The sequence below is a fragment of the Vigna unguiculata genome, chromosome 9 (genome assembly GCF_004118075.2).
Source record: "Vigna unguiculata cultivar IT97K-499-35 chromosome 9, ASM411807v1, whole genome shotgun sequence".
Taxonomy (NCBI): Eukaryota; Viridiplantae; Streptophyta; class Magnoliopsida; order Fabales; family Fabaceae; genus Vigna; species Vigna unguiculata.
In genome coordinates this window covers 2,753,021-2,825,109 of record NC_040287.1, presented here as the reverse complement: position 1 = coordinate 2,825,109, position 72,089 = coordinate 2,753,021, and the positions used below count along the sequence as shown (strand labels likewise).

The 72,089-nt window shown below is 29.6% G+C and overlaps 6 protein-coding genes across 12 annotated transcripts; 3 read left to right on the top strand and 3 right to left on the bottom strand.

Annotated features, from left to right (window-relative positions):
- The first annotated feature begins 22,848 nt into the window (after positions 1–22,848).
- On the top strand, positions 22,849–24,532 carry LOC114162648 (GATA transcription factor 21-like). The gene is made up of 3 exons (XM_028046605.1): positions 22,849–23,154; positions 23,341–23,724; positions 23,972–24,532. The coding sequence occupies exons 1-3, from the start codon at positions 22,942–22,944 to the stop codon at positions 24,323–24,325; spliced, it is 951 nt and encodes a 316-aa protein (XP_027902406.1). The 5' UTR covers positions 22,849–22,941; the 3' UTR covers positions 24,326–24,532.
- Positions 24,533–29,884: 5,352 nt separating this feature from the next.
- LOC114162359 lies at positions 29,885–33,472 on the top strand. Of its 7 annotated transcripts, none has more exons than XM_028046219.1 (12): positions 29,885–30,181; positions 30,265–30,312; positions 30,413–30,464; positions 30,546–30,619; positions 30,704–30,831; positions 30,999–31,118; positions 31,214–31,390; positions 31,491–31,781; positions 31,860–32,012; positions 32,150–32,275; positions 32,552–32,619; positions 32,740–33,043. In XM_028046219.1, the coding sequence occupies exons 1-12, from the start codon at positions 30,157–30,159 to the stop codon at positions 32,825–32,827; spliced, it is 1,350 nt and encodes a 449-aa protein (XP_027902020.1). In that variant the 5' UTR covers positions 29,885–30,156; the 3' UTR covers positions 32,828–33,043. The 7 variants fall into 7 exon arrangements, with proteins under 7 accessions (XP_027902020.1, XP_027902021.1, XP_027902017.1 ...); XM_028046220.1 differs by having other exon boundaries at positions 30,999–31,125; positions 31,296–31,390; XM_028046216.1 differs by lacking the exon at positions 32,740–33,043 and adding an exon at positions 33,050–33,472 and having other exon boundaries at positions 30,546–30,831.
- A 2,810-nt stretch (positions 33,473–36,282) lies between these two features.
- LOC114196196 (probable xyloglucan endotransglucosylase/hydrolase protein 23) lies at positions 36,283–37,840 on the bottom strand. Its single transcript, XM_028086761.1, has 3 exons — positions 37,472–37,840; positions 37,036–37,229; positions 36,283–36,916 (listed from the first exon to the last, which is right to left on the bottom strand). Exons 1-3 carry the CDS (start codon positions 37,730–37,732, stop codon positions 36,544–36,546), a joined length of 828 nt encoding a protein of 275 aa, XP_027942562.1. The 5' UTR covers positions 37,733–37,840; the 3' UTR covers positions 36,283–36,543.
- A 3,966-nt stretch (positions 37,841–41,806) lies between these two features.
- Positions 41,807–45,419, top strand: LOC114164807 (putative receptor-like protein kinase At4g00960). The gene is made up of 8 exons (XM_028049576.1): positions 41,807–41,875; positions 42,248–42,406; positions 42,544–42,609; positions 42,687–42,817; positions 43,135–43,348; positions 43,959–44,190; positions 44,709–44,859; positions 44,963–45,419. The coding sequence occupies exons 1-8, from the start codon at positions 41,854–41,856 to the stop codon at positions 45,242–45,244; spliced, it is 1,257 nt and encodes a 418-aa protein (XP_027905377.1). The 5' UTR covers positions 41,807–41,853; the 3' UTR covers positions 45,245–45,419.
- A 10,848-nt stretch (positions 45,420–56,267) lies between these two features.
- On the bottom strand, positions 56,268–57,784 carry LOC114164436 (homeobox-leucine zipper protein HAT22-like). The gene is made up of 3 exons (XM_028049107.1): positions 57,322–57,784; positions 57,048–57,127; positions 56,268–56,813 (listed from the first exon to the last, which is right to left on the bottom strand). Exons 1-3 carry the CDS (start codon positions 57,652–57,654, stop codon positions 56,549–56,551), a joined length of 678 nt encoding a protein of 225 aa, XP_027904908.1. The 5' UTR covers positions 57,655–57,784; the 3' UTR covers positions 56,268–56,548.
- A 7,793-nt stretch (positions 57,785–65,577) lies between these two features.
- LOC114162623 (glutaredoxin-C4-like) lies at positions 65,578–67,649 on the bottom strand. Its single transcript, XM_028046575.1, has 4 exons — positions 67,399–67,649; positions 66,403–66,476; positions 65,924–66,022; positions 65,578–65,811 (listed from the first exon to the last, which is right to left on the bottom strand). Exons 1-4 carry the CDS (start codon positions 67,557–67,559, stop codon positions 65,735–65,737), a joined length of 411 nt encoding a protein of 136 aa, XP_027902376.1. The 5' UTR covers positions 67,560–67,649; the 3' UTR covers positions 65,578–65,734.
- Positions 67,650–72,089: the final 4,440 nt, after the last annotated feature.

Below are 72,089 nucleotides of genomic sequence, written 5' to 3'. Positions count from 1 at the left end.
GAGACGTATAACTTAAAAAATTTTGACTACTTGCGTTGACCCATAATTTGAATTTTTTAATTTTTTTACTGAAGCAATATGCCTCGGTTCTTTTATAACCGAGGCAGTAGAGACTTTATGCTTCGGTCCAACTGCCAACCAAGGCATATAACAAGACAATATGCCTTAGTTTCGAATAATCGAGACAGTATCCCTTCGTAGGGTTAAAAAACCCCAAATTTCTTCACTACAACAGGGACACACTTCTGCAATTCTTCTTCTTCTCCGACGTCCCGCGCACCTCTGACAGTCCCGCGCACCTCCCACCGTCCCACACACCTCCGACGCACACCTCCCACCATCCCGCACACCTCTACTCCAATAACGTTTCCCGTAACGGTAAGTTACTAGCATCAAATTTCTTCCTTTTCACAATAATGGAAACGATTGCTGCATGGGTTTTGATTTTTGTGTCTTTCTGCAGTTGCTTTGTATAACCCAGATCAGATTCAGAAAATGGAAGAGTCAATGCATATCCACAGGGAATTTAAACCCTTGGAGTTAATTAAGTGGGTAAGAAGTGTGAACCCTTTATCTACTTCCATTTGAGGCTAGCTGAAGTTAACGTTGTGAATTCGTTGTGCAAAAAGGTGAAGGCTTTAGAGGGGGAGCTTTCGAGTGAAACTGTGGCGGTTGAGTTGTCGCAGCATTTGAAACAGAACATGTTCTTCTTCTTTGTTGGGATCTTCGAAGGAGGAGCTTGAGCTCAAACACACATGGTTTAGGCCTCGGTTGAACCAGAACCGAGGCAGTAACTTTGCAATATGCCTCGGGTTGACAACCGAGACATAAAGGATTGTCTTTTTACCTCGACAGTATATGCCTTGGGTGCGAACCCGAAGCCAAAAGTGAAAAATAACCGTTGTTGTTTTCCTTCCCTGCACTAGTGTTGGAAATGGGCATAATCAAATTTTATCTTCTCCACCTTTGTTCGCGTTCTACAGAAGAGAGAAACCCTAATTGTTTGTTTGGGTGTGGTCTGCAGGATAGAAGAACCCTTTCGCCCTTTGCTTTTCACATGTTGCCAAAGTGTCTTTATAAAACAAAACACAAATTAAAAAATTAAATACACATCAACTGTCAGGTCAGGAAGTAAGAGAGAGAGTCAAAAATTGAGAGTTAGAATATCATTTTCCTCTAGCACTTGCTTAAAATTTACTAATCATACTTTACATATTGAACATGAACTCGTGAAGTAATTGCTAACACATAAATTTTGTTTTTTATTTATTTTGAGAATAGTTTGGTTATATTAATCATGTAGGATCTCGTGTTTGTCTTTTCTTTTCTTTTATCATTTTATAACGTGAGGTATTTGTTTATGTAATAATTCTTTTTTATTTATTTATAAGACTCATTTTAAACTTTATTTTCGAAATCTAAACCTAAAATCAGTATACCTTTTTAATATTGTTCTCATACTCGTGTTAAGTAAATTAACATTTTTTACAATTCTTAACGGTGATCTTGAACTATATATTTTTCTTAATAGAAGGAAACTCATTAAAAAATAAGGCTTAATTGAAAAAAAAAAGAAAAGAAAATCAGGAGTTTAAAATTATTTGGAAAAATGACTTGATCTATAAATTCTAACACATGTACACGTTTTATTAAAATAATATTACTTTTAATTTTTAAAATTATAATTATTATTTAGAAAATAAATTATTCCAAAAGTATATACAACATTTGAAGTCTTCGCACCAATTTCTTCACCCAACACTCACATTTGTCTGAACAAAATTTTGAATCTATTGTTCCACTTTCAAAAATAAGCTTAATGAGTTATTTATAAACCTAGAAGTTATAAGACAACAAGCCAACGATAACCTAATTTACTCATTGAATTAATCCAATCATACTAAACAACTTTTCTTTTCAATAAATAAGTTTATTATGAATCTTATCAATCAAATGTTGAAAAAATTATGTCTTAGGAGTCCTCACAAAAATTGACACACCCAAATAAGTAAAAGGATGAGATCCTTGATTACAAGAGAGAAGCCTCTTGAGACGTCTAACAAAAGAAGAAGAAACATACAAAATGTAAAAGTTATTTTTAACAAGACTCACCCACAAACTAGAGAAAATATCATACTCATGCTAAAAAGATGTCAAATGTGTGATATTATGGGAATATTATAATAATTAGGAAAATAAACAAATGAGGCTAAATACATATTTGAAGTAAAAGGTAAAATGGTGTTGTAATTACATAATTTAAATAAAGTGTGAATTTTTATTCTAATAATTATCTGATATATGATTATTTTGTGTAGTTATGCACCCGAGATAAGCAAGAAAAAAATTAGGTATTACATTTTTTGTACCAGAACAATGGCTATGTATCTTAGGAGATGTGGGAATTGAGTTTACTATAGTATCATCTGTTAGATCATGAATGTGTTGTGATGTTTCTTTAAGTGCATTTTTTAGTATTTCTCTTAGGTCTTATCAGAGAAAAAGACATGAAAAAAATGATATCCTTATATTCTCACCTTTTGGCAACAAAAATTTTATATGTTGAGAATAATGTGAGACCCTGCAAATTATAATAATTAGAAAAATGAACAAAATGAGATTAAATAGATATTTAAGTAAAAGATAAAATGACGTGTTAATTATATAATTTAAATAAAGTGTAATGTTTTTTTTTCTAATAATTATCTGAGATAGGATTATTCATGTAGTTATATACCATAAGAAAATATAAAAAAGGGTGTTACAAAATGTTGTAGGATTCTAGTGTTTCCTCTATAAAAAAAAATATATCATTAGCATACAGAGTATAATAAGGAAATTGCATTCCATGAGACAAACCAAGGAAAACATAAGCTTATTAAAAAATAAGATTTGAAATGTCCTTATTAAAAACCTACCCAATAAAAAATAAAGGAGAGAGATGATCTCTTATCTAATTCCCTTACCAGAAGTAAAGTAACTAATCAAATTACCATTATTCCAGATAAAAGGATGAACATATTACAAGATATGTAAAATTAAAAACCAAAACACTACAACACTTATATTAAAAATTATAAATTAATGGCATAAAAAACCTTAACTATATCAATCTTATTAATAAGTAATACAAATACAATCTTAAACACTTATCTCTTTAATGAAATAATTTTGATTAGGAAAAATAATTATACTATCAATCATTACAAACCTATCAACTAAATTTTTTTCAATAATTTTAAAACAAAAATTAACTATACATTCTGTCCCATAAATTTTAAGAATAAGAAAGACAACGTTCAAATTCATATCAGAAAGATTCAACATACTTTGATTCTATGATTTATTTTATCTAAATTGTCTTAATTTTCTTAAATTTTTATTCTGTCCCTTATATGTTCCAAGAAAGAAAATTCAAAACGAGGAAACTTGTTAATATTATTTCCAAAATTTGTTTCCGAAAAACTTCTTTCCTTATTTTTTTTTATTTAAATAAAAGTATAAATTTAAAAATTGTTTTTAATCCTTTATGTTGTTTTCTCTCTCCTAACAATAGTGACATATCCTCGCTCCAAACAAAACAAAAAGGTAAGGTTTTGAGATCTTGTCATTCTCAAACTGCACTGCTGAATTATAAAAAAAATCCAAAACCCTAAATTTGGAACAATGCCATGGCCCCACCAGTGGGTCCATTTAAACCAAAAAGAACAAAAAACGATTCTCCAAAGTGGTTTTTGCCCTGTTTCTATATAAGTTTTGGCACATTTTAGTACCCATTTGGCAATTCAAGAAGAAAAAGGCAAACACATATTTTAAGTTTTTTTTTTTTTCTCTTCTTTGTTTTTCTCTAGAAACATAGAACTGTACCTTCACAATTTACTTTTCCTCCATTGATTACTTCACTTGATAGCTTAAGAAAAGAAAGATAACAACAACTATACTATGAAAATGCCGCATCATCTTCGTGAAGGGTGTTGTAAATTTGTAATGATGTTTAAACAATTTTAATTGTAACATCTTTAAATTTTATAGTTAATGTAATTTTCATTCTAATTGAGTCATTATTTTTTGTTGACAAGTTTATTTTCATTAACTACAAAGCATGTTCCAGAAACCATATTTTCTCCTAAGTGCAAAATCGCAACATGTGTTTATCTCTGTATTACTATTTCTTCTATTTTGTTAACCCCGATAGCACTTCATTTTTTCGCCAAAGATAACTGGTTTTTTCTGCATTTATTTTATTACAAATAGAGTTCATCTAGTGCCTAATTATTTTGGTGCTAGATTACTGTGTAATAACTTTTTTTTATAGTGATATGAATAATAATAATTTAAGTGAATGGCTATAACATAAATGTGATAGAGAGAAACGAAAACTACTTTAAGAAAGATACCGAACTTCTATAGAATCAAAAGAAAAGAAAGAAATAAGTAATGGTCAAATTGCACATGTTATAAGAAAATTGTAGACACATTTTAAGTTTAGTCATACTTTTAAGATAATTACACATGTATTTTAAGACATGTAATGAATTATATACAGTATGACCTATCGATATTTCTAGCCAGATCTTTGGTCAGGCGGTTCAAGGAAAAGCGGTCAAAGATCGTTCGTTACATGTGGATAATTCCATGGATTGTTGATGTGACAATTTCTCCAAATGATTTTAGGGAGCTCACAACCCGAGCAGATAATCCCATGGGTTGTTGATGTGACCATTTCTCCATAGTGATTTTAGGGAGCTCACGACCCGAGCGGTCATAGCCGCTCATTCTAGTGGAACTTTGTCGCCATAATATATTTATGGGGGCTTCGACAGCACGCACAACCCTTCGGTTGGGCGGCAGCATCAAAACTAAATCTGCAAATTAAAATAAAACAAGTCATTAATCAAGTTTAAGAAGTAATTAGGTCGTGATTAGGAAAATCCTAATCACAGACCATGTCAAACACAGTAAATAGGGACCCAAGGTATATATAAATTGTGATTGAAATCATTATATCACATAACATACAATTGATCTTAAAGTTTGATTTATTTGAGAGAATGTGGGTTCTTTGGAATGCGATGGAGCATGCTGTAATTTTCTTTTAAATATTTCACATTAGTTGTTTATAATTTTAGGGACAATTATATCTATTAGAATGTGAGATGTTTATATGCTTGCACTTTACATGCTCAATACAGCTATAAGAATGAATTAATGAATTAGTTTATATATTGGGTCCGACAGACGTCTAGTCCCTTTAAATTATCTCATTGGGTTAATCTAGGGATGACAACGGGTCGGGTACAAATAGTTTCTACCCGCAACCTGACCTGTCACAAAAAAATCCGTCCGCTACCCGTCCGTTTATCCGCTAGGTATCCACTTAAAAAATACCCGCGAATATTTTTAAAATCCGCGGGTACCCGTGGATACCCGATGCCCGCAAATATTTAAAAAATTTATATTTTATAAATTTTTTAATATAGAATTATAAAAATAAAATATAAAATTAAATTAAATTATAATTATAATTAAATTTGACATAATAAAATATACTACTAATTTTAATTTTAATTAAATTTAACTTAATAAAATATAAATTAAATTTTCATTTTCATTTTCTTGCGGGTAACGGGTACCCACGGGTACGGATAGTATGATACCCGTACCCGACCCGTTTATAAGTGGGTATTAAAATACCCGCTACCCGCAGGTATTAACTATCCGTCGCGGATTTTATCTGCGAATATCTGCGGGCACGGGTATTTTTGTCATCCCTAGGTCAATCTAATTTTATTTAATTAACATATAATATAAATAATTTAATTTTATTCAGCTTAATAAAGTACAAATTAGTAAATTAAACATATATGTTCGTCTAAATTTTAAAATAACTATTTTAAAATTAATTCTTTTAGTTATTTAACAAATTATAATGTATAAAAGTTCCAATCTTCATAAACTTCATGTTTTATTGGTTTTAGTATTATTTTTCTCCATCAATTTGAACTTTTCACATCATACATGACGAATAAAATAATATTTTAATTTAATATTACTGTTATAATTAGATAGTTTTTCAAGTGGATTCATGTGTCAATTGGTTCTATCGCAGATTCAACCTAAATTGGTCGAATTCTAAATAAATTAACTTTTATTATTTTTTGATCAATTATTAAAAGAATATTATTTTTATTCCATCTAAAACCTATTATAATTTGGATTGATATAATTTAAACCTATTTTAACGTATCTAATTTTATAGGTATGATTAAATTTATTCCGTCACAATAGTGTGTTTTCAAAATAGTGTAAATTATAGATTTTTTTTAATTTAATTATACACTTATTGAGTACCATTTTAAATTCGAATATAAAATACAAATAAAATTTAATTATTTTCATTTTCTCAACAAAACTTTAATTAATTTAGGAAATGAAATTTCGTTCTAAGTGAGATTGAAAAAGTTAAATGAGGTCAACTAATGTTTTTAAATAGCATTTTATTTTTTTTTCTTTTTCTTCAAAGGTTTTTTCTTTGAGTATAAAGATTATTTATTGATTAAGTCCATTGTTTCCTAACTGAAATTTTCATTCTAATTGATTGGTAAGTATTCAATTGGCACATTTCATTTGATACCTATGAAATAGATTTCATAAATGGTATCTATTCTAAAAAGGCAACAACCCTAATACCATAAAAAAAGTGTAGTACACTATTTCATTGTTTGATCCTCTTATTCTTTATCATCTTGGAAACATTTTCTGAGTTACGTGTGTTTATTTCTAAGCTTTTATGATCATATTTTGGGTGATTTTAGTTCGTATTTCAGGTGGGCCAACAATATTTTTTTAAAGATAAGTCATTTGAGAACATGTGCCTCAAGCTATTTTCTTCCACTTTTTTTACCTTTTTCCAACAATGAACCCTTTATTTTTGTTTTAACTTTTTTAGCATTACCTAACAATAGCTTATTACACTATATCGATAATAGTTTTCAAGGGTTAGATTAAGATTTCTTTTATAAAAGAAGAAGAAGAAGAAGAAGAAGTCTATTTCATATTCAATGAAAATTTTAAATCTTAAAAAGAATTGTGATATTTATTTAATGCTATCATCATAAGTTTTTAGAAAATAAAAAATTTAGTGGTATTTAGTTGATATTTTAAAAGACCGGACAAAATAAGTTGGTATTCAAATTTGTTTAACTTTTTATGAATTATTTTGTGATCTAATTTTTATGAATTTTGTTACATTTTTATAAAACAATTTCAACAAAAATATGACACTTATTCTTATCCTCCCATTGAAGAGATTTTTACAATAAAATTTTTTATGTCACTTCACTTCGAAATGTACATAGCATATTTTAAAAATGAATGTCGAAGGCATTACAAATATATTTGTATGGACAAAGAAATTTATGTCCTCTTTTAATAAGTGATAACCTATTAAAAATTAAAAGATTTAAATTATAAGTTATTATTTTCGGCCTTTATTGAATGAAAATGATATTGAATTGATTGGAGTTCAACAAAAGTCAAACTACTACGTTTATTTCAAAAAAGGAAAAAAATATTTAATCAAGTACACACATTTGAAATGTCATTCTTATTGGATTAAGATGTTAATATTTGAAATCCTTTTATTACTTGCAGTTTTCATTGTATAGAAATTTTTGTTGTATAAAAGTTTTCATTGTTTGAAATTTTTATCGTATAATATTGTTAGTTGAATAATTTTTAATGAATCTTTTATTTCGTTATGAATATTATATTGACAGGTTTTGTTAAGTGTAGAAAATAAGAAAATGTGCATTTGTTATATATAATATAATATAGTTATTGATGAAAAAATTCATCCATAATTTGATTATTAGTGACAATATATATTTTTTAAATCCCTCGATAAATTTTACAAGCGAACAAATTACCAACAAATTTTATATTATCAGTATTTAAAAAAAAAAAGTCATTTACGAACTACTTCACTTATTACTAATAGATATTGATAGTCAATAATACCAAATTTTTTAAATGTATTAATTGGAAAAAAAATAATATTAATTTATTAAAAAAAGTCCGACTAAACTCTAACCCAAACTCGAGCATAAAAATCAATTACCACCCATTTGGATTTAAGGAAAGATTAATCTTTTGCAACCTTAAACCATAATAAACGAAGGTTTAAGTTATCATTAAAAAAAAAAACTTAGTGTGTACATTTATTTTAACATCATGCTTTTCATGATTTACACTTTGTAGGAATAAGTCTATACAAGTTTAACCTCTTTGATATTTTATGATTATGCACGTGATTTATAGAAGCAAATTGATATCTAAACCATATTTTTAATAGTATTATTTAAAAGAGAATATGTATGAGAAAAACATAAGAACCAAATCTCGAAAAGGTGAGTGAAGAATGAAGATGAGATGCGAAAAGGATGAGATTGACACGTTTGTGAGGGAAATACCCACTTTGATAGCTCAAATCATAAACCCTAACATCTATCTTTCACTTATCTTGATAGAGATATGTCATCCTCTAATTATCTATGCATATATTAATTATTATTATTATTTTTTTTTATAAGAGAAAGCGTCTAAAACTTTTTCATCATATTCTCTTGTACCAAAAATCTTTCGTCAAATGATCCCAATCACCACTCATCTTTTCTAAGACCAAAATGCTGTCGGAAACTCATTTATACCAATTTAGACATAGTTTATTTTATCCATCCCCTTCTTTTTCTTTTCTCTTTTCAATATATTTGACTTTTGAATTTTCTTCACTAAAAATCTCTCTCTCTAGTTACTCACTTTTTCTCATAACATTCTAATTTAATTTTCTTTTTTTTACTTTTGAATATTTTCCCTACCTCGTCAATGAATTTATAAATGAGAGGAAAAATTCTCTTTTATAAGTAAAACAATCAAATCTGACCCATTTTAGAATACTATAAGAAACAAATTAAAATTATCTATATATTTTACCACCAATTATGAGTTAAAAATCAGTAAAAATAAATAGAAAAAATAAATTAAATTATTCGAGATTAACAAGTCCAAATCCAATCCCCAATTGAGGATAGAAAACTAATTTATCCAAGGATATATTATTCGAGATTATATGTGTATACTATATTTTATTGTCTGTTTCTTTTCCTTTTTCTTTCTATGTAATCGTTTTTTTGTCCCTAGAACTTACACTCACGCCAGAATATTTTGATTATTAGATCCTTTCTGTCTTTGATCCATGTTTCCCAATTTGAAATTGTCGTAAGAGATTAAATAACCCCACAAATACGTTTTTAATTATTTAGTACAAAAATTGGATGCATTAATAGCATTAATGTACAACCAACATTGGTTTATTATACTTTCAAATTTTTAGCCAAAAGTTAACTTCTAAAGCATCTTCATTAAAGTTATAAATTAAATCAAATACTTCAAGTCGTTCATATTTTATTACACTAATGAAATTGCGTGTGAGAACGATGAGCCTCACTCAAGGATAAGCTTAAAATATGAATAATATTTTTTCTAACTAAAATAACAAGTATTTTGATAAATTCATTAATAGTTACTAGACTGATATATTTATTTTGGATCCCTTTAATTTCTTAACATGTATTAATAGATTCATTTTCGATCTTTTTAATATCTTAGCATATATATAATTAATTAATTAATATGTGAAATAATAGCAATGAATAATGATGAAAGTCATTAAAATTTGAGCCCCACATATATATAATATCTAGAAGGCCTTCCAAATCTTATCCATTTTTGTTTTAAAATTGAAACGTGAGGACGAGATTCTTGAACGTTGCTTTGCAAACATTGCATCTTCAATCTTTCACATGAAACTTTATTCCATTTGTGTGAGGCCAAAAACATTCACACAAAAAAAATCCTTTTTTTTTCTTTATAATTGAGACTACCAAGTAAATATATTCTTATTGCTTCATCCATTTCAATACGCTACAATATTAATTATAATTCATGACTATGCAATATGTGTTAAAAAATCACTTTCCCAAAGTCATCTTTAGTCCTAGAATATGGAGATGCTTTTCTTGAGTGGATAAAATTTAAATTGTATAAATAAAATAGACCATGTGATTGTTTTTTTAAGTGAAAACATCGAAAACATTAAACTCTAATAAACTATAAATAAATCTAGATAAAAATAAAAGTAGTGTTTTTATGTAAAACTTTAAGACATATTACTCGTATTATCTTTGTGCGAGTCGAAAAATGTTACCTGAATGAATAATTAATATATTATTTATTGAGTTTTATTTGGAAAGAAAAATTCAATAGAAACGAATCATAAATAGCGTTTAAAATCTTTAAAATGATAATTTTTTATGTATATATTTTTTCGTGTTGTTATTGTCACTAAAAGTCCAACTTGACACGATCCAAAAAAAATCATATATGTCAAGAAAATGAAAACAATTAAGATGACATTTATAGGTAGAACTTAGATGTCACATAATATAATATAATATAATAAAATAAAATAAAATAAAATAAAATGAAACATATATTTTGGTGAAAGATTTGAAAGTTTTAATATATATATATATATATATATATATATATATATATTTTATAGTTCACGAAATATACAGTGGATATTATCTTTATTAATTCGTTTATCCTAATCATGTGAAAAGGATATATGTAAGGTAGTGTTTTTCCCATGATCATATTAATATTATTTTTTATATGAATTCCAATAATTCAATACACATCATAAGCTATCCATTGAAAACGATATTTGAGACTGTTTTTACGTGCTATTATTATCCATAGAATACATACATAATCAAGTCTTCGTTACATATATAAAATCGTTTCTTTCACAATCAAAACGTAAAGTTCCACTAAGCTTAAAATTAAAGCTAATCATAATTCAATGCATCGTAGAGTTTTCCTGTTTCATATATCTGTTCTGTTTCGCGATTTAGATGCTTTTTTCTTTTTTTTTTTCTCATTAAATTTGTGATCGGTAAAGTTGAACAGAGATACAAAATGAACCACCATAAAACCGAAACAAATTAAGGAAACCCTAATTTTATGATGTCCTTAATGTAAAAGGAACACATTCAAAGGTTGAAGTTCAACAAATGTTGGAAGTCCCACATTGACTAGAGATAGAACCAATTCACAATATATAAGTGGGTGTAATTTCACTTTATAAGTCGATTTTGTAAGGTTGAATTAGACTTAAAGTTCTGTTCCACCCGATATCGGACCGTTAATAGACCACTAGTCACTAATTTCTTGTTTCACGCAACAAATCTACTTTTTCATCACCAACTTCATAAATTTTCATCAAACACATTCATTTGAAAAAGTACCACATAAGCAAATAAAATCAACAGCACATACATTGTTGAAGATAATGGAGTGGGAGATTATGCTTTCAAACTGAAATAATTAGGTGGCAATAACAAATTTGACAGTGACATCATGCATTAAGCAAACTCCATGCACATTGGTTAGTGACATAGCCATTGACTCAGAAACAATACTTTATTAGGTATTAGTTAAAAGAATTGAACTTTGAACTAACATTAAACTTGTCCCTTTTTCTACTACCCATGCTCCCTTTAAGTCTTCATAATTATTAATCAAAACACCATGGAGGATTAGTTAAGAACCGTCCTTTGATTTTATTTTTGGTGAGTTGTGTTCAACAAATGCCATTTGTTTTTCCTTGTTCAGCCATCAGCACCCTCCACCTCATTCCCACACACCAAAATTTAAGTCCCCAACCAACCTTTGACTAAAAGCTTTCTTCCACTTTTACAAATATATTAATACTCAATTTCAATTTCGTTTGGGTGAATAAAATTTAATTTTAAAAGTTGCGACGACATGTTTGTAAGCAAACCCACCATGAAATCTCTCTCACCATAGTATCAATAATTTTCCTTGCCAGAGAAGTTGAGTGGTCCAAAGCTGAAAAATACAAAGTTTTTTGCTGAATTTATGGGACCATTCCTCTACCTTGGAATTTCATCAAATATCCTCTTTTCAAGTCTCTGCCTCAGAAGCACTATTCATAGAAAGCCCCAATCAAGTATATTTGTGTACCACTTGGGCTTGTATATGAGTTGTTGCGTAAGAACCTCACTCACCCTTGTTGCCTGAATTGTGCTCAATCTTTGTCATGATTCCTATAACAACCGTGTGTGAGACAATCACCAAAAGTCACTATTTTCACCAAAATCTCATCTGCATTAACAGTTCAGGTTGAAATCTTAATGATCATCTTAAGAATAATAATACTAGAACACATTTAATAGAAGAGGTTAAATATGTCTTTCATCTTTTAGATTTCAATGAAAATTAAAATTAGTCCCTCCTCAGAATTTTGGTCAAATTTAGTCCCTCAACTTTGAAAATACGTTAATTTAGTACTTTGAAGCAAAATTTGTTAAGTTTATCTGACTTTTTAAACGGTTTCATGATAACATTTGACACATTTTCGCTTCAATATTAACTGAAAAACACGTTTGAAACATCAAATAAATTTAACAAAATTTGGTTAAAGAACTAAATTCATGCATAAAAGACTAAATTAATCTAAAATTTAGAAAAATAACTAATTCTAATTTTCACCAAAAATTAAAGATCAAAAACATATCTAACCCTTACAATAGTAGGCCCATGACCGCAAAGGCAAAGAGAAATGACTGAGCAATATATATGTATGAAGTTTCAATTAAGTAATATTACGCCGACCCTTTTGACCGTAATGCACAATTAACAGAACTAAAGTCATTGAAAGCCATTTATCTCAACCAAGACAAATTTCCATTACTTAATCTGAGGTCTGAACCATAATGGAGTGATGAAGTGATCTAAAGAAAGTTACAGTATCATGAAGAAACTAACTCCATCACCTTTTGTTATTTAACAGGAATCAGATACATACACTTAGCCACCACTAAGTTGATGCTTATCTTAATCCAATCAATTGAGATGAATCCATTACTCTGATATTTGAAAAGAGAAGGCATGCAGAAAGCAGAAGCAGACAAAGGTAGCTTTCCTTTGCGAAATTGTCGGAAGCTGAGGTGTGATGTTTAGTTATGACTTATCTGGAATGACTTAGATTCAATCCATAAACCATTATTTGAACCACAAAAAACTTTAGAAAGAGGGCAATTTCGTTGTCACCACAGACACACATCTTAACGAACTTTGCTGGCTTTACTGTTCTCATCTGCATAAACGGCTCCACGTCTTGTCATAATGGCCTTTCATATTTTTTCTTCTCCTAAGTAACTTTCATCACAATCCAATACAACAGTAACAACATATGAATTCACACTTAGATCACACTTTGTTCTACATGTTTTTTTTTTTCATATATTATGTTTCGTGGAATGATTATTAGGTTTAGAGGGATAACACGAAAGTTCTTAAGGTTGAATCAATTTAATTGTTTGCACTTACTTCTAAAATACGCAAATGTTTTTGTTTGTTCTGGTTTGGTGAGATTGTAGGCAAAGATATGTTTCATTCACCTATTATTAGTATTATCTTAGCTTAATATAATTATTGATCATAGATGATCTTACTAAACCTCCATGTTGATATTCAATTAATCTATTTGGTGTACCTTATTTTATATTATATGCTCCTTGATTTAAATAAGTTTTTGGTGTTCTAAGATTTTGTATTTATTTTACCAATGTGTGAGTGTGAGTAGATAAAGTTTGGCTATTACTACTAACCCATCAATTTTATTTATAAACTTTATTATAGCTTAATTTTTGTTTGTTTGAAAATGTTGAGATTTAAAAAAATGTGTATCGCAAATTTTGACGTTTGACTAGGTGCTTGTATTTATGATTTTGGGTTGGAAAAGAGAGTGGTGGGACAATGAATAAATTTGAGTTAGGTTATGAAGAAGAGAGAAGAGAAGTGTTGCAACTTGCAACATCCTATCCAAATCAATAATATATATGAATTAGAATTTCAATTTCAGATTAGTTAGTAGCTATCCTCACAAGTCAACAAATAATAATGTACCATAGCTAGTTCTTATGAATCTTTTCTCCGAATTTCACAATAGAATTCTCTAAATAAAATTTTCATAACAAAATTTTTGGAATATGATTTCCAGAATAAACTTTTTCGAAACACATATAATATCTTTTAGAATGATTTTTTTTTTTTTTTTGCATTTTCTGTCTTCTTTTCTCTCTCTCTTCTTCTTCGTATCTCGTGACAGTGGTGGTGACAACAGTAGCAGCTGTGATGTGATGTAGTGATGGAAGATATTTGAGTCTTTTCCTATTATTGTGTAGGTGCAGCTAATAATTGTGAGGGTGTAGGGAACAATAACCCTGAAAAGTTTTGTAACTGCTATAAGATCGTTGGCCCAAGATTTCACTCAATTTAGGTGGCAAGTCCTCATTATTTGTTGGATATTTTTCCAACACCTCCATGGTTTCATCCTCTTGTAATACTTCATAATTAATTTAAAATTAAATTTTGTATTACATAATTCAAATTAAATCATCATTAAATTAAATTTGTATCTAATTATTAAATTTAAATTCCATTGCTTTCTAACATTATAATCATAAAACACAATTTCGAAATTAAAGAGAAGAAAAACAAACTCATAATATTAAATAATTGGTACAAAACTTAATTCAAATCGCTTGATTTTGATTTGCTGAATTGATTTTAACGAATTAGTTTTTTATAGATGAAGTAAAAAATCATAAATAAAAAAAATTCTAAAATTTAAGAAATAGAAAAAAAATATTAAAACTGAAAAAAATCTTGAACTATATTGTGTAATATACTAGTGAAAAATAATAATAAAATGATTAAGATTGAAAAAAGTCAAATTAAAAAAAATGGTTCAATTTAAAGAAGTAATCACTTAAAGAGATAAAATTGACAGAATAATTATTAAATTAAAAAAATTATTCAATAACTAAAATTGGAAACAAAGACACCAAAAAGAGATTTTATAGAAGATCGTTCAAAATATTATGCTAGATTATATGTTTAAAACTATATAATTATGGTTTCAACTATATGCAATTAATAATAATTTTTTAGATTATGCAATTTGAATGTGGTGAATTACAGGATTTAGAATACTTTTGGGATTACATAATTTAAAATATATTATAAGAAGGCTATATTGGTGATTTTTTTTTAAAGAAAATGATACTTTAATCCATTTTTTTATTCACTTTTAATCTACTATTTCAATCACCATTAGATCATCATATCACATCACTAAAAAAATCATAATAAATAATCTAATAGTGATTAAAATAATAAATTAAAAGTGAGTAAAAAAAATTAATTAAAATATTATTATCCATCGTCATTTTTTTGTAATATGGGGATGACAGAAGAAAGCCTAAGATTGAAATAACTTCCTTTATGGCTGTAACCCAACACTGTCTATTGCGTTGTTGAATGCATGCCATGATGCGTTATTTGGGGAAGAAGAGAACGCTATTGATGTAACCAATAAAACAAGAGGAGAAGGTTGGGCCTTAGGCTTATAGGTCTGGGCCATGGGCTTGCACACATGGGGCTTCACCACCTTAGTGGAAGGGTATTTCTTTCTACACCCCATGGTTTCTTTTGAGAACTCAATGGGGTGTGTAAAGACGAAAATATGCTTAGTCTCTATCAACTCTTTTTATGTTGCTATTCTTGATCCTTTAGCCACGTCTCACCTTTTGTGTCTTTCTATTTTTCTTTTTAATCTTTCAAGCTTTATCAACTTAGAAAATACCAATATGTTACATTGCATTTTGATAGAAATTATTTTCATATTTAACAATGACTTTCGAATTTCGTAATCTATTTTTTTTTTCTTATGTCTTTTGAATTGTACAGTTTAAAAGATGCTTTTAAATTTTAGCCAACTTAACTTTAAAAAATTCTAAATTTCAAAAATATATAAAAAGAATTAAACCAAAAAGACAAATTGAGAATTTTCATTTATCTTTTTAAATAATTACTTTTTAAAAGAAAACCATAATTTACATTTTGACAACACCTTATATAAGACATCTTAATTTCACGTGGCTGAAAACACAATAGTAGTTTCTAAAAACGGTCACATTTTTAAAAGGTCTCCTCCAATTTAACATTATACAACATAGTATTTTCCTTACAAACAGTATAAAATTAATCCATATCTCAATAATCATAAATTTAATATGCAAAAAAGAAGGCGAAATCTCTAGTTTTTCTCTCATGATTCATGAATTGTCTACCCCTTTCTCAACTTGCTTCCCCTAATTTTTTTGTGGTTTCGTACTTAGTTTGTCAAGATTAAGGAATAAACATGATTCATAGTAGTAATCGATATGTTTTCTAAATCAACTCATTTTATACCTTATCACAAAATAAATAATGTTTGTTTTATTACTAAGTAGGTGTCTCTTTGAGAGAGTGATATGTACATGTGTCACTCTCACCATGACTTTGGTAAGGAAGAATGATTAATCATACTTCTCATTATATTTTTAAGAGTCATGTTTTTATGTTCTACAATACCATTCATGCTTGGTTTCCCAAACATAATATACTAAGGAACAATGTCACATTCTCTTAGGAAAAGTGCAAAAGGCCTCGGATGATGTTCACTTGATCCATCATATCTACGGTAGTTAGATTTGACAACCTTAATTTTCTTTCCAAGTTGAAACTCAACTTCAACTTTAAATGATTTGAAAACATATAGGGATTGAGACTTCTCAAGAATTAAAAATAGGTAATCATACCTTGAATAATCATTTATGAACGTAAGGAAATATTGATGTCCATTCCATGATGTGGTGGTCCACAAACATATGTGTGAATTAATTCCAAAACGTCCTTAGTCCTTTCGGCTCCTAATTTTCTAGAATTTGGTTGTTTACCCTTAATACATTCAACACAACTCCCAAAGTCTGACAAGTATAAAGGTTTAAGAATCTCATCCAACACAAGCCCTTTGAATTCTCTATTTAGAGATATGGTCTAAAGGCTTATGTTATAAGGTGGTTGAATTCTCATTTATTCTGCGCTTCATACCACAAGAATTAATGTGAAAAATTTCTTTATTGGAACTAACTACATCTAACAAGTATAGATAATCAATTAATGAACCAAAACCAACACCATTTGAATTTGGATGGATACTTAATTTATTATTTTGAATAGTATATCAAAAGTCTAAAATAAATCTAAACAAAATTCAGTTTTCAATTGTAATCTAAATGTATGTTCCAATGGTCTCTACTATGACCTTGTTGCTATCGCCCACATATATAAATCTTTTGTTATCACTTGGCGGTCGGCTCCAAAGGCAATCCTAGATCGATACACTTATGTGAGTAGTACCACCAAAATCTATCCACCAAGTATCATGTGGTACAAAAGTTAAATTAACTTCAGAACAAACAAAAGTGAGAATATCACCTTTCCTTACATGTTAGGAGGCGTACTTGGGACACTCCTTTTTCATGTGTCCAGAATTCTTGCAAAAGAATCAAGTAGGTGTGTTCTCATCCTTTTTGAGTTTCTTTTGTTGAGAAGTACTGTAACATCCTTATTATTTTTTTCTCTTCCTATTATGGGAGTTTGATGCTAAATGAACAGTTTCAATCTTCTCATTTTGCTTTCTTTCCTCCTCTTGCATAGTGAGAAATTAGTTCATCCAAGGTCCATTTATCTTTGTGAGTATTATAACTCACCTTCAATTGTCCAAAGTGTGCAGAAAGGTAAATCAAAACTAGGTGCACAAGTAAGTCATCAGGCAACTCTAACTTTAGTGCTTTTAGTTTTGACGTGAGATTAGACATTTCCATAATGTACTCCCTTATGTTTTCTTTACCTTTGTATTTTATAGAGATAAGTTTAGTAAGCAAACTGCTTGCATTAGCTTTCTCATTACTAGTGAAATATTGCTCAATAGCATCAATGAAACTTTTAGCATCTCAGAAATAAAGTTCTGAAAAACTTTTGGAACAGAACAGGTCACTTCATGATCATCAAACACATTCAATTTGAGATTTACCACTTTTCAACTTTATGTTCCTCCAGGTTTTTCAGAGTTGGAGTGGATTTCTCCCCAGAATGCAAAATCAAAATTCATGTAATCAACAATGATCTCAATCGATTCCTACCGAACCTTAAAGTTTGTCCATTAAATATAGCGATAACAATTAATTTGAGCAAACAAAATAACATCACTATCAACAACAACCGAAAAGAATATAAATAAACTTAATAATATGTTTAAATACATAAATAAATAAAAAAGTAGACAATTTTCAAATTAGACCTATTACAAGATATTCATGCAATCTTAATTAAATCAATTTCGATAACATAGATTGTTTTGGCAATATATTATATAAACTTAATTTAATTAAAATCTACGAGACACATAAAAAAATACTACAATTTGCCCAAAATTATCTATTTATTTATTTATTTATTTATCTGTTTCAAAATATTTGGAGTCATGCAGTTACAAATAATAATAATAATAATCAAAATCATAAAACCATATTTTCATAACCTGATGATATAAAGGCACAAATAGTAATGACGTATATATAAAAAAATTGAAATATCCATATTGGTATATATAAAAAAATAATTCACAAACACATATACAAATAATATGATAATAAGCTCTGATATCACTTGTTGGAAGTAATCTTAATCTTTCTTTGTTATAAATAAAAGACAAACAAATATTGCATTATCAATATCTTTTGTATTCTAAAACATACATGTTTCCATCTTGGTGACCGAAAGTTGTAGCGAAATAGTCTTTTGGTACAATGATCTTTCTCTGCCAAATTCCTAGATTCTTCGATATGATTTAATTTTTCCGAAAAGACAAATTTCTAATTTGGGATCTTAGAGATTATAACCATCTTTTTTATTTTAAACCTATTAGGGTTCCTATTAACCCCTAACGGACCAAATATTTAAGTACATATAAGTCAATTTTACCCCTCTAGTCTAAAGACCCACTCAAATTAAATCACTTCTATCGAATCCACATTAAACAAATAAAATTTGTAACAGTAGTGTCATTTTTGTTGATCTAAAACAGTGTGCTGCTGGTACCACCTTGTTAATTATACCGAGACATCTAAGGTGGGGATGGAGAGATGGGGCCACAGAGAGGAAATGAAGTGTCACGTACCTCACAATATGACTCTCTTTCCCAACTTTGGACTTACTTCATATCATATAACGCACACCATACCACTAGTGATTTACAACTCACATACGTACCCTACCTAACCATCGTTCAAAATACCATCACTTACATTTATATTATCAATTTCTTAGCACACACAACACACATCAACATCATGTTTCAAATTAAGACAAATATGTTCTCCCATGTTTCACAGGTATCTTCTGTATGAAATCAAACTCATTTCGACTTCCCTTGCTACACATTGCATAGTTTCTTAATGTAATTAAAACCAGATCCTTTTATGTGTTTAGGTAGATAACTTTTTTGTTTTCATTTGTTTCCTAGCCACAAATGATCTATAAACATGAAAAAACAAGGAAAAAAAAAGGGTTATTATTGATGTTAAAAGGTTGTGTCTGTCATAACCCCACAAGATTCAGAAAATATTGTGTTGCAGGGACCATGGTTATAATGTATGATGAGAAGGAGGTGTTTTCATGCAACTCTATCTTCTCACCCCACCACCGCTACAACAAAACTAAATACACACAGAAAGACAACCACATAAACATCACCATTTTAATATCAGCTAAAAAATATTCTTCTTCCCAAACATTCTTGCTTCAATAGGACGTAATGTTTTTCTAATACATATAGACGAGACAAAATATAGATACTATCTATATAGAAATTAAGAAAATTATAATTCATGTTTTGTTGTAAACTATTATATGATTTTCTACTATATCTTTTATTTATTGGAATGCTTCTTCGACTATTTTTATAATTTATAAGCATAAATAATGTAAAATTCTATTTTCGTAAGTCATGATCTTTTGTCAGCAAAAGAAAATTATTACAAGTTATATACAAAAAGTACTATATTGTTACACTACAAGGAAATATTTTTTAAACAATCAATTTTAATGACCAAAAATTGTTAGTTACAATAATGATCAATTTAGATGCCAATTTACAAAATAAAAAATTATTGATTACTAAAATAGTCACTATTACGAATAAAAAATTATAATTGGTCTCTAAATTGATTTATAAAATTTGGCTATCTAGGTTTTAGTTACTAAAGGAATTTGGTTACTAAACATTAGTTATTAAGGTTTTCATTATCAAAGAATTAGTTTCTAAATTAGTCCCTAATTAATCAGTGACAAATTTAGCGACTAATTATAATTTTTTATTTATAATAGTAATTATTTTAGTAAACAATATTTTTTTTTTATTTTATAAATTGGTCACTATAATGACTAACAACTTTTGACTACTAAAATTGATTGTTATATTAGACATTTTAGTGTAGTGTTATGTTAAAAAATAAATTTTAAACCTAACCTAATCCTATAAAATTGACTTATTTATTTGCACTGATACTTTAAATTGAACTCATCTTTAATTCACCTAAAAAAAATGCAGCTTTAACTATGTACAATTACATTACTTTTCCACATTGCAAATGGTAATGTCCTTTATAAAACCAAAATTAGGAGCTATGATCATCTACCAATAGATACACAGCCAATGTTGTCTTCATCATCTGCTCCACACCTACCATAAACCTCTCTCTTTCTCTCCTCATAGCACACTTACCATAGCTCTTGTTATACTCCTATTTCACAGACCCACCACAAGAACAACAGGTATGGTAGCACTGAACATATATGGAGAATAAACAAACAGGAAAACAAAACACAATCCTAGACCAAGATAGGTATGTCAAAATACAAGACCTAGGACTTAAGTACCAATCAAAATATCAAAATTTACCAGAAGGCTTATTCATGGTATCCATATGAAGTCATCATCTCCTGGTTTAATAAGTCATGGTAAAACAAAGTATACATATAAATATATAATTAGGGATCCATAATATATAAGGAGACATTTATCAACATGACATTTAAGAATTCAATAAAAAAATGATATTTACTGGTATAAAATAGTGGGTAGTTACTGCTTAAGAATGATTCTTTTACTTTTAACCTCGAGCAAAAGACAAAAGTAGGATAAAAGAACCACGTGTGATTACTCAAAGTAAAAAAATAAAAATAAAACTCGCCTCATAAAAAAGGATAATAAGATCTACTCAGTGACTAGAATTTTGTTCTGTGGTTATTTTACATTTACGAGGTTCCAAACTAAATCTTAACGGTTAAATTCTAAAGGTTGTACTTCCTATGAGGCTTAACCAAACACTTTAGGACACAAGCTGACAACAACATGCACCATTTCTATAGATGTTCCTGAAGCCAACCCTCTCACATGTGAAGTCTTGGTAAAGTTTTTCAGTTTGCATTATCAAATCTCTTTGAGATTTATTCTTTGCATATATGATGAATACATATAGTTTCTTATTAGTAATATATATATATATATATATATATATATATATATATATATATATATATATATACTAAAATTACTTATAATAGTACACAATCTTACCTATACAAAAAATGGATGCACATATAGTCTGATACCATGGTTTACATATTGAAATAACAGAGACTTAGTTCCGGTTAATCAAATTGATTTTATCTTTATACTTAACATTTAACATTAACATGATAAATGAAAGCCAATTTTCTTAAATTATTATTAAATTAATAATTAATTAAATTCAATGTTTTATAATTGATTAAATATGCTTCTATTTGGGTTCATAAATATCCTATTCTATTTGTTGAGAGGATGAGAGAGTTCCTCTTTAACATAAGACTGTGCATCTCTTGTGCATTTGTGACCATATTTTAGATCAAATAAAACATAAAGACTAAATGCATGAATTGTACTTAAGTTAATCAATTTTTATCAGTACTTCAGAATCACAAACGTTTTTTTTTTCTAATTTATTTACTGATTAAAAAGACTATTGGTTATAAATGAACTCAGTTCCTTCGTTTTTAACCAAATTGATAGATCAATATTAAGGAATTATTTTTTTATCATATTTAGAGTTAACACTTTAATTTTTTTTTTCTCTATATAATTGCTCTATCTACGATGAGAAAAAAATTAAAATTTCTCATGTTCATTCAACATTTTGAAATGGATTTGCAAGTACATCACTGATTTTGTATCTTGATTTTCCAAAGAGCAGATTCTATATATATCCAACTCTCTTCTCAATCATAGCCATAGCTTAGGTGACAAAACAAATATACGTTTGGCGGAAAAACATTTGACTCATGCCACAAGATTATTCTTGTGACCAAATTATTGGTTAGTGATGTGTGACTACATTATCCCTATATCATCATGTGTGGCTACCATATCTCTTCCATAGCTCAAAGTTTCATCTATACAATGGTAAAAAAAAAATAAAATTGTGCAATTAGGGTTTTTGTCATACTCATGGGGACACCCTAATAGCAATCCACACTCTCCTGAATCAGTTTGTCTTTTCGATTTGTCTGCTTTAGATGTTTCCAAGTCACGTGAATGTCTTATAGCGATAGCTCTAAGGTGGTGCTAGGCTGTAATATCTATCTTCTGTTCTAACGAGTTTTACCACGGCTCGTGTAGCAGAAACGTTCAGAATCAGAACCTTTTTGCCTATTATTATTATATTTTTTCGATTTTTTCTTTCTTCTTTTTCTTCTCCAAACCTTTCTTTATTATAACTAGACAAAAGTTCGGCTTTGCAGTGCCTCTGATTTTTTCACGCTCTTCTTCTTTTCTTTTCTCTCTCTTTACTTGGTTTGTGTGCAATGCATGAACCAATGATACCAACTTATCGTTATTCAGTGGTGTCTTCTCCTATGTCTATAGATCTCAATGAAGATCAAGATCATACACACACTCTCTTCAGCACAATCCATCAAGCCTCTTCTTCATCTTCTTCTTTATCTACTTCTGTTCTCTTCAACCCAGATCAGGATCAAGGACGATTTTGCTACTGTGAATCAAAACACCTTCAAGAGGTATGAGTATGATACAACAAAAAGCTAGAATACGTTCTCTCTCTTGTGTATATATATATACACGCAACAAGCTTAATTTGTCTTATTTATAGTTATACATATAGATAGAGTATGAAAAGTGGAACATGATCATATTGATCATGATCTATATCTTTGATTTGATGAATTTAATCATGTGATCTATAGGCCCAGAAGATTGTCTGTTTCAGTGGATCATGGGATAATCCAGCAGAAAAGATTGAAAACGGAAGTGATCTCAAGCTTAGACTTTGGAAGAAAGAAGAGTGTGACGGTCTTCTAGGCGAAGACAGTTCAACTAACTGGATGCCTCCAAAGATGAGAATGGTGCGGAAAATTATGGTTTCAGATCAAACAGTTTCTCATATAGCAGACATCTCTAACTCTAAGCAGATCAAGGCTAAAGAGAAAAACCCAACACTGTCACAGCTGGTAACTGATGATAGTAACTATAACTCTTCTTCAAACAAGAACAGTGCCACTGCTAGGGTTTGTGTCGATTGCCACACCAGTAAGACCCCTCTCTGGAGGACTGGACCAACAGGCCCAAAGGTATATTATTTTCCCTTGAATCCACCCTCTAATTTTGTTTTCATGAAAAGCAATTAATCTACTCTAGGTTTTTATTTTAGTCTGTTCAATCATAAGTAATTAAGCTTTCTATGATCGATGTAGCACAAAGCAATCACAGAAACTCTTTAATTTGCTGAGAAACATGATAATGCAACTAGAATACTTTGAATTAAACAATCGATGTTAAAACTATTGATGTTGAAATTTCAATTGGGTGTTGTTGCAGTCACTTTGCAATGCTTGTGGAATTCGACAAAGGAAGGCAAGACGCGCCATTGCTGCTGCAGCTGCAACAACAACAGGAAATGGAACAAATAGGTCGGAGGCTAAGAAATCTGAAGCGAGGAAGGGGAAAAAATTGCGTAGCAAAGGGAAAAAGTCCAAAACTGGGGGTGCACCAGTACCATTGAAAAAGAAGCATAAACCTGCGAAGCATAGAAAGAAGTTCGGTGCTTTTGAGGATTTGTCAGTAAGATTCCAACAAGTTTTTCCTCAGGATGAGAAAGAAGCTGCAATCTTGCTCATGGCTTTATCTCATGGATTACTTCATGGCTTCCCCTCAGATCGCTACCTCTCTTAGAGTTACAAGACTGGTTTTTCGAAATCATAAGACCATAATTCTCAGTGTTGTGGTAAATTTAGTGAAGTTAGTACGGGAACTGATAATAGGGACAATAAAATAAAATCATGAGGTGTGGTTTTCTCAAGTTGGTTTTGAACATGAAGACAAAATACAAAATAATAATAGTGTAATATGCGTTTCAATAATTTGATGATTCCTTATGAACTCTTGCTCTTCGTGGATACTTTTAGTTTATATCTGTTCTGGTGAAGTTACTATATGAAGTGTGTGACTTAGATTTCAAGCTTAAAAGTTCCTTAGGGACTATACAAAGTAAAGGTGATTGTTATGGCAGGCTTCTGCAAAACAGAAATCAACAGAAATCGTTAAATTTATATTTCTTTAACTATCCTAACCTTATCTTCAAAGATTTCGATTTCATATTCACCACCGAACAGGTTTCTCAATGATGACAGTGAAAATTTATATTTGGGAACAGCTTTTTGTGTCCTATGAGACACCTTAAGAGGATTGTACTTCAGATTAAGACTTCTGTCTGCTGCGTTCAAAATTAATGTCAGTGTAGTCTTGACTTTAGATCAAAAAATAGTACTCACCTAAAAAAATTCTTTCAAATTAAACATTTTATTAAGCTCGAACACAAAAACACATCGTAGCGTGTTCGAGCTTCATAAATATAATGTATCACCTGAAACCTGATGAACCAACTGGATTCGGTGTTTCACATTGACAACATATATTATTCTTTTGAAAGTTCTGAAGTATGGATATTTTTCTAAGTCCGGTGGTTTTAACAAGTCTTGAAATTAATTATACATTACAATGTGTGGGAGAATGGAAATCAAATATTAAACCTTAATCCGTGTTTACGTTTTAAATGAAGCATATATTAAGTTATTAATTATATTTTCATTTATATAATATGAAAATAATAAAAAATATGAAATTTGAGAATTGAATTATAAACTTGGTTTGAAATGTTGGTCATGAAGATCATAAAGATCTATATACAGATCTATATGGTTGTTGTGATGATGTACAGCTTATACTACCAAAGTGCTATTTTCTTTCCAAATTAGTGAATGTAGTACATTTTAAATGTCAATGATTTAAGTAAGACAATTTAAGATGTTGTTATAATAAGTTATTGGGTTAAATATGTTTTTAGTGTTTCAAAAATTTGAAATTAGTTCATTTTCAAAACTTTTAATCAATTTAGTTCTTCATCTTTAAATATGCGTGAATTCAATCATCTTAACCAATTTTTGTTAAGTTTATGTAACGTTTCAAATACATTTCATAAAAGCATATGAATTATTTACACCGTTTGACACATTTTTACTTCATTGTTAATTCAAATATTATCATGAAATATGTTTAAAATGTCAAATAAACTGAACAAAATTTGGTAAGAAGGACTAAATCCACGTATTTCTAAAAATGAAGAACTAAATTGATATAAAATTTCGAAGAGGGACTGATTTCAAAATTCACTAAAACTTGAAGGAACAAAAATATATTTAACCTTGAGTTATTTATTAATATATTTTTAATGTTGAAAATATATATTATTTAAATATATTGTGTAGGAGTCAGAATTCATTAACTCAATTTGGATTCAACCAAATAAGCCAACTGCTTGAAAGCGCACACCGAGGTGAGTTGGTCCATGAAATGGACTCATTGTCTCCTCAATACTTGAAATATATAAAAAATAATTAGTTTTTATATACTTGAAAAAGAATATTGTACATGTAAAGTAAAAAGAGTGTAGTGTTAATGTTTTTTAAAGATTTTCTTATGTTTTCATTTTTAGAATTTTGTTTGCTAATTTTCCCCACACGAAAAAAATATATTAACATATTTGTGTTAATATTTTATATTTGTGTTTTAACCAATTTTAAAATCATAAACATTATTAATTTATTAGAGTTGATTTTTGAAATTTGACAACAATCACTGATTTTTAAATTAATTTTTAATTAAAATGAATTAGTATCAGTTGAAATTATGTTAATCTATTCTTATTTTATAATTTTGTTGATTTAGTATCAGTTCATTAATTTAATTTTTGTAAGTAGAACTTATGACTGTTATTTTAAAAAAAAAATGTCTCTTATATTATCTTTAAGAAAAAGTTAAATACAAACAAAAATTTTACTGGTGAATAAAAAAAGTGAATAAAAAAATGTAAATGAAAGATATGAATATTAATTGTGAAATGATTATACAAAACTTATATGTAAAAAAATGAAAGATAAAAATTGTGAATAAGAAAATTTTCTATATTTAAATTTGAGTCTTTAAATCAAAATTAATTTATTATTCATATTCGTTGTTAAAAAAGTATGAATTTATAACACATAAAATAGAATTATTTAACCAAAATTATATAAATAATAAAATAATATTTTTAACATAGTTTAAATTAAATAAATATAAATACTAAAAATAGATAAGTTAGTAATAAGATTAACTCTCATTTATTTTTAATACTTATTTCACTTAACATCAATTAAATCGAAACTAATTTGATATTAGTACAAATACTTTTATTTATTAAAGATTTTAAATTAATTAGCGTGAACTTAAAATTGATAAAGTCAATTTAAATAAATTTTATAACATTAATTCGCTAACATGATAGTAATACAACAAGTATTTTTATTTGTTACTAACTTACTAACATTATAGTTAAGGGTTTGAGCACTTGAATAAGATTTGATGATGTTAAGTATAGTCTTGTGCTAATATACCATAGTTTAGTAACTTGAGTTCATGTTAAATATAATCTTGTATTAATATATTATAGATTAATAATGTATATAAACGATATTATTATAGTCCTTTAAGACTGTACTAATATATTATACATTAAACTAATTAAAATATTTTATTTTAACAGTATTATGTTATAAAAGTAGAAAATTATAATAATTAATTAGGAACTAATATAAAAGTAGAAAATTATAATAATTAATTAGGAACTAATATAAAAATTGATTTGTTCGGAGGTCAAAACTTTAGTAGCGACCAATTCAGTAAATAATTCTTCTGATAACCAAACTAAATTTAGAAATCAATAATTTTAATAACTCTTTACATTTATTTTTCTTTTCTTACATTAATATATTTTCGTGTCATATCCTTTTTTAAGACAATTATGGGATTCATTTTACTCCACACTCCTACCTTATTTACATTAATTAAATTATGTGTCTAAGAATTATAATTATTTTAATTTGAAATATTCTTTTTTGGTGTGAATTATATTAATAAATACTTTTTAATTCTTAGCATTAAATCAACTATAATTAATAATAAGATTTATTATAATTAATAATAAAAAATATTAAAAAAACTTAGAAAAATTCAAGAATTTAAAGCTAATTAAGAATTATTTTTGAAGAAACATGCAGAGCCATTAAAAACATATTTTAGTATTAATATTTTCATTTTTAGCATTAAAGTAAATATAGTTAATGATAATGACGGAAAAAACCACTTAAAAATGCTATAGATTTAAGAGTAATATATATACATATCTGACAACTAAAATAAATCATATTATAATTGTAGGTATTCATAGGCAACTTGAAAAGAATAATTAGATGTCATAAAATTTTGCTAATTAGAAGATTTAGTATTTAAAAGTGTTATAAGGAACCTACATGGATTTTTTTTACACATATTCTTATTCCACTTTAAATAGGTTTAAATAGGTTTTAGGGTGTTATTTCACTTTTAAGTAACTTACACACCATATTTATGACAAGGTTAAATATATTTTTTTCCCTCAAATTTCGGTGAATTTTGGAATAAGTTCTCCTTCAAAATTTTACATCAATTTAGTCCTTTGATTTTAGGAATACGTGAATTTAATCATTCTTTCCAAATTTCGTTAAGTTTATTTGACATTTTAAACGTATTTTATGATAATATTTGAGTTAACATTGAAGCAAAAATGTGTCAAACGATGTAATCCATTCAAATACTATCCTGAAATGCGCTTGAAACGTCAGATAAACTTAACAAAATTTGGTTAAAAGAATTAAATTCATGCATTTTTTAAAGATGAAGGACTAAATTGATCAAAAATTTTGAAGAGAGACTAATTTCAAATTTCAGTTAAACTTGAAAGATAAAAACATATTTAAAACTTTGATTTTAGTAGTGAGATTTTATGACAACTTATATATTTTTATAAGTTTTTATTTGTAACTTCACATTTTACATCATAATATTTTTGCTTAAGTTTAATGCTTATCAACATGATCCTCTTAATTTGAGATTCTATGATTCTGCATCTTTAGAGTTTGGATTGACATTATTTTTGTCCTCTTTTTGGATTGTGCATCCTCTTAACCTAAGTTAAGAGTTAATTCGGTTCACTTATTATTCAGATTGGGTTCATATTAGTTTTTATATTTCTATTTTGGTATCGTGACCAAGCAAACAATCTGATCATTTTTATAAATTATATATCATTATCAATACTATACTAAATACAGTTAAAGAACAAAATATGTTGAAATCTCAAATATCATAAAAAAGTATGGGTTAAATTACTATTTTGATTTCTCTATTTGTCAAGAAATATTAGTTTGGTTCTCAAATTTCTTTTTGTCTTCATTTGGTCCTCATTTTTTTAAAAATGATTCAATTTAGTCCTTACCATTAGTTTGACCAAACAAATTAAAAAAATTCAAAAAAACCAAAAGTTGATACGTGGTTTTGACTTTAACACCGTCTAGTCAAAATTAACGGCAACAACCAAATTGAATCATTGTTAAGAAAATGAGGACCAAATTGAGATAACAAAAAATTTGAGAACCAAATTGATATTACTTGACAAATAGAGAGACCAAAAGAATAATTTAACATAGAAAATATAACTCCGTATCAAAAGAATATATATATATATATATATATATATATATATATATATATATATATATATATATTATCAATCAGATCCAAAAACAATTTTAGTGTTAGAAGTTATTCCAACCTTAAAAGTTTCTAGAACATTTTGGAACCCCTGTCGGAGAGGCTAGTCTTTTTTTTATTGCTTCAAAATTCAACTTACGCTACTTTTCTATTCAAAATATGATGATTTTTCCATTAGAATGTAAGGGCAAAAATGTCATGGTCAATTTTCTCAAGAATCTAAGTCAAAGTTTAATTCGATAAATTGAAATTTAATCAATCAAGTAATTGATTTTATAATTTTGTACCACAGATTAAAAGGAGAAGCAATACTTGGTTAAAAAAGGACTCTGTGTTTGTTTGATTTTCAGCTTCAAATCCTTTCTAGGATTTCTAGGTGATACACTCCGAAACATTTATATCATGACAGTGATACACTCTGAAACACTCTTTTCGAACACAATTTTATCTTTATAAAACCATGACTCTATTAGATAAATGGGTGTCATTCCTTTATCAGTGTAACAGTATTTCAACAATCCAATTCATGTCTCAATTTGAATAGTAAGAGGAAAGTAGTGATGATGGCAAGTGCTTACAAGTTAATAAATGAGACAAAATGGGATTTTTTTCTATCAGGCTTTTATGGCTAATAACTATTTCTGAGGTTGCAAGGACCACACAACCTGGTTTCATTGGATTCTAACCATATCCATTCTTTCAAAACCCATCCATGTTTCCATCACTTAATCAACACAGTCAATGAACACAATGCTTTTCTTCAGCACTCAACCTAGATCAGAGTCTAGAGTTGAGGACAGTAACTAGTGTCAACCTAATCTCTCTCTTGTTTTGTTAACTTATTAAGTTACTGTATTTTTAGAATTCTTCTTCCTGCAATGCCAGGAACCATCATGGTTTCAGGTACTAACTTTCATTTAGAGTACTGAATCCCAGAATCCCAGATGATTTTTTTTTTCTCTCTCACTTCTCTATTCATTTTACAGTACTGGAATTCATGGATCTTCCATTATCTTCTCCAACATCCATAAGGGGTATGTTCTTGCTTTTGAATTTTTGTAGCTATCTCAATTCTCTCCCCTTAAGCACATTCTTAAGGCCAATTATAACAAGTTCAGTGGTGAATGCATGCAGCTTCCTTGGGGAGAATAGAGTACCAAGTGAATGACAAGGAAAACTTATCTTTGTGAGATTGTATACCTTGTTTATGTGATATGTGGTCATAACAATTTCTAGGTTATAATCTGTTCTGTTGTATATTGTTCAGCCCCATAACTAGCATCCGTGATGATTTGATTTTCAAAATTCAGGATGCTGAGGGGAATGAAATATCACGTACAGGTTGTTTTTCAGTACACATCCTATTTGAACTGGCCTTTTCAAAATCAGACACAGTAACTTCATTAACTAATGAACAAATGGCAGGTATTCAAATAAAGTTGATTTTAGAAAAAGGTGTTTTGGAAGACAAGTTTCCACTTGGTGGTGGCCATCTGCGTTTGAAATTGCAAGTCATCCTTAGTGATGAAGAGCGCGATAGAATTCGTTCATTGGTACCGATTCATTTTTCTCATGCAGTTTGTAATGAATGCACTCATGCTTAAGAACTTTCTTCAGCATTTGATATGTGCCTCAATTAGCATTGATTTGAATGCTATTAACTTGTAGAGACAGCATTTTGAGGTTGTGCTATTGACTTCTGACATATTTACTTTTGCAGAGACAATCTGCATTAAAGAAAAAACATGATGAGCTTCTTAGTGGTGGCCGAAGAGGAGCAGAAAGCGAAAGCAGAGCTGTTCTTGGCAATGCTGAATTACCCTTCCGCAGAAATGATGAGGTCTCAGGTTTGATATTACTCAGCTGATTAAAGAAGCAATGAAAACTTAAAGCAGAAACACAGTAATAAGAACATTAATGAGTAAAAATCTACAGAAACTGAATAGTTATGATGAATCACATCCTACATTCCCTCAAAGGCTCTTTCCTGATGTTTTAAGTGCTCCATCTTCTCAAGAATCACCAAAGAAACACCTTCAACAAGAAGCTGGTTCCCGTGATGAGAAGGAATCTGATACTAGGACTCAGCTTGAACACAAACAGCTAAAACCAGTTAAGGATGAACTGATTTGCTTCAGTCTATTTTTAGACCAACAAGGAGACATTGGAAAATATAGTGTTGTTTGTTTAATGGTCATTTTACATGTTTTAGAACATTGCAGATGAATATAAGGAGTCCTCATCCACAAAACCTGTGTCACAACAAAAGGGTAAGAAGCCTGCTTATCAGTCACCATCTGAGAAACATCCTCAAAGAGCTACTGGTTCAGAAGAAATTGCAGTTTTTTTTGGGACAGAAAAAAATGATGCTCCGGCTAGTAATGTGGTACAGCCAAATGAAGAGGAAGGTGGCCCTCAACATTCTGAGAAGAGAGCCTCACTGGGGAGAATTCCAAGTAATGTGAGGAAGATGATAAGTGCCTTTGAAGGTGGATCTGCTCAGGTATAGTAAAGTATCATCAGCATATTATTGAAAACTCTTCAACAAATGAAGTTCAACATGGAACTTGTCTTAAAACAGGATAAGAGATCTCAGATTAAACCACCTCCAACAAAACAGCAACAAAGTTCAAATGAAAGAAGATATTCTTCTAAGACTCAGCATTTGGAGAAAGATAAGTCAGAGAAGACAGAACCAGCAGACTTGCATGAAAGGGTGAAAAGTTCATCCCTGGTAAGAGACTTGAAACCTTACAAGATGCAACTCTACCTCATCCTCAAGTGGATTTCAATTAGATTAATAGATTTTCTTCTTACTATTTTTGTGAAATTGAATCAATTATTATATTTTATTTACTTATTTTGTAACAGAATGAAGCACATGTTGGAACTGGAACTGAGGGGAGCAAGCATGAACGGAAAGTGGAAACTAAAGATTCAAAGCCCAAGACCTCTGATAACAATGGAGATGAAAATTCTGGAGGTCCATTTAATCAGGTTATTATCTACTTTCAGTTTAAGAGAATCTTTGTTGTCTAGCATGAAAATTTTAATTTTAGACCTTGGAAGTGGTACGCCAGGTAAATTATCACTATTTCTATATATGCATCACTGCCCCCAAGTAAGCATTGAGTTTCAATAAACAATGTTGCATTTATCTATCTTGTGTTTCAATAGGTGTTAAGTCTTAAACATAATTTAGAACAGGTTGTTCTTTCTCCTCTATTTTACAATATGCTTATATGTCCTTGTCCACACATCTTCACTTTTCAGGTAGTAAAAGTTGCAATCATTGTAGGATTTGGATTACTTGTTCTCCTAACCAGAAAAAGAAGAAAGAGGTATGAAAATTATGCGATTTCCTAGTTATATTTCTTTTACTTTGATCCTGTTAATTATATCATGTCATGAATCAAATACACTTGGAAACTGAAACAATGTAAACCTATTTGCTGGTACAGTTTATGGATTTTGTTAATGAAATCATTCTTCATAACATATTACTGTGGTCTGGAGCAACTTTCTGTGACAGTTGTTTCTGCAGCATGATCCAAATTGTTCTGCTTCTTCCTTTTGTATGTTGGCAAATTCTAATAGAAACTAAGTAAGAACTATGGACTTAGATTTACAACATCCTACAGAGCTAGATTTAGAAAATCTTAGCAAGAATGATTCATCTTGCAGAAAGATGTGTAGACTGAGTATTTGTAAGAAACTATTGTCCATAATTCACTAAGAACTTCTAAGTGCCTCTATCTCTGTATTATGTAGTAATGAAGAGAGGCAAAGGGATGTATTTAACTTTCTGAATTTACCAGAATGAAGAAGAAGAATGCGTGAGAATCAGTTCAACAAATCTCAATTCTCAAATTCTTCATGTGTTGATGCATGCACAAGCATCCACAGGCTGCAATCAAGTCAACAACGTTGAACATCTTTCCTGGGCCAAAACTATGGCAATGCTGACACAGTTGCATCCTTATCAGCAACTAAATCTGTTAAGAAAATGCAGCATAAACATTGATATTCAGTTTCGTTGAGTTAAGGAAAGTTTGATTCATTTTCCACACGGATGAAAATAACTTTGTTCTTTTATTGCTTCAATGTACAATAAATTGGATTAAATCTGTAAAGTTTTGTGTGTTAAGGATGGATGACAGCAACTAATTAACCTATGAGTTTTGTCTTAGCCCAATTTGTCAATTTATGAATTTCATAACATAGCATATTGATACGTTGACTTTTCTAACTGGTGAAAAAAAAAATTTGTAGAACTCTGGAATATTTTTATGTAGTTTTTTGAAGTTGGACTAACTTCAGAGGAGTTTTGAGACATTCTTCTCTCAAAATAATATCTATCCTTCTTAAATTTTCTTTTCTCTTCTTTGGATTTTCTCTTAAAGTCATCAAACTCTTTATTTCTCCTTCCTTTATGTATAGTTCTACTTTCAATTACTCATTTGCTAGCTTGAAGAGGAGAAAGAAAAGAAATGTTTTTGACATTGTATCTAAAAATAGTGAAAAAAAAAACTAAACAAACATAAAATTAGAAGAAAAAAAAAAGATTAAGTATATTTTTAGTTTCTAAACTTTGATCCAAAATTGAAATTCATTCCTGTTTAAAATTTCAATATATTCTAATCTCTAAACTTTAAAAATGAATGATTGTAGTTATTTTAATTCAATTACGTTAACTTTTTTTAGGTATCGAGCGTATTTTCCAGCAGATATTGAATCGACTGTATTTCCCAACAGATATTGAATCGAGAATTTGTTAAATGGTGTAAACAACTCAAATATTATCATGAAACGCGTTCCAGACACGTAAAATAAAAAAAGTTAACCTAATTGGATTAAAAGGACTATATTCATTCATTCTTAAAATTTAGGAAACAAAATATATCGAAATTTCAGATAAAGACAAATTTTAATTTTGGATCAAAGTTTAGAGTCTAAAATCGTACTTTACCCCAAAAAAATATTATCCTCACAAGTCTCTTCTCCTTAATTATTTAAGAAAGGAAGGTTCACTCATATTCACTTACATACTTAACATGAAGATTTTAAAATGTAAATTATTAAACAAGTATCAAGTTGAAAGGACACTTCTATAAAAGATCTTAAAATGTTCAAGAAAACACATTTTAAATATATGACTCAAATCAAGAATATATAATATGAAAAAGATAACCACGTGCTAAATATATGTCTCAAATCAAGAAAATAAATAATTTGAAAAAGAAAACACAGTCAAAATATGACTCAAATTAAGAAAGTAAAGGAAAGTAATTGTAATAAGTGAACAAAATTATTAAAAAATTGTGACAATATGAATTAACAATGGAATTGGCAATGAAAGTTAAAACTAGAAATGGAATTAAACTAATGATGAAATTTGTTCCGAAAAATAGACACCAAATTCAAGTTAGTGACAAATTCATGAGAAGTAACTGATTTAAACAAAAATTTAAATTCAAGTCATGTTTCATATAAATTTATATAATAACTTTATCTGATTATGACAAAATGATAATAGATGTCTAATAAAAAACTAGGAAAAACATATTATTTTGGATAAATTTTCACTAAACAAGACAAAGAAGATACCATAATCTCTATTACCACATTTATATATAAATATGCATTAAATATTTGCTTTAAGTTTTATATGCATTTTAAATATTAAAAACCTATAAATTTATGTTTTATTTTAGTTTTCGATATCATAGAATTATAATATTATACTTTTAATGTTACTTTGTATATTTATTCAATTATTACAATACTTCTATTAATTTAATTTCAGTTCTATCATATATCTATAAACAATTCAACACCTTATTTAATGAATAATTTTATTACTGTTAAAAGCATTGTTATTATCGGAGCCTGTGAGACCACACTTCACCATATTCCGCAAGAACGTCCTTCTAGGCATGCTCATCTCCACAATAATAATAAATATAGAAGAATATGCTGAATAATATATTATTAAAGATACTCCCATTAATAATAAAGAATAGAGGATTTTTTTTTATTTTTATTTTCACCCGGTTACGCAACTTTATTTATTTATTTTTTCTATTTTTTGCGTGAATATCATGGCTCTGTTTTGGGACCTCCACTTGTTGGTGTTTTATGTGTTAAAAGAGTGAGGGTGATGGTTCAGAGCTTTTGGTTTATTTTTGTTATTCCAATTATGCCCTCTTTCTGAAGATTGATTCTAAAATGGAAAGGAATTAAAGTTCAAAAGGGTGAAGAGTTTGTGCTATAGTAGTAATCACCTACCCCTTTTCTTCTTATCCATTCTCAGGATTCTATTATATTATTTACACTAAAAAAATTCAGTTTTGGAATAAATCTAAAAAGCTTTCCCAATTATATATTCTAGAATAATCTATTTGAAAATATATTTTAAATGAGAAAGAATGGGAATGAAAAAGAAAAAAAAAGTGACATGACCTAAGGTACATCTAGTGCTGTAGTATTCATTACTTTACATTTTCTTGAGGATCTACAAAAATGGGAAACTTACTTTAAAGTATTAAATAATCTAGTTTGTTATCGAAAAAAAATTAAGAGATAATATTAATACATACTTATACAATATTATAAATAAGTTATAAAGCAAAAATTTATTCTTTTCCATTTAACGTATATACTTTTATACCCATTTATTTAAAAAAAAAACAATGAAATCTTTTATTCAAACATTTAAAATAGAAACAAAGATAAGTATTGGTAATTTTTTTAATTAAATATATATTTTTTCCAATGAAAAACCTTTGTTTTTTTTTTCAATAATAGTTTTGGCAAAGAGGGAATTTCTATCATCTATATATAAAGGTTATATGAGACCTTCATTAATATAATTATTATAATTCTTTGAATTAAAAAAATTGGATAAATACAGGTCGTACACTAATTAAATTATCCAAAGAATGAGAAAAGGCATGAAGCTGTAGATTACTATATTTTGTATCATGCACTTTATGCGAAGCCAATTGAATAAGAAGAGTTGCATGAACTTTTTAACCCTCTGGCAAATTTATTAATCGGCATAGTTTACAATTACAGCACATCACACAGTGCCATGAATATGATTTTACACAGTTTATCTGTCACAAACAATGGAGTGCTCAACAAAGCACAGTCCAACAATCATAGTTTTAGCTTCATACAAGAAAAGGAATTAACATAACATGCATTTACGTAATATATATGCAACTTTGGTTGATTGATTCTGATGATGTTGATGTTGATCCTCATGCAGAGGAACATTCTGGAGGGAGCCCTTGTGGAAAACGTCTGATATCAGTGCAGTAGTTGTAAACCATGTAGTTCTTCTGAACCAAACGAAGCTTGGCTTGCCCCGTGGCATCCAGTGATTGGCCAGAGGAGGAAGAACATGAAGAAGAACCTGAAGAAGACCAAACACAAGCTTCTGCATTGAAGTTTCTGTATGAGGCCGTGAATGGGGCCTGGCTCCAATCCGTTTTCACAAGCCCACCTCTCGTGGCCCAATCCTCAGCATCCCACAAGCTTGAGTATATTCTCATGGGTTGGTTCTTGGGGAATGGAACACCCTTTGTCTCCAAATTCCTGAACTCCCTTATTGGTGTTCCATCCACAGAAAATCTGTTACATGAAATCAGAGAGAAAAGGTTAATTTTTTATGAGTAAATAGCCAAATTGATGTGTGAAAGATGAAAAATTTACAAGAAAAAACTGCATTTTTACTGGTTTTGTTTTCTTACATGATGCTTGCAGGATTCCATTGGACCGAGTATGTGTGAAAGTACTTGGTGGGGTCAAACCAGAGATGGAACTGTTGTTCTCTATTCCCTTTGCCTTGGCTGAATACGTTGGTGTGAAGAGTGTAAGGATCACCACTCAAGTTGCCCAAAAATTCGAAGTCTATTTCATCATGAGTAGGTCCCAGAGAAGATAGCTGCATCAATCACAAAGCAACACCATTTATTTTTGTTTCACAACATTTCATGCTAAACAACTTTCCTACATTAATTCCATCACACTAATTATTGCTTCATGTTATCATGCACTGCCACGTTCTAATTTCTTTAATGTTTGATTGATGTGTTTATCTGCACAAGAGAGTGCAAATTTTTTCTGTGTTCAAAACAAAACCATGAAAGGCTGAACCAGTTGGATTGGAGTGAATGAATAACTTACATAATAGGCTGTGACAGTGCCAGCTGAATTTCCAGGCACGAGTTTGAGCTGCATGTCGATTTTTCCAAACAAGTATTCATTTTTGGAACGAAAGCCAGAGCCAGAAGCCTTGTCTAGGGAGAGAGTAAGAAGGTTTCCATTTTCAAGGATTTTGGCACGACCACCACCCCATGTTAATTCAAAGTCTTGGAGGAAGCTACCGGCGGTGGCTGCCACCACAAAGGTGGCTACCACCACCGCAAGAAACCCAATATTTTTCATCTCAACCAAAGTGGTGGTGATGATGATCGTTAATTGGTTAGTTTTTGAGAGGGAAAAATAGATATGCCAAGAGAAGTATTTGGTGAAAGTGGTGCATGAAAGTCAAGTTTTGAAGGTATTTATAGAGGCCAAGAGTGTTGATAAGAAGCAATTATTAATGTAAAGGGTGATTGGATTTGAAAGTGGAGGAAGTGGTTGTGAGAAAAGGAAAATCATCTAACTTCAATGGTAGATGATTATAGTGTTGTTCTTTTTATGTATTAGCCAAATATGTTGATTATATATGATATTATTACTTGGGTAATTTTTTGTTTTTTTAAAGCTAATTAAACAATGTTTAATTAATAAAGTTTATAATATGTTAATTATGGAGAGATAAAAATTGTGAAGAAATGGTATTGTTGGTTGACTTGGCAAGGTGAGAGATGGGACCATGACAGCTAAGGAGGGATAATATCCAAGTGCAGTCTCATCAATTTAGGTTCTCACTTTTTAACTAATTGTTAATATGTTATTTGTGTGTGGTTGTATGAGGTTATAACTATTGGTTTTCAATATCCAAACATCAAATCAGAAATGGCTTCATGCATCAAATCAAATTGGCTGCTGTCTAATCTTTTGTTGTTATGTATAATAACAATAATAATCTTCTCCACAGTCAATTGTTTCATGAATCAATCTATTATTACTACCTCCTCCCCATACCCTATACAACCTATTCTGATAAACATCATTGTTTTTTTATGTAGTTGGAGACTATGTATGTATCCTTTTCTATAATCATATCCTAAAACTCAATTGCACTCGTGTTTTCTATGGCTTCAGATTTTCCTAACAAAAACTTTAAACAAACTAATTTCTATCTTCAAAAGATACAATTGCATATCTATTGTTATTTTTTATTTTTTTCTGAAAAGTATTAGTCTTTTTGAAAACAATTAAAAAACGCCATTTTTATTTACCAAACACGACTGTTTCTTAAGGTAAGAATTTCAGCTGCTGGAACTAATTGTGTTTATGTTACCTTCTGTCAAAAAATCGATGAAAATTTAGTTCTACAATATCGAATTGATTTTTCTATTGTTAAGAAATATTTTTAAAAACGTATTACTATAGATTAACAAATTTTATTTAATTGTAAAATTTTTAAAATATATATATATATATATATATATATATATATATATTTGATTTATATCTATGTATATGCAGATATATTATATTTATAAATAGCATTGTAAAAATAGTTTAATATTAATAAAAATAGAACTTAAATTTTTTTAAGTTTATATGGATTATTGTTATTATATGGATTAAGAGAGTGATGTGTGCAGTGTGTGAAATGGTAAAATAAATGACAGCTTGATTGAGAGGAATGTGTGGGATACATTAAGTCTTATATTAGTATTTGTGATTTATGTAATTAATTTGAGTTAAATACGTTTTTGGTTCCTTAAGGTTTGAGTTTAAGTGAATTTTGGAATTAATCTCTCTTCGAAATTTTATACCAATTTAGTCATTCATTTATAGAAATGCGAGAATTTAGTCCTTCTTAGTAAATTTTGTTAAATTTATTTAACATTTTAAACTCATTTTATGATAATATTTGAGTTAACATTGAAGCGAAAATATGTCAAACGATGTAAATAATTCAAATACTATCATGAAATGTGCTTGAAACATCAGGTAAACTTAACAAAATTGGATTAAAATGACTAAGTTCACACATTTTTAAAGATGAATGACTAAATTAGTCAAAAGTGTTAAAGTAACACTAATTCCAAATTTCACTGAAACTCGAGTACCAAAAACATATTTAACTCTTAATATTTTATATTAAAGTTCTTTGCGTTTAAATATTATGAATGCTTTGTTCCAAAATATAGGTCTTACACTGGTCAAGTGTTGCTTTCATCTAAAGCTGGCTGTGATTCGTCACCATTCATCACAGCTGAATAAGATTGTATAATAGCTAACCCTAATCTGGACTTAATGCAGTGTGAGCCTATTCGAATTGCATGGATTTACATAAAATTAATTAGGGATTCCCCACCATAAACAAACTTGGGGTCACCTATTCCATCAACACCTTAATAAAATTCAGTCTGAAATTTTAGTTAAAGAGAAAGAGTCTGAAATTATTCATTCATGTTTCGCATCAGACATCAAAATCAGTGTCTTTCATTTAGACCACTCGGTTTTGCAGATTAATTGGATGACAACCACAGTACACCATGCACATTGGTTCCTTTCAACTCATTATTTTTTCAACTCTGATTGTGTTCATCTTAATTGCAGCTATCAACTTTTTTTATCTATTTAATTTAACCGATAATTGTGTGTTAATTATTACGCTAACACGTTAGTGCTAACAAATAATCATAGATATTGCATCAAACTTTGTTTACACAAATAAAAGCTTAAATTTTTGTAATAGCATAAAACTATAAGAATAATATATATACTTGCTTTTTGAGAAAGTGACGCAATGTTGGTTCCAAAGGGTGTTTGGTGAAGGGTCATTTTAAAACTGTGGTTAGTGTTTATCTTTGGTGTGTAGATTAGGTTTAAATATGGTGCAATTATTGTTGTAACGATCAAAGAATGCATGCATTTATATATAAGGATTAGGGATTAGGCATGGGATAAAATGCTGTCTAGAATGATTGTGTACATGTAACAAATCAAAAGCAATCAATCACTTTCCACCACCAAGATGAAGTTATTCTTCTTCAATCATTTTGGGTCTAGTTTTTCATATAAATAATAATTTTTCATCAAAGACTTAAATTTAAATTTGATTCCAACATTATTTATCATTTTTTTACAAACTAAGGTGTCACTTTCATAAGAATAATGCCTCCATAACAAAAGAAGCAACACCTCTGCTGGACTTATCATGATTCCAAGTTTCAAAGTATATATTATATACTTTTTCGTAAAAAAAGACGTGCACTCTATTCCAAGCAAAAATGAAAATCCCATATTATATATGTATATATACTTTAAAAGATAAGTTACTATGTATTGTTAATATTAAATATTCACTGCAATCTCATGAAATGAAAAATAACCAACCATGTTATTTTACGTAAACAATTAAAGATGATTTACAGTGAAATCTCGGTGTCTTTCATTGCACAAGTGAGATTTCTTCTATTAGCTCCATGCATTATTTTTAAAACATGTTTATTTTCAAATGATGGAAGTTTTCTTGGAGGGTGTGACTTTCTGTTCCTATCTCTTCTTTGGTTTAGTATATTCAAATTTCAATTCTTATTTTTGAAATTCCGAAATTGCGTTAAGGAAATACATTTTTTTTTATCATTTTAAAAATGAAAATATTTAAATTGTGGCTAGAATATTTCCAACCATTAGATATATTTAGATTTTAAGTGATGGCTTGAATTTCATGAGGTGTAGATTACTCCAACAATGTGCTACTTGTTTTTATCGCCATATTCCTTCATTTAATTTAATTAACATAGAAGAAACATAAAGTTGTCATGAGAAAAATTGTACTACTTGATAATGTTAGTATGAGTCCTTTTTATAGACTTAACTTTTGTTCTTAGTGGAAGAGACAGTTCAACCACAGTGAATGTAATTGTTTGTTACACCTTCAATTGTGTGTCCTTTGTAATGTCACAAGAGTCAAAAACAGAGGATGTTTTAAACTTGTTGGGCTTCAAATGAAACTTGGGGTAAGTCTCAAAGTTGTTTATGTTCTTCTGAGGTATTCTAATTTTTTTTCAACTCTTGTAAAAAATATATTAAAAAACATGTGTTCAAGAGTCCTATGTAACCAATCATTGGCATATTTCTGGCCGAATGAATCACTTTCGCCTTGTTTTCGATCTATTCTATGGGACATTCTTTGAATACTTCTCCCTTCTTCTGTCACATATTTGAAGTGTCAATCTCTTTCTGTTTTCTCAACATAAAGTACAAATTAATAAATAAAATAACACAAAGCAAGAAAAAATTAATGCCAGAAATTAGTGGTTGTTGCCAGTGCTATTGTTGTTGACTTTCATTCATATTTTTTGCCAATGTCTACTTCATGGCTGTGAGGTGAGGTTGAAATTGAACCACAGAAAGCTTCCTTTCTTTCTCCAAGAATGTCTCCCAGAATACTCCAAGGTTTCGTTTTCTCAATTTGTGTCTGCACAATTGCCACAGTGGGTCAAACTTGTTTTTGTTATAGCAATATTGCAAATTCATGCATCATAACTTGAGCATACATACATTTTGATCACCCATCAAAACTAGAATGCTTCAGGAATATTTAGTAGCATTGAATTGAATCAATTTGAAAACCACATGACATGACCCAGTAAATTGTTAAATGGGCACCAACTAATTTCATAAATTTGAACAAAACTGAACATTGTAACTACTTCAAATAAGGTTTTGGTAGAACTTCTTAGATGTATCTTCTTTCATTTTACCAAGTCTTGAACATAGATCATGAATCATGTGATCTTTAATAAAGTTTGTGATTGATTGCAACAGAAGCTTCACCTTCTACCAAGCCAGAGCACAAATCTGGAGGAACATTGTTTTACTTCCTAGGAGGAATTGTTGTGCTAGCCATAGTGTTGATTTTTTTTTACGTACTTGTACTTCGGAAGCGTATCAAACGGTCACCACAGGGTATGACAGAACAGAAAGGTAGTTTGAGAGATGAGAAAAATCATCATAAGTGAAACCACAACACTAATGTCAAAATCTTTGAGACCTTGCAATTTGTTTACTATTCGTGTTTATGATTATCCTATGAATAAATGTTTGTGTTTGTGCTTGATTAGAGATTCGAAAACACATAGAATCAGCAGATATGATGAAGATGATATTTTCATCTAATCAACAGTCAGGTAACTCTAAAAGAGGATTGCATGGTCAATCAAATATCTTGTATATATTGAAGGTAATGATTTCAACATGTACACAGGGTCCAAGGAGTTCTTTAGTGGGAACCTTAGGACAATTAACTGCTTTGACTACCAGACATTGAAGAATGCAACCATGAATTTCCATGCAGATAATTTTCTTGGAAGTGGTGGATTTGGACCTGTTTACAAGGTATAAACATTATATCTAGTAGGAATCTTGATTTAATAGAAAATTTTATTTTTATGATGGAATTGGTTACACAGATCACAGGATACTATTGGATTTGGTTAAAAATTGAATTTTGTAAGATGACATTAACTATGAAGTGTCTCTGGATTCATAACACCCCAGAAAGAAAAAAAAAATAAAAATAAGACAAATGTTAAGGATTGGATATTCCCATAACTAGCATAATGTTAAGGATCGAAGATGATACCAATTTAAAAAGATAAACTTTAAGACTAACTCGATATGTTCATCTTTAACCTGTAGTTATGTTTTGTCAGGGAAAGTTGGCAGATGGAAGAGTGATTGCAGTTAAGAAATTGTCTCTCAACAAGTCTCAACAGGGAGAAAAAGAATTTCTGGTAGAGGTGAGAACAATCACTAGTATCCAACACAAAAATCTGGTTCGTCTTCTTGGATACTGCATAGATGGACCGCAAAGGATACTTGTCTATGAATACATGAAAAACAGAAGTTTGGACCTCTTTATTCATGGTATCCTTTCTTTCTGAATCCTCTTTGGTCCTTTTTAATTATGAACAATTACTGGTGTGAAACTTTATCTGGTAAATTTGTCATTCTAGTGCACATAAAAGTCTTAATATAGTTCTACACAAGGACAATGCAGTTCCAAAACTTGTACAAATTCACCAATGACAGCAACTTTTATAGTAAAATTATAATAAAACATGTATGAACATATTTTACTCTCTCTAATATTATCAACTTTGCACCATATATGAATACCTACATTGATGAATAAGCTACCAGAATTTTAATTAAGTCTAATAAAGATCTCATTCTAACTTTGGGAGTAACACTTACAGTAATGAAGGGTATAAGAGAACACAAGTTAAATTAGTCAAAATGCATTTACAAGGCTCAATCTCATTAATTTAGGGTGTTTTAATCAGCATTTACCTTGAGAAACTTTGGTCTAATCATCATTATCAACTATCACTTTCATTCTAGTTCTTATATAGAATTATTTCTGTAGTGGAATATTCATATAGTGGACACCTAAACCACTGTTTGATGAATGTTTGAAGGAGCTTAGGATTGTATTGATGGAACAATTCTTTCTTTTCCTGCTTCTTGAATACAGAAAACAGTGATCAATTTCTGAATTGGAGAACTAGATTCCAAATTATTCTGGGAGTAGCCAGAGGACTACAATACCTTCACGAGGATTCACACCAAAGAATTGTTCACCGAGACATCAAAGCAAGCAACATTCTTCTTGATGACAAGTTTCAGCCAAAGATTGGGGACTTTGGGCTAGCAAGATTTTTCCCGGAAGACCAAGCTTATCTTAGCACACAGTTCGCTGGAACACTGTATGTCATTTATGGAAACAAATCAAAACGATATCCTTATATTATTATAGAATGATATTTCACTGTATTCACTGAATAAAAATTGCTATACACCATTATTAGTTCATCATATGGTTCAGAGCAATTCCACCATCATTATGATTTTATTGCTGCCAACTACCCGTCTGCAAAAGCAGTGTTTTCTGCAGAGAACTTTTAATGTTTCCACACATTTCAACACCATCATATCTAGCAGCATATCATTAAAGTCGTCATCTCTGATACTATTTGAGGTGATTGGATGAAGTACATGAACATTAAATTCCTTTTGTTACGACATCAATGCTATTATACTTTATGTATAAAATGATTATTGTAGTTTTTTTTAAAGAAAACAGGATGTTTGACAAATGTTCCTATCATTGTATTGTAACTTTTGTTTGTCACTTGAAACATCTTCAGTTGCCAAACAGCTTAAGCTAAGATATTTCCATTGATAAATGTCATTTTTGTTGTTTTTTTTTTTACTTTTTGGACAGAGGTTACACTGCTCCTGAATATGCCATTAGAGGGGAATTATCAGAAAAAGCAGATATCTATAGTTTTGGAGTTCTCTTGCTTGAGATAATCTGTTGCAGGAAAAACACAGACCACACTTTGGCATCAGAAATGCAGTACCTCCCTGAATATGTAAGTTCCAACATTTCCAAATACATGTTTCTCTATTGTTAGCACCACAATCTGTTTTCTATGTGCTGCATGTAACATAAATTAATTAATTTGATGATACTAGGCATGGAAACTGTACGAGAATGAAAGGATATTAGACATTGTAGATCCGAAGCTGCGAGAACATGGATTGGTAGAAAAGGATGTTATGCAAGCAATACACGTGGCTTTCTTATGTCTGCAGCCTGATGCACATTTGAGGCCTCCCATGTCAGAGATTGTGGCATTGTTGACATTCAAAATTGAAATGGTGACAACACCAATGAGGCCAGCATTTCTGGATCGAGGAGCAAGAAATGATGATGATGATGAGAAAGAACACAAGGGTTTAACATCTCCCATATAACATCACTGAAATCTGTGTTCCCTACCCATATATAAGGCTATAGCCACAAATCTAAACAAAAAATTATTGGATTTGTTGGATAATTAGGGCCATGAGATCTTAAAGAAGGAGAGGAGAGAAGAGTTTAAAGAAAACTTCATAGTGTAGATTTCATTTCCTTAAGTTTCTATAGATATGGTTTATATGAGCTTTTCAGAACTATAAAATAAGAGGTTTACTTTTACTACTGTGATGAATTCAACAGTAGTTGAGTTCCATTATGTAGTTGGCTTAATAATTCTTTTATATTGGAAAATGGTCATAATCTATAACTATTTAGGCTTTTTATTAGTATTTTTATTTTGTTTAGTATATAAGTATATAAATATTTATATATTATTTTTAAATTATTATAAACATTGATATATTTTTAATAATAATAATATTTTTTTTGATAAATACCTTAATTTAATGCGATTATTATATAATACTAAATTTAAATTATAGAAATTTATTTTTTATTAATCTTGAAAGTTTAGTATGTAATTCATTTACATATTTTAAAAGAAATATATATTTTTCATAAAATAGTTGATTATCAAAGAATATAATATGATGGTAAAAAATAAAAATTTGTCAATAATTCAAATTTATCGACAACTTACTTATGTTTAAAAATTAGTTAGTAAAATGATTATCAAAAAATTTATTAATAATTACAAATTCATTGGTAACACTGGTGCAGGGAAGGGAAATGACAGCGGTTATTTTCAGTTTTTGGCTTCGGGTCCACAACCAAGGCATATACGGCCGAGGTAAAAAGGTAGTACTTTATGCCTCGGTTACAAACCCGAGGCATATTTAATATTTACTGCCTCGGTTTTCTCATAACCGAGGCCTAATGGGTAAACCTAATTAAAAAAATAAAGCTTCTTCTTCCAGCAGCCTCTTCCCCTTTCCCCTTCAAACCACCACAACTCCAATCTGCCACCGCACGCCCCCATCTCTTCTTCACCACGCCACCACGCAGCTAGCTTGCCGGCGACACCAATCGACGCTGGAGACGTCGCCATCCCTCTTGACAGCCCAACCACTTTGTTCTCACGCACACATCGACCCTAACCCCGCAACTCGGCCTGCTTCCGCACGAACCCCAGGGCCACTGCCATTAGTGCACGTCCTTCGTTCAAAGCTCCGACTCGTCGGCGGTAACTGTGGTGGTCGTGCCTAGTTCATGTTATCCGGTGAAGTGCTGTAGTGGCGGTGTGCGACGGTGGCTGGGAGCTCACAGTTTTCGCTGCTGCGCGGTGGTGCAAAGATGCAATGGAGGTTGATGCGAGGTGCAGCATGATGGTGCGGTGATGGAGTTGCGAACAGGTGCAGGACGTTGGTTGAAGATGATGGAGGCCTGCACGTTTTCGCTGCTGTGTTGGTTGTGTGCTGTTTGGAATTTAACAAAAGAGTGCGCCGCTGCTACAGTGAAGAAATTGGGGTTTTTTAACCCTACAAAGGGATACTGCCTCGGTTATTCGAAACTGAGGCATATTGTCTCGTTATATGCCTCGGGTAGCAGCTGAACCGAAGCATAAGGTTTCTACTGCCTCGGTTAAAAAAGAACTGAGGTATATTGCTTCAGTATAAAAAAAAATGTGGGTCAACGCGAGGGGTCAAAATTTTTTTAAGCTATATGCCTCGGTTAGAATGACAACCGAGGCATAAAAGATGACTTTAATTACAAAAATGCCACCGCGTGTTTATATGCAGCGGGTGCGTAGGAACCGAGGCATATACTGCGATGTAAAAGCCCTAAAGTGCACTAGTGTAATTACCAACAAATTTTAACTATGTGATGATCGGATCTTTTTCTTCTTCCTATTTCTTTTTTTTCTACTTTTTCTTTCTCTCTCCTCCTCTTCCTCCCCTCCTATTCACCCTCCTAGTCCTTTGATGCGTTCATGAGTTCCGATTTCTCCTCCTCTTCTTCACCCTCCAACTCCACCTCCTCCACTGTGTTGTCATGACTGTTATCACCTTCAACTTCTCCTCCTCCTTTTTTTTTCTCTCCTAATCTATCTCCTCTTAATATATACAAAACTCATCCAACTTTGTGAAAAAATTTCACTCATTTTTTGCCAACAAATTTATCACTAGAAATATTCATCGACAATAAAAATTATAAATTATCAATAAAATTTAATGACAAAATTTATTGTTGGATATATAATTGATGAAAATATTTATCGATAATACAATTTTAATTTACCAACAAGTCTTACCGACAGATTTATTACTAATGAAAATATTCCTTGATAATTTAACTTTTAAAATTTTTAAATCAATTAAATTTTATTGACAAATTTATTTTCATTATAATTAAAAATTTCTTGTATTGTTTTTATGGAGCATAGAAAATATAATAAGGGTTTTACACCATTTGTATTTGCATGCAAAGAAAAATAACATTATTATAGCATGTCCTTGATAAGATTCCAATATTTTCAAATTATTGGCAAATCATTTACGTTGATGATTAAAGGGAGTTATTTTAAATAAAAATGACACATTAACAAAGTCATTTTTATCAAAATTTGACAAACTACTAAATAAGGTAAAAAAGTAATATTTTTATTACCATTAAAAAATAAAAGATTAATCTAGTAGAAAGTTTGTCAACTTTATCAAAAGATTTTTTCTCAAAAACTCATTCTCCTATTTTAAAAGTTGTATAAAAGTTTTCTAAAATATTTTTTACAAACTAAGGCAATATTGTGTGAGTGGTAGCAAGAGACCGTGAACATTCTAGTTTTTATAATGGTTTATTTCTAACCTATGTCACGTTTAGTTCTTTAATGCATTGCAGAGGATTTCTTTAAACAATTAAATGTGTATAAGTATTTTTTATTATCATTTATGACTTATAAGTACGTCAAGTCTATTTAGATTATCCAAATTTTGACTTTATAAGTACATAATGTTTCTCTAAATTAAGTACATAAAATCTTTCAAAACTATGCAAAAATTGATAAAATTGTTTAAGGCCTCACACTCAAGTGATTCAATATGAAATACAATTGGTCTTTGTTTAGAATCTAGTTTCACACAAATATTATCACAAAAGAATCCATTACGACCAAATATTTATATGTTATAGGCATCACAAAAGATTTTTATTGTCTAACACTTAAATTTTTTTGAATCTTCTTAAAGGTTTGTCAATTTTTTTGTTAATTAATCACATAAATTTATACTTTGAACTTGTTAGCACTTCTAAAAATTCATGATTAAACAAATTTATTTTCTATTATTTCTTTTACGGAATACATTTAATTAACTCATAACACTTAATAAAAGAATAAGATTATTTAATACACAAAAATTCTAATTTTATATTGAATTATGAAATTATTAGTTTCATATATGCTTCAAACAAATACGTATTTATTCAAAATTAGAATTTTCGTATTATTCATGTATTATCTTGTTTATTTAAAATTTATAGATTAAGTATGAGTTCAGGCATAAATTAATTTGTTTTAACTATTTCATATTTTGTAATTCTTAAAAATATGGATACATTAATTCAATCCTTAATAATAGTATCACTATAACTTTTTATAAAATCCTGATAATAACTTTATCATAATTACAGGGGAATTCGAAGGGTTAAATGGAAAAATCTTAGGAAGGAAGAGATCTATTTTTTTTCTATAACTAATAACTAATTAACTTTAACATATAACTCTCAATCAGTAATCCATCCAATATATTTTATATGTGGGGAAATATAAACATTTTAAAAACCCTTTCCCTAATAATATTCGTTGTTAAATAAAGTGATGCTTTTATATAATTTAATATTTTATAGTGTGTTGATTTATTTTAACGCTCTTTTTAATATTTTCTATTTGATTTAAATATAAACTAAAACTATCACTAGAATAGGAAAAATCATCGACCCAAAAAATCCCTAAGACCTTGATAACAAAAATATTCACTAAATATCAAATTTTCGAAATCAATACAATAATTTTTTGATTCATTATTTTTCACCCAAAGTTTTAAATTTTTTATATTCAAATTAAACAAAAAAACAAAAACTATTTCACATCCCTAGCAATTAATCACTTATCTAAAAACCTAAGTACTTAGACACAATAAACACTTTTAATGATAAACTCAACTACCAAGCAAAGGGTTCATAGCTTTCCTCTTTCTACAACTTGTGAAAGGTGGTCCATTAACTCTCTTAATTGCATAGTAATCATATATATATATATATATATATATATATATATATATATATATATATATATATATATATATATATATATATATATATATATATATATATATATATATATATATATAAATTTGACCTTGCCCATTTATCAGTTTTATAATAGCACTTGTAATCATAGAGGAGCAATGTTAAAGAGTAAAGGTTTAAACTTTTCAAAATAATATTAATTATTGCAAGGAAACTTGTTCTACCATCCAATGTAATCACGTGGTTAGAATTTAACAAGTCGTGTTCACATGTAAAGTTAAAATATAGAAATTATAAATCAGTAATAAAAATGTACTTACCTAAAACTTGATTAGTAACTAACACGACCCATGTGTTTGAAGAATTGGAAATTAGTGACACTAACTCAAGCGATTTAGTCTTGTATGAAATTTATTTGACTTGGTAATATGATTACATGAAGTTTATTTATTGAGTGAGACCGAGTTTAGATAATTTCTTCATTCAACATTAATAAGAGAGAAAATCAATGGGTTCAACAATTTGTAATTTGTTCTAAATGTTTTATAATTTGGTTTGATTCTTGTATAACAAAAAGATAAAAATAAATAAAAATTTATTACTTAGTTAAGAAAATAAGAGGTTGCAGAGCAGTTTTTTTTTCTTTAATTTTAACAAGCCGGTGTATTTAAATAACAATAATAATATTCTTATAATTATTATTAATATATTAATTATTGTATATTTCTTCAATAATTTAAAAGATTCATGTTTATATTCTTTTTTAGGTTCTTACACTCCCTAAAACATAAAGTAAAAAATAAAGCTAGGGTGGAGGGCTCTATTTGTGAAGCTTACTTGGTAGAGGAAATATCTACATTTGCCTCATTTTATTATCCTGATCATGTTGAAATAAGAAGGACTAGGATTCCTCGTAGTGTTGATGTAGGTGACGGGTCTTCATCTACTCCTCCTATTTCAATTTTCAATTACCCTGGAAAAGCAATTGGAAAATCCATAACATATTTTCTGAACCAAAGAGACTTTGAGGTTGTCCAATTGTATGTTCTTCAAAATTGTGAAGAGGTTCAACCATACTTTGAGTAAGATGGATGGTCTTCAATCCTTTTAAGTTAAAGTTAGTTATGTTGATTTATATCGGTTGAATACTTCATTTCTTCTTTGCAGTATTTATATTGAATATTTAAGAGAGCTTAGGCCAACTGCTTCTGATGCTGAAATTGACCAAGACATATCATCACATTTTACACTTTGGTTCAAACAATATGTAGAATTTTAAGTTACATGTTATTCACATCTTATTTTTCTCCTTTAGAGAATAATGTGTAATCTTTTATTTAGGTTCTAAATCCAGAAAATAATATTCAAGATCTCTTATTGGTTAATTTGGCATGGGGTCCTAGACAAAAGTTGAATCATGGCTCATCTATGTCATTAATGGATACAAATTCCACACAATTCTTTGGAGTGAAGGCATAAACTCTTCTAACTATGGAGTTTATGTACGAGGAACCAATGGTCAATTAGAGTCAGATTTCTATGGATTATTGTCTAATATCATTCAATTGGAGTATACTGGCATGCCAATCATGAATTTGGTTCTTTTTGAATGTGAATGGTTTGATAATACTCTTAATGTAGGAATCAAAGTAGATAATATGTATGGAATCGTTCAAGTGAACCAATCAAGGAGATATAATAAAGCATATGATCCATTCATAATTGCACAACAGGCAGAGCAAGTTTATTACACATCATATCCAGAAGGGCACCAAGGTTGGTTAGGTGTAATCAAGACAAAAGCTCGTTGTAGAATCTCTGATAATATAGTAAGTCAGGTTGAGCATGAGACTCCATACCAAGATGATGAGCTAATACAACTCCAAGTAGTGCTACATGTAGATCCAGACTTCATTTATGATTCTCTTGCTCATGTTGACAGCGAGGGAGAAGAAATAGATATGCAATTACTAAATCAAACAAACATGGATGAAGAATATGAGGATGAATACATTTCAAGTGAGGGTGACATGGATAGTGATTTTGATGAAACATATACCTCTTCGATAATTCATGCATTACAATTAATTGCATATCTCGTGTTAATTATCTTTTACATTAACTCTCCCATTTCACCTATTCATCCAACCACCATGGAGTTTAGACGTCCTATTTATGAAGGACCATCACTTCCTATAGTTGAGGAAGAACATGCTAAACATTTAATAGAAGTGTCCATTCCTACTAGCTTTTCTATAGAGACCACACTGAATCAACCTTTGCCAACACATGATTCACTTACACCCGAGTGTGAATCTGACAATGTCATTGATCATAGGCCTTGGCTTCATGCAAAAAAAGGAGAGTAAGTAAATTTTAATTTCATTGTGGAATTTCTTCAATGTGTAAATATTTACACATATCATTTTGACAACATGTTTGAACACAAATTTACTCTAGCAAATGGCCCATCTACTATAATCTCATGGATCTTCAAACAAAAATTTGATGAACTAAATTCCAGTTGGAAGAAGGTTCGAATCGAGCTTAGAGATAGATGGTTTGGAGAATTTAAGGCGAGTTGAATTATGATTACATTTGAAATGTTATTTTTATTATTCAATTATGTGTGTTTGCTAACTCATTTTTCATGCAGAAAGAATATAGGTGGGATCCAGAACAAGAGCAAGCCATAAGATCTGTTTTTGAAATGAAAGGCTCACGTATTTTAAAAATGCAATGAACAAAGTTAGGAATGGTTAGGATAAGGGGACTTGGATTTTTTCCACCAAGTGTTCGAGCAACCTTGGACCTTCATTGGAGTTCTACAAAATTCCAAGACAAGAGTGTCACAACCAAGGTAAATCGGGCTGTTCAGAAAGGAGTCACAACCTACTATGGTTGTTCCATATCTACTGCAACTCATTTTGAGAAAATGGTACTCAATATATTTTTGTATAGTTAATTGAAATATAATATATTAGACTTAAGATGCTAAACTTTTACTTGTGTTTAAATATATGTAGACTAGACAACTTGAACGAGAACCAACTGCTTGGAAGATTGTAGAAAGAACAAAGAAACTAAAGATTGGAGAATGAGTCAATGAAAAGACTCGTGACCTTGCAGTATATTTAACATTTAATGTTATAATTTAGTGTTTGTTGTGTGTTTCCTTCTTGAGAATAGTTTATGTTATTATTTTCAAGAAAAATATAAGCAACGTCGAGAAGAAGTCCAACAACAACACATGCATGAAGGCTCATCTTCACAAAACTCTCATGTTCCCTCTATTGATGATAATGAAATATACTTTAGTGTTGTTGGAGGTGAAAGTAAGAAAGGGAATGTGTATGGACTTGGTACATTAAGCAAAAAGTTTTATAGTTCTGCAGATGCTCACTCTTCTACTAGCCAAGCTCCAATAGTACATCAAATAGAAGAAATGCGTGAGACTATTCAAAAGTTGAATGCTGAACTTATGGCAAAGAATGCCAAGGAGAAGACACTTGAAGAAAAGGTTGAACACTTGCTGAAAAATCATGCCGAACAGAGTGAACGTATGCATGAACAAAATGAATGTGTGTGCCAACAAGATGAACAAATGAAACTTATTTTGCAACATATTCATTTGAAGAATGTTGTGTCAGGTCCTAGTGATCCTCCTACTATTGGAGAGGATAGAGTAGACCATATCAGTGATAGTAGACCAGGGGATCATTAGTTTCATGTTTAGCTATTTGGTGTGTTTCAATGTTGCACACGTTCAAACTATTTTTGTTTTGTTCTTTTGGATCATGTTATATATTTACCACTTGCAATGTATGTACTATATTTTACTATATTATGTAATGTAGTTTGTTATTACTTAGCTAGATTAAATTTTATCGTTTATAAACAGGTAAAAATATTGTTTTTAACCAGGTAAAAATCGTAAATAGTACAAAAAAGAATTCATTTTTTTGCTAATCAGTGACCGATTTTATGGGTCGTTGTTAGTCCCTGTTCACAAAGAAAAAATTGCCACCATTTCAGCGACAAAAAAAATTATATATCAATAAAACAATCATACTTTAGCGACCGATTTAATTGGTCGTTGTTTGTCTCATAACTTTGCCACCAATTTAGCGACAAAAAAATGTACATAAATATAATAATCATACTTTAGCGACCGAAATAGTTGGTCTCTAACTATCTACCTTCTGCGACCAAACTAGCAACCGAATTTAGTATCACTTTTGGTTGCTAAATTGGTCTCTTATGCTTAGGAAGTGGCCAACTTTTAGGGACCAAATAACGACCAATATTTCGAGAGCTATTTAACGACTAAATAAAAATCGGTCGCTAATATTTTTGTCACCAAGATTTTTGTTATCCCATAAATTTAGTTGCTACTTCAATTACAAATGGTATCAGCGACTGATTTATGTTATTTAGCGACCGAATTCGGTGGTCGCTAAAATACATTTTTTTAGTAGTGATTGTTCATATATCATCAGGTTGCTTGAGCACTATATTTATAAAAAAAAATAGTTGATTTAGCCTTTTTCTTCCTCCAAACTAATATTCAAAGTGAGTAATGTAATATTGAAACTTAACATTCTATCTTCCACCTATTATTATAAATTAAATCCTCATAATTTTTATATTATAGTGAGTACAATTTTTATTTTATTTTTTTAAGAAAAACAATGGGAAAATCTGAGTATCTGACAAACTGAAAAAAAATAGGTTTTCCTTTAATTTTTTTCACATTACATACATTATTTCAATAGTCATTTCAGATGTTTCTTTGAAGATACTAACAAAATATATGGAAGGTATACAATGTTACTTCAACTATTGTTTATAATTATTTTTCCTGGATTTGAGATAATTAAAAAAGTACTTGATTTATAATATATTTAATTTGGTATTATCTCATATTCTCTTTTTTAATTGAGCATATTTCCCAAAGAAAAAAACATCCAGTCAAAGACTCAATTAATAACTATAAATTTGGACGTTCGTAGTCAAATTTTTAATTAGTATTGCATTTAAGAAAAGGTCAAAAATAAAAGATATTGCTTCAGTTCCTCAAGCATACTAGTTAAAAAATTAAAAGTATTTTTTTATCAATTAATGCTCATTTTCATAATTTAAAAACTAATATAACTTGTTCTCTCAATGTTATTTCCATTAAAGTATTCTTGTTATCGGTTATTTACAAGCCCTAAAAATTCCCTAAACAAAAAAAGACAAGCCTGAAGATAAACGTCTCTTATTTACTGACTTTGTTTTCAGTTACTCATTAATATTTAACAAATGAATAATAACATGATAAAAACATTCGTTTTTCTTGACTTAATTGGATTTTAAGTTAAAATGAAAAATATAAAACAAAATATTTGTAAGTATGATTTAATCTCTTACATTAACTAAATTAAAAAATAAAAATATATTTTATAGATTTAGTATAATGAGTCAAATTTTGATTATAATATGTATTTGAAAGTATATATTCTCTTAATCATATGTAAAGATTAACATGGAAAGAGATAAGGTGGGAAAGTTCACACTAAGAAGAAGTTTCTAGGAAGATGGTGAAGTCTGTGTCTTCCTCAAAGACCTTGCTATTTCCACCAATGGCCATTGCCCTATTCTCATTAATTTCAGACCCTTTTTGTTTTGTGGATTGCTCCATTGACCATAAAATTAATTAAACCAAACCATGAAAGAGACAAAGATAAACCAAATCTGATGTTGTTAGTTCACACACAAATCTTTCCCATCACAATTGACTAGTTCGAACTAATATTCTAAGATATCTGTTATCATCATTACACATTATAATTAATACTTAATCATAATCTCTCTAACATTCTTTCTTTCTTCTTTTTTTTTTTTAATTATCATTTTGGTTTTCTTAACGTCCAATTTGTGTTAGTTTTTTTTTTTTAATTGTCATACTAATTACTATAGGAGAAGTGTATCGTAAGTTACATTGGTTACATTGGTACATAGGAAGAAGATTTCTATGCTAAAATTATCAAGAAAAAGAAACTAAGAGAAAAAGAAAAGTGCTTCTTCTAGTGATTGAACTCGTGCAATGTTCCTTATCAACGTGTTTTCTCGTAGGAGAGGGGTTTAAGAAAACAATGTTGAATTTGCTAGTGAGTCATTCAACGTAGAAGTAGAATTTGAACGTCAATACCCATCTTTCACGTCATGGAAAACACAAGCTTATAATTTTCTTCTTGTGAAATCAACTACCCACAAATTAATTGTTTTTTAATTTTAAAATTATTATTATCGTCATTAAAATATCAATCTTCTAAAAGTATTATAATTTTTTTATAGTTTATTCTGAAAAAGGAATCTATTTTTAATTAAAAACTTAAAAATAACCATTCAAGTATTATATATATATCCTAACATTTCACATTTATGTAGAGTTTAGTTTTAGCGGTTCTCACTTCTTGTTTTAATTATAGTTTCTCTATTATTAATATATGTAAAATAATTGTCTTTATATGAAACAGCGTTAAACTAAAAACAAACAAAAATATTTAAAAAAAATGTGGAACTGAACTTTAAGAAATTGAAAACATATTTATTCTTTTGTATTTTTTTTTCTTTTTCGAAGTTTTAAACATATATAAAAAATAATCATTAACCATACAACATTTCCCATTTTTTATATTAGTAACATTTCTACATATTGTTTATAAAGAGATGAGATTAAGGATTACTGATTTGTTAATGAAACAAAAAATAAATAAAAGGTTTTCATGAATGAGACAGAAGGTAAAAACAGATATTGATTTTAGAATAAAGGAAATAAAATTGTTTGTTAATTTTGATGAATATGAAGTATTTGAATGAATAGAAAGAGACGGAAAGTTAACTTAACTATGGAGCTAGCTGGCCTATACCACACGCAGTCCTACACGGCTATACATATTATTCGATGTGGGGACTGAGAATGTGTACTTTCCTTCTTTCCTGATTAATCATCAATATTTGATTCTGACATTCCAATTATCTTTCATCAAATTATGAGTTCCTTATACCCTCCTCTAAATGCCCTTTACCCCTACGCTCTTTCGGACCACATCGGAAATGCCTCCTTTCTTCCCTTCATTCGGCTTCAATTCTTTCTCGCACGATGAACAAATGTTCAAGGTTGTCGCCTTCGACACTTGAATGTACAATGGTTTTGCTCCAATCTTCTGTGCACGCAGCTCTTGCAATTCCTTCTTCAGTCTCAGATTCTCATCGGTTAATTTCTCACAGCATTTCTTCAGGAACTCGCAATCCACCTCTGTTTGCTTCAGCTTCGTCCTGAAAACTCAATACAACACACACTTTAATGCACAGTCAAGTCAACACGAAAAAGGGTTAACAAAAATTTCCTTCCTTTTTCCATCGTAAACTTCACAGACAAGACAGAAAGAGATAATAATAATAATAATAAAACCAAAACTGAACCACCCCAGAAATTCAAACACTCATTTTTAAGGTTCATAATAGAGTTTAAGAAACGAAACCACCCATAAATGATCATCATCATCATACCTTGCTCTTCTGTTCTGAAACCAAACTTCAACCTGTCTATGTTTTAAATTCAATTGATCAGCGAGTGCCTGCTTCTGTGCCTGCATGTGATGAAACCAAAACCAACCAACCAACCCATAAATAATTTCCCTTTTATTAATCATCTCCAGTTCAACAAAAACCAACAACACAATCTATATTGTATCGTAATTCAACATGCAGTTATTGAATCAGCTTCCATGAAATGAAAAACCAGAAAGAGTAGTTCGTGATGAAAGGAGAGAAAAATGAATACGGGGTTAAGAGTGCTATGCAGCTTGAAAATATCTTCAAGGGTGGCTGATTGCTCCTTCGTAAGCTTCAGTTTCTTTCTGCTGCCGTTACTGCTGTTGTTGCTGCTATCAGGGCTGTTATTTTCACTGGGATGCTTCAAACATAACAACCCTTTTGCCTTATCATCACCATGAAGAAGATGTTGTTTATCCACGTGAATGGTTTTCTCCCCCTTTGGACAAATCTGAAACGTTAGGTCCAAACAAGGGAGTTTCTGCTTCTCCTTCTTCGGCACATGGCCCCCCATTCCTAGTCCAAGGCTAAGACTGGTGATGCATGCTTCATCATCTTCCATGGCAGAGAAGGAAGTGTGAGAGAGAAAGAGAGAGAGAGAGAGAGAGAGAGAGAGAGAGAGAGAGAAAGAAAGGGTCAAATACTGAGAAAGTTATTAGGGGGTTGTGAAAGAGGTGATATTAACACTTTTATTATTGGGGTTTGGTGTATCAGTTATTGTTTGCAACACTTTTGTTTTAGAATAAAGAAAGAAAAGAAATGGTGCATGGAGAGTAATTTTGGTAGTACTAAGGAGGACTTGTGCATTAAAAGCAATAATAAAATGGGGGCAATGGGAGTAAAAGCATGCGTTAGAATTCTGACTCCTTTGAGGAAACCAAAACTTTCTTAATTACATAAAATGTTTGACTTTTCCATTTTTTAATTCCAACCCTGTTTGAGTCAGTCACCAGGTCCTATCTTTCCCAACACTTTCCTATGATACTTCTCTGTCTGGTCAGATACTTGGCTTCCATAACATAACCCATCTTTCAATCTTTTTTTCCCTTTTCCATTCATATTATTATTCTAATATTAACTTTATATAATATTTCATCTAGGGTTACTAAAAAAATTGTATTTTTAAATGTTTTTATTTTTCATTTTCAGTTCCAGTAGCTTTAGAATGAGTAATTATAATAATTACACATCATTACTCTTTACACCACTCCAACAAAACTTGTCACCAAAACCTAAACCGAAAGTAATAAAGAATAGAAACTTACAAGCCTTAATAATACTATTTATGGCTAGGGCAAAATATATATTAGTTTTCAAAGTTTCTGATATCACACAGTTTTCATTCCTAAGTAATTAAGAATAAGTTGAAATATAAATCAAGGGTTAATCTTTGATAATTATAGTCTGTGCATACAAAAGGAAACATAAATGGATATGGAAATAACAATGTAACCTTACTCTTTAATATTTAAATTAATTATATTTCCATCTCTTTAATCTAATGGTTTAATTATAGTATTTTTCTTTTATCATTCAGCATTAATAAATTATGATGAGATTATTATTTTTTATTATAATTATTTTAATAATTGGAAAATATATTTAAAGTCATTTTATTCTGTTGAAGTGATTATACATTAATTTTAAATAATACTTTGCATAAATTAAAAGATTGATTGAAATTATATATTACTAAATATACACTTTTAGAATTTCATTTATTCATTTGTTATTTAGCTTTTTCTCTTAGATTTTTAACTTTTCAACTTTGATATATTGTAAAATGTTTGTTTTTCATTAAACTAATTTATTAGCCTTGTCATTATAATATTATTAATTTTGTTGACATGAGAAAGGGTGATTTATATGGTATGTTTTGTAATTTTTTTTTGCCCACCAAGAGTAATTACTGCTAAAAATTATCATATTACATGAGAATTTTCTTGCAAATTTGTTAAAAAAATTTACAAGAAAACATTTTTTTTTGCTATTTTTTCTAAGAATTTTAATTGACAGATAATTTCTTTATGTGTAATTATTTTTTACAAAATTATAAAATTCGTATGTATTTTTTACAAAATTTATTGTAAAAAGTGTTTTATACAAAATATTTTACAAAATAATCCACAGGAAATATAAGTTTTTTAAGTAATGAATTAAGTTAATGTAATAAACTAACAAAAACAAACTTAGTATATTTAAAAACTTCAAGAAATTAGAATGAAACTTTCTAAGCTTAATATAAACTATATATTTAAACTAATAAAAGGAGAAACTAAAAGTGATTTTAGTCTTTGGAAAAGTATTGGTAACGCACTCTTATCTTTTAACACGAGTTGAGATATTAACTAATAATTATTAATAGAAAAATAAATCATTAAATAAATGAAACTCACAAGAGTTTATGATTTTCAGTTGAAACTCACAACAGTATATGATTTTCAGTCAACTGATGTTAAATAATATGTTAAAAGTAAGTTACAAAATTATAATCATTCAACCTAAAATTCTTATGTTATATTTTCTTGCCTTTATAATTGTCGTTTTTTTAATAAAAAAAATTCCTTTTATCTGTATTTTAAAAATTTTAAGAAGTTATGACTTTCTTCAAATATATATTTATTTTTCATTTTATATTAAAAATTGTCTGGATTTTAAATAGAGAGAATAAATTAAAATTTTCTTAAAAATAGAATAATTAAAATTTTATCTTAAATTTGATAAAAAAAACATAAACAAATATTATATTGAAACAGATGAAATATTAAAATCTAGCTCAAATAAATAATCAAATTCTTTTACAATACTATAAACTCGTCAATCAATATATAAAAATTCATATAAAAGTACTCCTTTTTTTTTCTGCTTCAAAATGTGAATCTCAAATCTTATAAAGCCTTCTTTTTCTTTTCTTTTTTTTTAAAAAAAATCACAACTAAACATCCTAAGACTTCCCATTTAAAATCATTTTGTATTTAAAACTCCTCATAAACTATTAAACTTGAATATAAAGTAATATTTTTATGAAGTTTTGAAGCAAAAAAAAAAAATTAATAAGAAAACTAAAAAATATATTTATTTTAAAAAATAAAAATCTTAATCCACTGAAACAAACCCTAAAATCTAAGATGACAACAGAGTCTAGAAAATAGGAGCCAAAATTCCTCAAAGTGGTCCCATTTTCAATGATAAAATTCCCAACATGTGATGGAATAGTTCTCAGTGTAATTTGATGGAAAATGGGGGGTATTTTAGTTAAATGCAGTAAATTGTCATTAACTTTAAGTTATTGGAGTAGCAAACTGATTAGTTGACATAAACCCCATCAATTAATATGATTTTATTTAAGATAAGCACTGTTTCAGTATTAATGTTACTTGACTTTTGGGAGTTAATTATTTATTCCCTCTCTTGTCTCTCTTATTGCTTTCTGAATTTGTCTCAAAAATTCCTAATAGTTTTTTTTTTTTCTGATTGAAGTTACATTTGCTTAGTATATATCTTACTTAAATATTTAAACAAACTCACAAGTTTATTTTATTTTTTTTATATAATACTTTTGATAAAACAAGTTCTTTGTCATGATAATTTCCGTATCTAGTAATTATCTTAAATATATATTTTATTAAAAGATAAATAATATGATATTACTATTTTTGTTTTTGAATTGTGAGTGAGGTTGGACCACACTGTGACTTAGCTTTTGCCTATTGAATTGATGAATAATGAACAAGAAACGGCTAAAGAGTGATGATAGGATTACCCGGGGCAAAGGCAAAGTGCTCATTGGAAGATGTGTACTTGTTCTTTGTTTCCTTCTATTTATTAACTTCAAAAGAAAAAAATTATCTTTTACATGTTTAAGTTTAAGAGCATAATTTAGGAAATTTTTACTAACCTTCTTACGCTATTTTTAATTACAATTCTCTAACACTCTCTGGTTTGTAAAGAAAAACATTCATGTCTCTTTGCATAGCATCAAATTGTAGCTGTAAAATTCGTGAGTTCCTCTTCTTAAGAATAAGAAAAACATAACGAAAGAAAACATGAAGAATGAATGAATAAACACTTTATAACAATGAATGGTGCACAATATAGTTGGCCCTATCAAATATATAACATTTTTTTTGTGGGGTGCAATGGAAAAGAGTGAGTGTCTTTAAGATTTGTTATTTTGTTGAGTGTGTTGAGATTTTAGTTATTTCTAATAAAAAATTGTTTGCAATTTCAGTAATATGTTTTGGATATTAATGGTTGAGATTTGGAAAAGGTTTATTTAAAAAAAACAATAAGTTATCAATCTCAACTTTTCTAATTTATAATTTTTTTTAATGTTTTTTCTCCTCTTAATATCACTCATTATATATCTTTATCCAAAATTTATTATTGTGAGATGCAAATGAACAAAATATCTAAATAAAACTCAGTTTAAGAGCAATCCAACTTAATCTAAATATTATGCAATAAAAAAAAAAAAACCACCTCATACGCTCTAAGTCATAACATTTTGATATTTATTGTAAAGTAGGTAAAATTGATTCTATATCAAGATTTTTTTAATCAAGAAACAAGAGAGATGAAAAGTTTGAAAAATATTACATCATATTAAAATAATGATGGATAAAAGTGTCAAAACAGGTCAGTCCGACCCGTTTTGGTCCGTCCTCTTTTGATCTGTTAAGAAAGGATTAGGCTTAGTTGGTCCACCTCTATAAAACGATATAGGAATTGCAACCCTTTCTATCACAAGACGGGTCGATGGTTGACTTTTTAATATTTTTTTTCAAAATTTTTGTTTATATAATTTGTTTATATATATACACACACTTATAAATGAATATTTAAAGTATATCTAATTATATACAATTTTTCTAAGATTTTAATTGATTAATTAATATTTTTAATTAGATAAATTAAAATAATTATTATATTTGCATGTTAAATTATTTTATTATAACTAATAATTGAAATTTAGTTTGTAAATGTTAATGATCTATATTATTTTACTGTTGTATATTTACATCTTTACAAAAATATAATATAAAAATTTTAATCTTTTTAATTAACTTTAATTGAAAAAAAAATTAAAAAGGGTTAGCATACAAACTAATCCATCTTTGAAGCATCAATTTGACGGATTAAACAAATCGAATCAAATGGGTTTATGAACTAAAGATGTCAACCCGACTCACTCTATTTTAGCAGGCTAACCTTCGAGCTTAACCCTTTTCCACCCATAATGATGAATATGGTGCAAAATATGGTAGTAATAAATTGTGACAACAAGACCAGAGAGGTAAAAATATAACAACTTCACGTACACACTAACTGTAGAATATGATATATAGTGAATTGATAACACAACTCTCTATTTTATTGAACTGACGATTTTAATTTTATTTATTGGATCAAAGAAGGATGCTCTTGAAGATTGAGTTGTAGTGCATAATCAATTAGTTATTTGTGTTTGTAGATTTAGTCTATAATAATTCTAATTTAGAAAGATGTATCTTTTATCTGGAACACTACTAAAAATTAACATAATTTTTATCAATGTTTTTTGCAATTTTCCTTTTAAAAAATACTTATAAATTTTATTATAAATAATAATTTACAAGAATATATTATCAACTTTTTTACAAAAATATTTTGCACAAAACATTTTTTTTTTTCTACATCAAGTCTCTGTTTGGATTTGTCGATGACACTCTTAAGGCTTTAATGGTTTTGAGAGGGTTGTGAGGATGATTTGCGAGCGAAAAGATTGAAGTCATTCGTGCATGAAACATGAGATTTGGGGATGTACTATTCATATACGAGTGAATTACTAAATCATCTTTCATTTTAATTTGAAATAACATTGTACATGGAAGTGGAATCGATTCTTTTGTTTGTAGAATCGATAACATGTGTTTGTACAGGAGGATGAAATCTATTCTAATTCTGATATGTGGGACAGTGGAATCAGTCACATGTTTAATATGTATCTCTATACATGTTTTTTTAAGAAACCACCAAATGGCTTTTAATTTCAAGTCTGAAATAATGACTTGTTTTCTTCTTCTTTTTTTTAACCAAAGGAGTTTAAGTAAATAATAATAATAATAAAATATTAATAAAACAAATAATAATTATAATTATAATTTTATTTTAACATAATTTTCTTATTTATATTTAAATTTATATCACATTTATCTTCTACATCTTTAAGCGTACAATGATAACCACCTAATTTTATTCATTAAAATACTTTTTTTAATCTATAATATCCATCGTATCATTCACATACTGTCATAAATTTTCATTTTAAATCTATTCCAATCACACTATATTTTTTTTAATCCAAACAATACCACAATCTTATCTGTATCTCCTCAAATTCATCTACTCATTCTCTCTCAAATCCTCTCCCCAATCCAAACACAAGTAATATTGTACATGCTTTATAATTTTATTTTTTAGTTAATTATATAATCATATTATGATGTTATTGTAAAATAATAATATATTAAACATATAATAAAAAATAAGCAATTTAGTAGATGTCCTTAAGTATATATTATTTTTTTTAATAATAACTTATTTATAAAATATCTAAATTATATTTCAAGTATATTGTATGCAAGCTTGAAATCTGAACGGAAAGTAGTTTATGTAAATGGATGATCTATTAATTGATACTTTTGACACGAATAAAAAAGCTTTGAATAGCTTTTGAGTGACTTGAAGTAACTTAACACCACACTAATTATTCCCATCATCAATAATATCATTTTTTTCATCACTTTGAAACACGGTTTCATGATTAGATTGAATTCCCTTATTACACACTGTTTCTTTCTTTGTGTGGATGACACTGTTTGTATGTATTTGTGTGGATGGATTTATGTGCGGATCATTATTCTTTTGAGCGGATATGGGCCGATTTGTAAGAGCGTATTTGCGGGATCCCTACCATATTCCATCTTCGCATATATGCAACGATTTGAGAGTGTTATAATTAATTTTACCAAATTAATCCTGCAGTTTCACCAACACGTGACCAAACTTGTCTCTCATTGTTCGAAGGTGATGCACTGGTGTTGATGGAGTGAAGCAGTGGTAGTGGTGGTGGTGGTGTTATGTAATGGCATACACTGATGTGGGGAAAGTGAACCGGTGTTGGTGTGAGTGAAGGAGATGGGCAAGAGTGAGTGCATGTGAGGGGTTGAACATGGTTACATAGCCAGTGCAGTGCATTGTGTGTGTGTGTGTATGGCACCATTACATAACCGGTGCCTTTGCAAAGAGGAGAGTGACACCAGTTATGTAACCGGTGTCGTGTGTGTTGTTTTTCTTTTAACTTTTTTTTAACTTCTTTTGTATAACTTTTGTTTAAAATTTAATTATATAACTTTTTTTAAAATTTAATTGTTCAATTTTTTTTTACATTCATAAAAATCTAAATTTTTTTATTTTATAATTTCATATAATTTTAATATTTTTTTTAATTCATATTAATTATTTATAATTATTTTTATAACATCAAATTACAAAATCATTCTCTTTTTTCATCAAGGGTATTTTGGTAGCTTTCTAATTCTATCTATTTTTACAATTTATTTAATCTATTACATCAATCAAATCTTTCACTAACTTTAATAAAACTTATCTCCAAATCCACTCACTTAACCATCTAAATCCACTCCAAAAAACACACAAATTCATCTACTCAAATTCACATAAATCTATCTTCATACTCTTCCCCAAATTCATACCTCCAAAGAAACACACCCTTAGTATTGCTTAATATAGTGGAATTTACAATTTATACCACCTTTTCAAAAGTTTCAAAAACATATTTTCAAAGTCATATCAATGTAACTAAAACATTTTATTGTTACTCGAATCATTCTCCCGAGTTTACTCTTTATTGGCAAAAACATTAAAAATTCAAATCTCATGTTGAGTATATATCAACCATAAAACATAAAATAGATATAGATATTATGATTATGTCTACATGGGAATTTCAAGTTTCGTTTGATGCAAAACTTTTAAAAAATGTGATCTTTTGGTAACCTTAATTTTATGAAAGTGATGCTAGCCTGATGCAGGACCAACATTGGAAGGTGATGACAACTGAATCGCACAATCAAGATGACAGCAGAGTTACAGAGTTGGAAAAGTGTTGGTGGAATTAAAGAAACAAAAACATGTTGAAATCCGACTAAGGGTGATCATCAACAAGGAATTTCAACAAAGTAACATGATGTAATACTTAACAATATAAATTTTCCAAGCCTAATATACTTTATCAACGTAACCATAATGAGGAAAATTTTCCTGCTGAAACCTCATATGATGTTCTGCATAAAAGTTGAAAAAAAAATCCTATTGTATGAATAAAGGGTTGTTACATAGGTCATAGATTTAGTTTAACTTGGATCACACAAATTGGGAAGAACAGAAAAGAAAGAGTAAAGAAAGGAGAGAAGATGAAGCATTCCAGTGATAATTGAAAAACTATCCATCACATAAAAATGAAAAGTTTAGCTGTGCCAAAATGTATTATCACTGTGCCTTTATATGCAACGATTTTTCGAAGTCAAAGAATACAACTCCAGCTACAAGACAAAGTTTTCCCTAATTAACAACCTGATTCACAGATCATCATGACCCTCTGACTTAATTCCTAGAAGTCTATGCAGATGTCCACTCTCGTAAGATGCAGCGACATCTGCAAATTCAACAATCAACAATGAGATTTTGGAGAAATATTTGAGGTCATTTTATATTTTGTGTGAACATGGAAAATGGTAGTTTTTGTTCTTGCTAAGAAAAAAACTCACCATCTGAGCCTCCAAGGTGCTGTGCATTAACGAAAACTTGTGGCACAGTACGCCTCCCAACAATGTTAATCAAGACATCCTGAATCTTTGCACCATCATCTGCGAGAAAGAAGTCTCACTATCTCAGTAACAGAAATGAGCCAATGAACCTTTAACGTAGTCACACAGAATTAACATTTTATCAAAACAAGTTTAAGTGTAAAACTCTTTCTTCAGCTTTTCTCTCCTTCTCTCTACACTATGCAATTCCTGAAAGAAGGAAACTGTTTCGGACACAACTTATACTGCTTTAATTTTTCACCCCACAGAGCTTTCAGTCCAAGAACTGGGATGCTAACCCAACCCCGATTTTCAAAAATGCTAATTATATATAAAGCTGTCATTTGATTCATTTCATCAGAACTAGAAGCATACCAATTCCAGTAAAATTATTGATATATGCTAAAAAGACAAAATGTAAGCTGAAGTTTTCAGAATACCTCTCTCATCAAGCTCAACAACATGTGGAACCTGGTTCAACTGTTTGAAAAAACCTTTCGCTCTCTTACAGTACCTAAACAATTCCAAATAAGTCAATAAAAACAAAGAGGTCAGCGAATACCCCAAGCTTCGTTCAGGCATTTTCTTTACTTTTTCAATGGTAGAGTTTGACCTTCATATATTTTAGTGTTTTTTTACCGATAATTTGTGAGTGTGGTAGCATTTTCATGTCAATGAGATGAAAAAACACAGCTATTATTTGTGGCATTTCTCGTAATGCTGATCCCATATACAAAATGTAAAACCGAAATTGCAATAAGTGTCTTACAAGACACTGATCAGAGAACAGACAACAATGATCAGGCAACGAACAAATTCAAACATAAAACACCCAATGGTTTCCTATAATCTTACGTTTGAATTTGTTTATTACCTGATCATTACCTCATTGTTGCATTTGGATCACAAAAATGAACCTGATATAGTGGTGTTTTCACTTTATCTCTTTAAAATTTTCTATTTTAATAAATGCTTGTGAAGAAATTCCCAATATCATGGTGCAGTACTGTTGAAAACACAAGCAATTCAAATGCAATAAGACACAATCGCATTGTTTTAACATAAGTCCAAACACGGAAGACAGAGAAGCTTGCACGATAGAAGGAACATTTGCACATACACTAAGTGCCTAAAAACAACATTGCACACCACAATTCACAAATTATGAGCCAGAAAGCAGCTCAATTTTCAAATCTCACGCGAAGATTGTCATAGCAGTTCAGATCTCAAAATTCCTTCGTTGCTATCTATAAAGAAGAATTTTTTTAACAAATCCAGAACATTCAAAGACAATTCCCACAAAATCGGATCCAACACCACCACCCAGAAAGAAAAGATTTGGAATTCGAAACACCGCTGCATTCCCATCATATAAAACGGAATCACATCAACGCATCAAAGAAGAACAAAGTGACAGAGAGGGTGTGTATACGTACGGGCAATAGGTCTTGGAGAAAATGACGATCTTGTGGGAATTGATGGTTTCGTCAACGAATTTACCCACAGATGAGGCTGAAACTGAAGATTGGAGAAAGGTTGGTGCCAAAGCTATCAGCACCAACGCTGCTGCAGTAAGTCTTGCATATGATGCAGCCATGGCTAAATTGCAGTGAGAAAGTGTTGGAGAAGAAGACTTCAGACTTTAATTTTTCAATGTTTTGTGTTTTTGTTTTGTTCGAGAGTACGACGAAGCCTCACCATTGATTACACGTGTTAGCGGCCACTCTGGACCGTACGATGTTAGCATCTAAATCCAGACAAACCCAACTTGAGATCGGGTTTTTCACTCAGGTTGGGTTTTAAAAAAATAATGTTAGAAGAAATCGTTTGAAGAAAAAAAGAGTGAAAACTTAATTTCTATTTGAATCACTATTTTAAAAGAAAATTTAAAAATATTAGTTTTGTATATATGTGATAATTTTTTTTTGAAATACAAATTTGATTATATTTTGTAGGGTTTACATTCAAAATCAAGTTTCGTGAATAAAACGAAAATAATGTGTTTTATTGATTAAAAATGTTTTTTAATTTACACAATTGATTAGAAATTATATTGGTGATAAGTTAAATCTTTTAAATGGACTCTCTTTTAACATGTATTTGTTTATGTTTCATTCATGTGCAAGAAAGATTTGAGGAAGAACGATCTCGATCCAACGAAAGGATTTGAAAGAAAAAACAATTTCATAACCTATACATTTATTTAGAAGCAAACGAACAGTTAGATTAATCAAATTTAAATTTTGGCATACCAATCTTGTTTCTAAAAAAGTCAAAAGAACAAATTAAAGAAAGACTGAAAAATTAAAAGAACTCGATCTATGAGTTAATACTCAAATTGATCAATTTGTCTAAACAAGGAACTCGATCTATGAGTAGACAAATTTTACCTTTTTTTATTATAAGGATAATTTGAATTTTATACGGGTGCAGAAAGAAGAGAGAGATGTAGAGACAAATTTTACCTTTATTATAACTTTAATGAATGGTAATTTAAAATTTATGAGGTGCAGAAAGAAAAGAGGGAGGTGCAAAAAGAAATAACCCACTTAAATATGCTATCAGTTTCTAAAAAACAAGTAAATTTAATTTTAGTCCCTATAATTTTCGTTTATTTTTTATTCTTTAAAAATTGAAGTAATTATTTTTAGTCCTTCTAAAATATACATTTGGTTTTAATTATATAAAAAAAATATCTTTAGCAAATTTAAAATCACTAATTTTAGCCTTTTAATATTCATTTTAAAATAAATAAATAACATATATATTACAAAACTTTAAAAAATAAATTAAATTCATTGCCAGCTAATCATATCACAATACTAACAAGCCATTCAACAGGTAAATTGATAACTCTGTCACATAATTGTCGGTCATTAAAAATTATTTTGAATTTTATAAAGACTAAAAATAAAGAAAAGAATTACAGGACCAAAAGACCGAGAAAAGAAATCCCACTAATTTAGATTTCAAAATTCTAGGTAAAATATACTAATGCAATATTTTTTTCTAAATATATTCAAAATATCGTTAATATATCAAAATTGGTGCACTTTAAAAACAGAACATACAAACATCCTTAAGAACCCAACAGAAAATCTGAATTAGAAACCTACAAATATTAATGCACTACTAAGTACACGAGCAACCATATTAAATCCAAAACCTAACATTGTATTTGGATGAAACATCACAACAACAATGCTCAAAAACTATTTGAATCGTTTGCGATTAAATTCTTTTCATTTTTTAAATAACTTATTTGGACAAATAATGAAAATACCTTACATTTTAATTTTTTGTTTAGATAAAACAATTGAATTTTTTGTTAAATAAATTTTATTTTGACAATATTTATTTTAAACTTAATTATATTGAGTTCATGATAAATTTGAAAACAAACTCTATCGGTCAGGTTGGTTGGACCTGTCTAGGTCATCAGGTCAGTAGAACACGTCTACATCATTGGGATGATCAGACTCATCTAAATCGTCGGGTCAGACAAGCTTGTTGGGTCAATAGGACGATTGGACCTGTCTGGGTTGTTAGGCCAATCGAGCCCATATGGGTTGTCAGGCCGACCAGGTCCATACGGATCATTGGGCTTCCCCGACACGTCTGGGTCTTCAAGCCCGCTCAACACCTCTAGGTCGTCAAGCACACCCCGCATGAGTGGGTCGTCGCCCCTAGCCGACCTGTTTGACTCATCGAGCCCACCACCCGACCCATCTTAGGCTTCGAGCATGTCCGACCTGTCTTGGGTGTTAGGTTCGTCTAGCCCATCTTAGGTGTTGAGCCTATTTGGCCTATCTGGGTTGTCTTACTCATTTAGCTTGTTTGGCCCACCTGACCAGTTTGTGTCGTCAAACCCGCCTAACCCGTTTGTATCATCAGACCAACCTAGTCTATCCAGGCCATTTGGCTCGTCAAGTCGTCGGTCCAGCTCATCGAACCTACCTATGGACCGACCAAATTGACAACTCTACGCAAGAGTCTAAAGTGTGAAGTCAAGTAAAAAAATTTCAAATTTCACCTATTTTCAAGATATTTGAATTTCTATTAATTTAGCTAATTGAAATATTTCAAACAAATATTTGCATTTTAAATACCTTTTAATTTTTCTGTCCAAACAAATCATTTCATTACAAAGAAATCTAAATTCTCCAAAAAAATGAATTGATTCATTAAAATACTTTAACCAAACCCACTATAAAGTAATACAAATGATAAGAATTATAGCTTTCTTTAAACTGAAAAAACGGGTTACAATCTCATGTACCCTTCATTTTATTTTTCTTTCAATTATTAAGGCTCCCCAATAGTCCCTGATTAGAGATTCTGCCATGTGAAACAGACACTACTATATTGATAATGTGATAAGCTGAGCCTGTGCACAAGAACTCAAAGTACTCCACCATGACTGAACAGAACACAACCACAATGACAGAGTTTTCCACTTGTATTCTAAATAGTTTTAAGAAAAATTATTTACCACATCCATAACAAAAGTTCAATACCACATTCAATTGCTTTCTACATATTTCAAAGTAACCTGGTCTAATGGTCTACCAAACATTCCTATTTCACTTGCACAGCACACAAAATCAAAAGCATAATCTCATAGCTGTGATACATCCACCAAGGCAAGTATCAATTCAGGTACTTTGCTGCCATCATCACCCTTTCTATAGATCAAATAAGCAATGTGATGCTAAAATTCTGAGATTCTGTCCAAAGGACAACAGCTATAACAAAATTGAACAGATTGCCTAAAGTCCTTAGGTATTGCAAATCCAGAATTTAATACCGAAAGAGTAATCATTTCCTTAATAATACCCTTTAGCTATAAAAACTAATATATGGCTAGAACTTCAGTACAATTATGTATATACAGGGAATTACAAATATTAGACCCTCTTTGTTTTAGTTAGGAATCAATTTTCACAGTTCCCAATAAAAAGCATATGTTCCAAGCGTAGTTCAAATGAATTCAAGCACACATCTCATGATTCAGAACCAACTCTACCAAATTCTAGATTAAAGAGGCACTTAACCATTTGTTTGCTAGTTAGCTCTTTTAGTAGCAAATTCCCCTGGCATATAGTACACGAGGGAGAGATTGGTGTCACAGTGACTCAAACAAAGGAATGATCCAAGAAGGAAAACTCTGAAAGGAAAAGATTTGAATGTTTTCATCTCTCAACATCGAGTCAAACATGCAAATACACCCAATCCTTCACAATATCTGGTTTTTCATGTAGCTGATGATGATCTTGTTTACCAACAATATTCACAAAGAATATGAAAACAACAATGAAGTTTAACTCAATTGGCAACTTGAGCTTCAGATAAGCATCTAGTTGCCAAGCACAATCTTGTTTGAATTGGAATAGAATCTATATATAAAAAGATATGTCCCAAATGCAGTTCCAACTAATTGAAGCACACATCTTGATCACATCTCATGATTTAGAATCAATTCTACAAAATTGTAGATCAAAGAGACACTTAACCATCTGTTTGCTAGTTAGTTCTTTTAGTAGCAAATTTCCCATGGCAAATATGACGTACATGACGAAGAGATTGGTGTTATAATGAATCATAAACAAATAAATGATTCAAGATGGAAAACTCTGAAAGAGAAAACATTGTGAATTTTTCATCTCTCAAAATCAAGCCAAAAATGCAAATACACCACAGTCCCCACAATATCTGGTTTTTCGTGTAGTTGATGAGGACCTTGTTTAACAGTATTCAAAAAGAATATGAAAACAACAATGAAGTTTTACGCAAATGACAACTTGAGCTTCATATAAGCACCTAATATCAATCACTGCTCTCTGCAATATAAGTAATTAAATACAAGGTCTCAACTAGCTGCCAAGCAATCTTGTTTGAATTGGAACAGGATCTATCAGTTAGGCAGAAATAAAAGATGTATCAATCATAGATTGGTGAATGAAGAAGCATATGCATTACAGGTTTCCACATCCATTAACTGAACCTCTACCCTAGAATCAAAAGGCGGAAGATGCCTTGAGAACATTAAAAAGAATACAAATACAAAAGTAGAGGAAAAGAAAAAAGAAGCAGGAGATGATATGAAATTCTTATAACTCAGTTCACT

Bases quoted from the DNA above. Each gene is read 5' to 3' on its own strand.
- LOC114162648 (XM_028046605.1), top strand. From the start codon at position 22,942: ATGCATGAACCAATGATACCAACTTATCGTTATTCAGTGGTGTCTTCT. The intron at 23,155-23,340 runs GTATGAGTATGA...TGTGATCTATAG, and splicing joins AATCAAAACACCTTCAAGAG to GCCCAGAAGATTGTCTGTTT. The intron at 23,725-23,971 runs GTATATTATTTT...GTGTTGTTGCAG, and splicing joins CTGGACCAACAGGCCCAAAG to TCACTTTGCAATGCTTGTGG.
- LOC114162359 (XM_028046215.1), top strand. From the start codon at position 30,157: ATGCCAGGAACCATCATGGTTTCAG. The intron at 30,313-30,412 runs GTATGTTCTTGC...GAATGCATGCAG, and splicing joins TTCTCCAACATCCATAAGGG to CTTCCTTGGGGAGAATAGAG. The intron at 31,391-31,490 runs GTTAAGGATGAA...TACATGTTTTAG, and splicing joins AACACAAACAGCTAAAACCA to AACATTGCAGATGAATATAA.
- LOC114196196 (XM_028086761.1), bottom strand. From the start codon at position 37,732: ATGAAAAATATTGGGTTTCTTGCGGTGGTGGTAGCCACCTTTGTGGTG. The intron at 37,230-37,471 runs GTAAGTTATTCA...TGATTGATGCAG, and splicing joins GCACTGTCACAGCCTATTAT to CTATCTTCTCTGGGACCTAC. The intron at 36,917-37,035 runs GTAAGAAAACAA...TTCATGTAACAG, and splicing joins TGGAATCCTGCAAGCATCAT to ATTTTCTGTGGATGGAACAC.
- LOC114164807 (XM_028049576.1), top strand. From the start codon at position 41,854: ATGTCTCCCAGAATACTCCAAG. The intron at 42,407-42,543 runs GTAGTTTGAGAG...GTGCTTGATTAG, and splicing joins GGGTATGACAGAACAGAAAG to AGATTCGAAAACACATAGAA. The intron at 42,818-43,134 runs GTATAAACATTA...ATGTTTTGTCAG, and splicing joins GATTTGGACCTGTTTACAAG to GGAAAGTTGGCAGATGGAAG.
- LOC114164436 (XM_028049107.1), bottom strand. From the start codon at position 57,654: ATGGAAGATGATGAAGCATGCATCACCAGTCTTAGCCTTGGACTAGGA. The intron at 57,128-57,321 runs GTATTCATTTTT...CATCACATGCAG, and splicing joins TGCATAGCACTCTTAACCCC to GCACAGAAGCAGGCACTCGC. The intron at 56,814-57,047 runs GTATGATGATGA...TTGAGTTTTCAG, and splicing joins TTTCAGAACAGAAGAGCAAG to GACGAAGCTGAAGCAAACAG.
- LOC114162623 (XM_028046575.1), bottom strand. From the start codon at position 67,559: ATGGCTGCATCATATGCAAGACTTACTGCAGCAGCGTTGGTGCTGATA. The intron at 66,477-67,398 runs GTACGTATACAC...GGAATTGTTTAG, and splicing joins TTCTCCAAGACCTATTGCCC to GTACTGTAAGAGAGCGAAAG. The intron at 66,023-66,402 runs GTATTCTGAAAA...TCTTTCTCGCAG, and splicing joins TGTTGAGCTTGATGAGAGAG to ATGATGGTGCAAAGATTCAG.